At 35.1% G+C, this 71,716-nt stretch overlaps 7 protein-coding genes across 10 annotated transcripts; 2 read left to right on the forward strand and 5 right to left on the reverse strand.

The window, feature by feature from the left end:
* Positions 1 to 8,402: 8,402 nt before the first annotated feature.
* LOC108989978 lies at positions 8,403 to 20,422 on the forward strand. Of its 3 annotated transcripts, XM_018963766.2 has the most exons (4): positions 8,403 to 8,591; positions 8,758 to 10,434; positions 11,069 to 12,114; positions 19,998 to 20,422. In XM_018963766.2, exons 2-4 carry the CDS (start codon positions 8,935 to 8,937, stop codon positions 20,143 to 20,145), a joined length of 2,694 nt encoding a protein of 897 aa, XP_018819311.1. In that variant the 5' UTR covers positions 8,403 to 8,591; positions 8,758 to 8,934; the 3' UTR covers positions 20,146 to 20,422. The 3 variants fall into 3 exon arrangements, with proteins under 3 accessions (XP_018819311.1, XP_018819310.1, XP_018819312.1); XM_018963765.2 differs by having other exon boundaries at positions 8,403 to 10,434; XM_018963767.2 differs by having other exon boundaries at positions 8,403 to 10,434; positions 20,001 to 20,422.
* A 1,118-nt stretch (positions 20,423 to 21,540) lies between these two features.
* On the reverse strand, positions 21,541 to 24,236 carry LOC108989979 (CBL-interacting protein kinase 2-like). Of its 2 annotated transcripts, XM_018963770.2 has the most exons (3): positions 24,092 to 24,236; positions 23,376 to 23,630; positions 21,541 to 23,199 (listed from the first exon to the last, which is right to left on the reverse strand). In XM_018963770.2, exon 3 carries the CDS (start codon positions 23,169 to 23,171, stop codon positions 21,759 to 21,761), a length of 1,413 nt encoding a protein of 470 aa, XP_018819315.2. In that variant the 5' UTR covers positions 23,172 to 23,199; positions 23,376 to 23,630; positions 24,092 to 24,236; the 3' UTR covers positions 21,541 to 21,758. The 2 variants fall into 2 exon arrangements, with proteins under 2 accessions (XP_018819315.2, XP_018819314.2); XM_018963769.2 differs by having other exon boundaries at positions 21,541 to 23,620.
* Positions 24,237 to 27,255: 3,019 nt separating this feature from the next.
* LOC108989981 (proactivator polypeptide-like 1) lies at positions 27,256 to 35,405 on the reverse strand. The gene is made up of 6 exons (XM_018963772.2): positions 35,274 to 35,405; positions 33,878 to 34,003; positions 30,089 to 30,294; positions 29,246 to 29,443; positions 28,175 to 28,234; positions 27,256 to 27,704 (listed from the first exon to the last, which is right to left on the reverse strand). Exons 2-6 carry the CDS (start codon positions 33,996 to 33,998, stop codon positions 27,540 to 27,542), a joined length of 750 nt encoding a protein of 249 aa, XP_018819317.1. The 5' UTR covers positions 33,999 to 34,003; positions 35,274 to 35,405; the 3' UTR covers positions 27,256 to 27,539.
* A 1,425-nt stretch (positions 35,406 to 36,830) lies between these two features.
* On the reverse strand, positions 36,831 to 40,180 carry LOC108990018 (WEB family protein At2g38370). Its single transcript, XM_018963856.2, has 2 exons — positions 39,779 to 40,180; positions 36,831 to 38,637 (listed from the first exon to the last, which is right to left on the reverse strand). The coding sequence occupies exons 1-2, from the start codon at positions 40,016 to 40,018 to the stop codon at positions 37,138 to 37,140; spliced, it is 1,740 nt and encodes a 579-aa protein (XP_018819401.1). The 5' UTR covers positions 40,019 to 40,180; the 3' UTR covers positions 36,831 to 37,137.
* Positions 40,181 to 48,110: 7,930 nt separating this feature from the next.
* LOC108989983 lies at positions 48,111 to 49,036 on the forward strand. The gene has a single exon (XM_018963776.2). It carries the CDS (start codon positions 48,195 to 48,197, stop codon positions 48,774 to 48,776), a length of 582 nt encoding a protein of 193 aa, XP_018819321.1. The 5' UTR covers positions 48,111 to 48,194; the 3' UTR covers positions 48,777 to 49,036.
* A 2,222-nt stretch (positions 49,037 to 51,258) lies between these two features.
* Positions 51,259 to 54,680, reverse strand: LOC108989948 (aspartate aminotransferase, mitochondrial-like). The gene is made up of 10 exons (XM_018963732.2): positions 54,249 to 54,680; positions 54,075 to 54,160; positions 53,650 to 53,856; positions 53,439 to 53,544; positions 52,983 to 53,087; positions 52,721 to 52,893; positions 52,251 to 52,410; positions 52,051 to 52,146; positions 51,784 to 51,878; positions 51,259 to 51,658 (listed from the first exon to the last, which is right to left on the reverse strand). The coding sequence occupies exons 1-10, from the start codon at positions 54,444 to 54,446 to the stop codon at positions 51,550 to 51,552; spliced, it is 1,335 nt and encodes a 444-aa protein (XP_018819277.1). The 5' UTR covers positions 54,447 to 54,680; the 3' UTR covers positions 51,259 to 51,549.
* Positions 54,681 to 56,982: 2,302 nt separating this feature from the next.
* On the reverse strand, positions 56,983 to 58,646 carry LOC108989963 (peroxidase 2-like). The gene is made up of 3 exons (XM_018963751.1): positions 58,388 to 58,646; positions 57,687 to 57,881; positions 56,983 to 57,537 (listed from the first exon to the last, which is right to left on the reverse strand). Exons 1-3 carry the CDS (start codon positions 58,613 to 58,615, stop codon positions 56,983 to 56,985), a joined length of 978 nt encoding a protein of 325 aa, XP_018819296.1. The 5' UTR covers positions 58,616 to 58,646.
* Between the last annotated feature and the right edge of the window lie 13,070 nt (positions 58,647 to 71,716).

A 71,716-nucleotide genomic window follows, 5' to 3' on the forward strand; every position in this document is an offset into this window, starting at 1 on the left:
TGATGGAGGAGACAGGTAGAAGTGCATTATAGGGAATCGATCGTTCATGGGTGAGTCGAAATGCTATTCCCCGTTATTGAAACAATACACAGAATCAAATACTCGAATCCATTTGTCCTTATTATATAAAACTAAATTTATAAATTAATTTAATTTTATGTGATCTATTAAATTTATTTTATATTAAAAATAATTTTATAATTTAATATATTGTATTAAACTACACTAATTTATATATTTATTTTTATATAATTTTTCTGTAATTAAAAATTATAAAATATGCATCCGCTCAAGGGGACAAAAGCAATCCATCTTTGTGAGCCTGTAAAATAATTGACAATTCTATTTTGATATCTTTAATTTAGGGGTGCTACCCCATCATACGATGTGGGATAGCCCACCCCTGCCTTGCATCCTAGGGGTGAGGTAGACTCTCAATTTGTCCTGCCTCCCGCTCATTTTAATAATAGATTACAGTCTATTAAGTTCAAAAATTATTTTTGAGTCTAAAAAAATTATTTCCGAGTCTAAAAGTGATCAAAAATATATTTTTGGATTCAAATTATAAATTTAAATTTGTAAATACGACTATAATTTAAAAATTATGTAATTTACTAAAACATATTTTGTATAAGTTGAAGTGTAACACGGTGGTTTTTTTATAGATTGTCTTCGCAATACAAGTCTTACACTTAAGCAATATGAGACTCTTTTATTGCCTTGATCTATAAAATGGTCACCTTACTACACTACAACTTACATAAAATATTATACTAGTGGAGGGGCAACGTACAAAGCACGTTTGGCTAGTTGGGTTTCTTTGGTTATTTTAGGCAAAAATAATAATTTTTATAAAAACTTTATGGTAACAAAAAATTTGATGAGGATGGAAGGAAAATTAAATTTTATGAATTTTTTTGGGATTAGTATAGTTAATTGGAAGATATTAATTAGATGTCAGCACAAATAAGAAAATCAAAAGATTAGTTTTCAATACAACATAAAGTGATGGAAGCTCATTCTGTTTGTAATTTTGCCAAATTTGTTAAGAGCAAACTTAATTGAAGTTGAACAAAAATATAAGTTGTAAATCTGTTTTTTTTTTTTTTTTTCCTCATCATCATTGTAGTTTTGGGTGATTTTGGACATGACCGATTGAGACATTATTAAATTTTTTGTATTGCTATTGATTGAATATGTCTTGGTCTGCAGCAAGTTGAAAGTAACAAAACAAGAAACCTAGTTTTAAGAACAGAACAGTTTGGGAAAGAAAGTTACAAAACAGTGACATAGAACATAATTAAAAACACATTTTAATAAAAAAGTAAAAAAAAAAATTATTAAAAAATACTTTCGTAAAATAAAAAATCTTAAAAAAATATTTTTATTTTACTTCATGATTAAGAAAGTATTGTTTAATAATATTATAAATTTTTTTATATTTTAAAAATATTAAAAATTATTAAAAAAAAATTATATAAAAAAAAGAACTAAAAAATACACATAATAAAACACACGTTGGAGCTCTAGCATTTTCCATAGATGAAAAGACACCAACCAAACGATACATGAACGGTACAACCATCAAAAGAAACTAACAAGCTATCAAACCAAACTAATTGTACCAAAAATATGTAAAGACATGTAAAAAAAAGTCTGAAAACCATTAATACACTGAACGATGGAGTGAAAATACCATTAATGCACTCACCAACGGACTGACACATCCATTTGAAATACTCACACCAATTAATTACAATATATATATATATATAAAGATGGTAAAACCTGAATATAAAATTGGAATTCTCAACCAAATATCAAACATCAAAAAAGAAAACTACCTCTCTCAATCAAAACTTGTTGAACAAATCTCAAACTCAATTAAACTAATAAAGATGTATATAATAAAAATAGGTATAAATATAAAAGAAACGTGAATTAAAATTAAAAAACTTGTATTAAAATAAAAGAAACTCACATATCAGAACAAAACAAAAAAATAAAGAAAACTGTATATTTTCCTTCAAAAAGAGAGAAATCCAATTCTCAAACGTAAACTGAAAAAATAAAAACAAAAATAGATCTCTAAGGAAAAAATCTATAACTGATTGAAATACGTAAACCCAAATAGTCAACGCTCAAAAGCGTAAAAATCAAGAACAAAGGGTAGAACCTCCACGTAATGAAATGAAAGAGTCAAAAAATTAAAAATAAAAACACAAAAAATCTTCGTGGGAAAAAAATGAACACCAAAAAATACTCTGCAATGGCCAAACCAACATCAAAATTAACAACGAAACAGTCCAACGCTGTAAACAGCTCCGACAACATTAAACCTCCCCCCCGCCCAACGATACGAAAAAGGACCCCGTAGTCTCAGACGTGACATCTTCATCAGAGCTGACTTGTAAGGGACTCAGGCCTTGTCTCTAAACATTAAGGTCCACGAGTTTGTCTTGGTGTTGATGATGACCAAGTAGAACTTGCCTAGTTGCTTGGTACTCAACTTCTGTGGCAATGGAGGGACAAAGTGTATGGTAATTGCAATGCAATGGGCACTGCTAGGGCTTGTTCTTGGATGTGGCGCCAAAATGATGGGACTAGGGTTGGATGACTGAGGTGAAGTTAAGGTTTTGGGTGATGGGCAACTAGGGTTGACGTGGCTAGGTTGAGGAATTAGGGTTTCGGATGCAAGGCAATTAGGGTTGCCGAGATTGAGATGGATGGCTAGGGTTTCGGGTGATAGGCAACTAGGGTTGCCGAAATGGAGGTTGAGAGATGTTTTAGGAAAGATTCCAAAGTGGTAGGAATCTTAGAGGGATTCTATTTAAGCTAGTATGGAAGTCAAGGGTTGATTTGAGATATTTTAGGAAAGAGGAATTTGAGGAATTAATGAGGATTGACAATTCCTTAAATCAAGAGATATGATATGGATGAAGTCAAGAGTACCAAAAAGGTAAGAGTTACCTTATAGGGCACTTGAAAACTTCGGCTAGGGTTAATGGATGAAAGGAGGAAGGTATTTATGGTGTAGCCATATATGGTAAGTGGAGGATTTCGACTAGGGTTTTATGGAGGATGGAGGCAAGTCTAATTATGGAAAGTGGACTTGGGCAAACACAATGGTGGTCGAATTGTGTATGAGGGAAAGATCAAATGAATGTATGGGAGGGAATGGTGTTGGATGGGCGAGATCACTCAAGAATATTATATGAACAATGCACATAAAATAATAAGATCAATAGAGAATCAATGGAAGACAAGAGATGAACTGAATAATATTCATAAAATTGATAACTTGAATCACACTTTTTTACGAATTGCAAAGTGTGATTCTCTCCTTAGGGATTCACAAATTGCACCCCAAAGAGTCTAAGTGCTAAGTACCGAAATAGATTATCTCAATAACAAAGCTGTCCAAAAGGAATTTATCAAAAGATGTAAAAGAAATGCCTAAGGGTCCTATTTGTAAAGGTTACAAAGTGGAAATCCCCAAAAGGTCACTTGAGAAATAATCAAATTAAAATAAACAAGACAACAATAACATAAGTGGCATAGGCCAAGTTGGCCCATGGCATGCATTGGCCCATGGGTGGGTTAGGATGGTGCATGGTCTTCGGTTGGGCTAATCTGGTCCATGGCTGGTGGACACGGCATGACTTGCTGATGGTCATGGCATGGTGCCATGCAAGGGTCTGCTGGTGGACATGACATTGTGCCATGCAATGCCTGTTGATGGTCTTGGCAGTGAGTCATGCGTGTGTGTTGCATGGCCCACACAGGTGGCCTAGGTGTTGGCTCTACATGGCCCAGGTTGGTGGCCTAGGCGTTGGTACTGCAAGGCATAGGCTGGAGCCATGCACTGGATGGCGTGCCTGGTGGGCATGCCACAGGCCTTGCCTGCAAGGCACGGGCTGTAGTTGTGTGCTAGATGGCATGCATGCAAAGGCATGCCACTAATCTCGTTGGCATGCGGCTGAGTGCTATGCGGCATAGTGGCGCGCGCATGGGCCTGCGGCACATGGGCGTGTGTAGGGCCATGAGGCGTAGGTGGATGAACAGGGGCATGCGCATGGGCGTGTGCATGCCAGGCCGTGTGCTGGGCTACACACGGCCACTACCCTCATTGGGCCTGTGGCCCGGCATGCGCATGGGTGTGCGCATGCTGGGCACCCCTTGCGTGTCAAGGCATGGGCCAAAGCATGCATGTAGGCTCGCCGTGGGGCTGTTCTTGCCTGTCAAGGGCAGTGTCGAGGCGTGGCCCGGGGCCACTTTCCTATGGGTTCTGACATGACTACAGCAAGTGAGCTGTATCAAAACACTTACTCAAGATCGCCTTAAAACAAAACATATCTCCACTATCAAAACACTCACCTAAACTCAAAAAAAAAAAAAAAAAAGATATATTTCTGATTATGCATCACTACATCGTCACCCCCAAAGAAAACTCAGTTTCAAAACCTGAAACAAAACCATATGAAATCATTCTTCGTGGCATTGGAAAGGTAAAATACCCGTATATTTCTTTTACATACAAAGAAATGTTATCCGATAAGTAGCAAAAAACTCAGACTTTCAAACGAAAAAACAAAAAATCACATCTTTGATCAAAACTTTTCCCAAAAAATCAAATCCACAAACATGACATATTAGAAATAGGAATCCATATACTTCTCTTCACAAAAATAAAGCGCATCATCGACCACGGGATGAGAATGAAAAAACAAAAAAATGCAACCCTTAAAGCTACATCAAAATTGCTGCCCATAAAAAACAACCGGACCAAATCCACAAAGACGACACAGACGAAACAGGAATCCAGATATTTCTCTTCACAAAACAAAGTTCATATCTTTCATCAAAACTTCTCCAAAAAAAGAAAATCCACAAACACTACATAGACCAAATAGAAATCCATATACTTCTTTTCACAAAAACGTAGTACATCATTGACTATGGGATCAGAACGAAAAAAACAAAAAATGCAACTTTTAAACCAAGATCAAAACTGCACCACCAAAAACTAAATCTTCCATCAACCACCACCACATTACCAGGAAAAACAAAATAACAACAACAGGGAAAGGCAACCCCAATCCCATTCTTTAAACTAACAAAAAAAAAAAAAGAGACCTTACATAAGATAAAACGACATAAACAGGGTGGAAAACAACCCCACAGCCACTGTGCTAAAAACCAAAATGTGGCTCCTTCAATGAAGAGGGAATAACCCCAAACTCAATGTGTAGAAAACGAACCTGAAGAGAGATGACGCATAGATGAAGATGAAAAGAAGATGTAGAGAAGAGAGAGAGAGAGAGAGGGGTTACTTTTGGTGATAATGTGACATTGTTTTCGATCCTTGCAGATTAAGTTATTATAATGGAATACAAACGGACACAGATGGGGGCTTAACTGGGACTTAGACGAGAAACAAGGAAACTAACGGTAAAACAAGAAAAAATCACAGTTTACAATTAGATAGGTACTTATTATAATAGAGTAGATATATAGTACAAATAATAAATATTTATAAAAAACTCAATTCATCTCAACTCAGTTCAACATTCAAATGGAGTACTAGTCGTACGATTATATTTGGCTAATTGGGTCACTAGCTTAGGTCAAATCGTAAAACTATAGGTTAATCCAACACAATTAAATTATTAATCAAGTCAAATTAAAATAGATCTGAATTGACACAAATTCAACTACATCGATCTAATACCTTATTATTATGTGTTGATCAGTTAGCCACGGCTCGCCTCAAAAGTTGAGACCTTACTCCATGTGCTATGGTCAGTGCACCTATTCCCAACACACCATGAGGATGCATGCACTGCCAAATTGATAATCAAAAGTCATGTGGGGTACATTGACGTCGGAACACTTGCTACGTACGTACTAATTTCTGGATTCGAATGTAGCAAGTGTTCTCAAACTAATGGTAGAGTAAATTGGCTATGATAGTTAATTATCAATGCATCACAACTTGCATGCCAAGGTAATAGTGAGGCAATCACATTCACGTACAATACAAGCTGGTAAAAAGTTCCAAAATCCCTTTAATTACTTGTTAAGAATGCTAGCTCTCTCCATCTTTTGATCTGATCTTTCTCGAGTATATTTTGAAAATAGCATACGTATAACGTACGTTCGAGAGATCGAAACATCTCGCCAAGTCTTCCCAAGGCAAGTTAAAGCCACAATTGATCTATTCTCACAACTGTCGATCGGTACAAATCCTTGGACACCGTAGCATCGTCCAATCACATATCACAACTCAGAACATTCTGATAGAACCCGTAGCCTCCGGAAATATGCAGACTGTACGAGGAGATAGGAGTACTTATTATGTAAATTATTAGCCGTTTTTAAGGATGGACAACGTTATATATGGCTGATATGGAACATCTGGGAGCATGGGTAGTGGCATTTAGACGTACGTGGATCGACAGTGCCTTGCAAAGACAGTTAATACTAGTAGTTCAGATTAGTTATTAATAGTTATGTCTTATGTGTAGTGGACGTAGAATCATTAATTATATAAGCTACTACGTGCAGTACTAATGGTGGACTTTATTTGTGTGGCAGTTTCCTTCTAAGTAGTAGTGTATATATGTAAATGGCTGTGCGAGCGCGCAAGAGGCAGATTATAAATTATCTTTGTCTTGTGGTTTCCTTAATTAATTCACACCCGAAGTGAAGAATTGTACGTGTGGTCTACGAGTCCCACATTCTTTTCTGCCTTGTCCATTACCATTAACATATTCAATAAATAACTTAATTAATTAGCACATTTATCAAGCTAAAAAGACATGGTAAGGCTAATAATATATATATATAAATAATATTTGTCAGACAAGCTTCTCTCGGTCTTCAATCAACTATATTTTAATATCTCGTTTGTTTTCACAACTCATCTTATCTCATTTACAAAAATAAATGAGACAGTATCTTGACTGACGCATGAAGCTATTATATATAAATATCTATATATAAATATAATATATGCTAGGCAACGGCCAGCAACATTGTCTTAATCGTCCTCCCAATTTAACCTTTTGGCTATTAGCTAGATTGTTGATTTAGGACTAGTTTGATTACACAAAATTAAATTATGTTATCTCTTCTCATATACTCATTATAATTTTTCTAAATTTTTATATAAAATATAATAAACAATTCAACTTTTTTAAATCTTAAAACTAAAATAATATTAAAAAATAATATTTTATTCAACTTTTAATAAAATATCTTATATCATTTTATCTCATCTGAATTACATAAAAAAATGAAGCTTTAAAAGAAAATAAACAAGAAGACAAATTAGCGTTCCCAACATGTGGTTGGAGTAATGGACTAAAATGTACCTAATTATTCTAAGGCGAAGATCATGAGTCAGACACTCGAGACTTTAGAGACCAGAATTAAGGAGATGATCAACAAAGAGTATTCACGAGTTGTTTCCACCAAGTCCATTTCTTATATGCATGGCTTCCTTAAATTCCAAAGAACCAATGATTTTGGCAAATAGCTAGCGTCCCTTGCATTGCACGTTTGCACTAGTTAGGTCAATTTATGTATCATCAAATAGCCAATAATATTATACGAATTAGACTTAAATTAATTGGTCAATATATAGAAGTTAAAATTGAAATCTTTATTGGTACTGTTATTAAAATGAAAACACGTATTGAATTGGTCAATATGTTAACATAACTAAATTTTAATGTTAAGATCGATCTTTCTCTCTCTCACACACACATTTGGTCTTTATTAATGAGACATGTAGTAGTTATTCTTTAAAGATAATTTTATTTTGCAAGTTGTCATAGAGGACACATTTTCAACTTGAGGACTACTACATCCATAAAAGAAATACATAAAAATAATCTCATAAACTGACGTAACTTCATATGATCCGTTAGATCTATTTTATAATAAAAGTAATTTTATAATTTAATAAATCACATCAAACCACGTCAGTTTATGGTATTGTTTTTATATTATCACTTTGTGACTAAAGTATTCTCAAGTCGGTATGTGTTGAGCACACTATTCATATTATTTAAATAGTAAGACTTAATTTATAAGATTTAAATTTTAAAATTTATCTTATAAATTAAATTATGTCACGTTAGCACTTTATAATATATGAGTTTAAAAATATAATTATTCAAATTAAAATATCTATTCAATATGTAACAAGATTTCTTAGTCTGTTTATTTTTTGCCCTCCACAATTTGAACACTTCGATGAAATGATCCAATTTCGTTGAGATTACGTAACCCTTCCGACTCCCTTTTTCCAAATCAACCAATAAAGGTCCGGTCCGTGACGCCGGTTCAATAATTGCCATTATAATATTTTTGATTTTGAGAAATGCAGCCCAAGTTCATTTTATTTCATTTCTGCATTCCTCGTCCTCGCTCTTATCTATTACGCGCTCTCTTTCTCTCTCTCTGTTCACAGTTTCATCGCTGGTAAAGGAACGAAGTAACCGCGCCACCGAGTCTCTCACCGGCTCCCAATTGCTTCTTGGAAATTCGGCTCTCATGTTATATTCTCCAGGGGCTCCAAATCTGTAAGTCTCCAAGTCCCTCCTCACCCAATCGATTGAGTATACCTCCCCACAACCGGAGCTGCTACCGAGACCCTAAGCTGATTAATATTTTTTTCTAGCTTAGTTCTCCGATTAATTTTCTATTGTGGAAACACTAATGGTGGTAATGGTTTCTTAATGCTCTTAGGGTTCTTCAAGTTTCCGCGAATTAGTATCTTTTGGTATTTGATTTCTGTGAGGAATTAGGGTTAGGGTTTCCCTTTGAAGCATTTTTTGAGCAGGAGCTTGGAGGTTTTTCTTGATTTTAAGATTTTTATTTTGTGTTCGATTCGAGACGGGGAAGAAAGGCGTGGGGTAGAGGATAATGTGTATACTGTGTGTGATTCAGAAGTGGTCTCGCCGGGTCGCTATGATGCTACCTTGGTTAGTTATTCCACTCATAGGACTTTGGGCTCTCTCTCAGCTTTTACCGCCCGCATTTCGTTTTGAGATTACGTCGCCAAGGTTGGCCTGCGTGTTCGTGCTTTTGATTACTCTCTTTTGGTATGAGATTTTGATGCCTCAGCTGTCAGCCTGGCGGGTTCGCAGGAGTGCACGGCTCAGGGAGAAGAAGAGGTTTGAAGCAATAGAATTGCAGAAGCTTCGGAAAACCGCGACTAGGCGGTGCAGAAACTGCTTGAATCCCTATAGGGATCAGAATCCAGGTGGTGGCCGTTTTATGTGTTCATATTGTGGGCATAATTCGAAGCGGCCAGTTCTGGACTTGCCTCTACTGCCTGGTGTGGGAAATAACGGGATTATTAAGGATTGGGTTGGAAAAGGAGGGAGCTTATTGAATGGTAAGGTGTGGTCTGAAAATGGATGGATGTGTGGTCAGGATTGGTCGGAGAATGAAAATTGGGTCGGTGGGTCTGTTTTAGGAAACTCTAGTTATTGGAGGAAGAATGGGAGTGATGTTTTTGGAGGAGATGAACATTGTTTGGCAGAGAATTCTTACTCAGGAGTTGTTATTTGTGTGTGCAAGCGGCTGACATCTTTTTTCTTGAGCATTAGGTGGCTTTGGAGAAAGACTTTTAGGATTAGTTCATCTGGGGAAGATAGTTTGACTGATGCTGAGCATCGGGCTATGATGGCTAATAAGGGCGAGAATGGGTTGAACTATCATGAAAGTAGAGGAGAGAAAGCACGCAGAAAAGCTGAAGAGAAGAGACAGGCTAGGTTAGAGAAGGAACTTTTGGAGGAGGAAGAGCAAAAGCAGAGGGAGGAGGTTGCAAGGCTAGTGGAGGAACGTAGGAGACTGAGAGATGAGAAAATGGATGCTGACAAAGATCATGGCAAAACGTCACCGCCTGTCAAGGAAAAAGATAGAAAGAAGGAAGCAGAAAAGAAGCGTCAGGAAAGAAGGAAAGATAAGGACAAAGGGTCTAGTAAGAGCAATTCTGATGCAGAAGAGTTAGAGAAGAGAGCAGGTAAGGAAAGTGAGCAAAAACGAGAATTGGAAAAGAAGAGTGAAATTGATCGTCGGGAACATCAGAGATTTGGGACAGATGGCATTAGAGGCCAGAGCGCCGAAACCGGACATGGGATGAAAAATATATCCGCAAACAATTTTAGCCGTGGAAATTATGGAACTAGGTATCTGGATCATATGAGGGGTACGATTTTTTCCTCTTCTAGACCATTTAGTGGTGGTAATCTTTTTGGAAAGGGTATTAATACTCCTGCCACAATTTCAAAGGAAAACAAGTCTAACAGCTCAGTAGATCATGTCCATAATTTTGCTCATAAGAAAGATCTATTTTCACATGAACATGTAGCTGGAAAACTGAGTACAAATGGAGATGACAAGACCATCACTCGCCCTGTAAGTTGTTTTTCCTCTCTATTTACTATAACACGTCGTAGTTCTAGCATGTTATCTGGGTTGCCTTGTAAATATTTAATTTTTTTTTATCATATGGGATATAACCATTGGTCTTCATGTTACTTTTTGTCTTATCCTAATTGATTTTCTCTATCGCGCGGATTGGATGTGCTTTGCAGTCCATCATAATTTGTTCTGTATACCTAAGCTCTTCTTTTGGGAAAGTCTGAAATTTCTTTTTATAGTAAAATGTATAGGTAAGCATCTTACTTGTGTTTTTTTAATAACTATTAAGTTTGCTCCTTTGTCTCGATTGACATTTAAGCTTTATTTTCTGAATTTGGACCTAAATTTTTATTACAAGCTTTAGCACCAGTTATAGGTTTGATATCTCTCTATTATTCTTTAAATCTTTATGTACTCATAAATGATCCCCAACCGTCCCCCTCCCTCCACCCCAAAAAAGGTTATTTTCTCTACGTCAAAAGCTTAGGTTTGTTGGGACTATTGTGTTAAGCAGCTAGTGGCTATGGTTGAGTCCCAATGGCATGTCATGCATGATAATCTTAGGTGGATTGTATCAAAGCATTCACTAGAAGAACTGCTGTTACAAGGTTGAGCTGTTGACCTGCAGGTGCTATCAGAACCACAACCTAGGGTGACACCAAAAAAATCATGGCAACAATTATTTACTCGATCTTCATCTGTTCCTTTATCAAATCCAAATGTCATAAGCAGACCGAATACAAAGTTCCCAGGCGATGTTCAAAGCCCACAGTTTTGCAGTCAAAAATCATCGACACAATCATATAATAATCCAATAAACTTCGGGCTGCCATCACCATTTACACTGTCTACTTATCCAAATGGATCCACAAGCAGCAGTTTAGGTTTTTCACCTGCAACTGAACCAATCTTTCCTCATTTTCAAGAACCATCGTCTGAATTTATACATGAAGAGCCGGACCTTTTTGAAGACCCATGCTACGTTCCCGATCCAGTATCCTTGCTAGGGCCTGTTTCAGAGTCGCTTGATAATTTTCAGTCAGACCTTGGCACTGGCTTTGCAACAGACATGGGATTGGAAAGGCCTTATTCATTAAAAAAATTATCTGCTTCATCTGACGTCAAAAAGCCATCTCCAATTGAGTATCCAATGCCACAAGAAAAGCATAATACTTCTACATGGTTTCCAAGTACCCATAGGACCCAAGATTTGCATACTTTACCTGTTAATGATGCTACTTCAAATGAGGCAGGAACATGGCAAATGTGGAATACTTCTCCTCTTGGTCAGGATGGTCTAGGTTTAGTAGGTGGCCCTGTGAGCTGGCTTTTACCCCCAGAACAGAACAAATCAAAAAAAGAAGATTTTGTTCATCCTTCTTATAAAACTACAGCTTCACTGTTTTCAAATGAGGACCATGTCCTTTCTGGCATTCATTCTCCTCAGAACGTTTTTCTTGGTAATGGGAATGCTGCGCCATTCAACCCTGTTACTGGTTCAAGTGATAATGACCCCTGGCTACAGAAAGCTTTCTCTCCACCATTGTCAGGAAATGAAAACCATTTTGCTCTCAAACCTCCTGAAGAATCTACACAGAATGAAATTATTTATCGTAGTCCCAGCTCTGGAAGTAAACATCCATTTGAGGTGTCCCCTGCTAATTGTTGGTCCAAGTAAGTGTGCTACTCTTTTATCCTTTTTATATTAACCTGCAAGTCCGAAATCTTGGTTATCTGTGGCATATATCATTGCTGGGACATTTTGATAGATTAGGGTAAAGTATTTTTATGTTGCCTCCTTGACTAGTGTGAGCTGTGATGGTTCGGAATGTCTCTGCCAATACTTGTGATACCTGCATGTTTCTACTGACTTGACACATTTTACTGTAAATGTTTCCCAGAATAGAAGAAGATAGGAGGGAATAGTATTTACATTTTCTGTTGCATGTTATTCTTTCGGTGATGATACACTCGAGCCAAATGGCCCATCTTTTATTCCACTTGCATTTCTATATGGTCCTTGGGATGATGGATAAAACCCGCTTAGAATCCCTTATGTTTGTCAAGTGGATTCATGTATGCTTACCATGCACTGGGGTCACATCCTCTTTATTAATAAAGTCTTTATCTTACTCATCAAGAATTTTATTCTATGATGTAGTAAAAGAATTTTAAGTCAATACCTGTGTTGTAAGGACATTTGCCTGTGAACCAGGGAGGTTGTCAGGTATTGCAGTTCATCTGTCATTGTAACCTTATTCAAGGCATTGCATTATCCTTACGCGCAGGCCACACTCGCAATATATATAGATATATGTGTGTATATGTACGTATTCTTTTGTATGTATTATTTATGTGCTCATTTTACATAATAGATTTGAATATTTCTGATAGAAAATAAATTAAAGAGGTAAACCAAATTTTTCATTATAATCTTTTTGTTAGTCAGTCATTCTTATTAACATTGGGAAAGGGGTGAAACCTATGTATGCAGGAAGTATGCTAGAGACCACATTCTACTAACCAGTAGAGGAAAAGTATATATGTTAAAATTTTGAACTTGCTGATTTGCTTTACGAGTATATTGACTATGGCTTGTTGTTGTTATAATTATTATTATTGCTTAGTATGACGTTTCTTTGTAGCAAATAGTGTGAAAAAATTTCAGATGACACTAACATGATGGAATTCAGTTCTTGTATGACTTTTTGTTGTGGTGGTTATTTATGCTAGCTAGTTATTCTTTATATCTTTGTGCATTATGAAAGGTGTACATGGCTTTTGTTAGATTCTTATTGTGTAATGTGAACGTGATGCCAGAGGTTATGACCCATGAGAAGAAGAAAAGGTTGGTTGATGTAGGATAGAAATGAGAATAGAAATAGAAGTTGAATAATAGCAAATAGAGAAGAAAGAACCAGAAGGAGAAGAGAAGAAGAACCAGAAGGAGAAGAGAAGAAGCCGAAAGCAATAGAAATGGAGATTGGAAGGAGGCGGCTGCGCAAGCACACAATTCTTAATTCTTCAACCACCGCCATTCAGTATTTCGTTACAAGTATTTAAATAGGAAAATAACAAAACCCAAGTAAACCTTAAAAAGGTTATGGGCTAAAGCCCAAGCCCAAGCCCATTAAAATAAAGAAAACATAAGTAAAATAACCAAAATAACAGTAATAAAAAAATGTCCTCATCAACTCTCCCGGGGTGGGAAAAACTCGACTCCGTCGAGTGAACAAAACACAATAAGGCTGCAATCAATCACCCAACCATAAGCTAAGTGGTTGAGCAAGCTTCTTCCAACGTCCATAAACACGAATGAGAGGAGGCCTGAATCTGGTATCCCCATCAAGGCCTGAATCGGAACGGGTGGACGGTGATCCGGGCAGGAGAAGATCTGGCTGACTCTGATAGAGCTCCAATAAATTTGAATCAAGTTGCTGAAGTGTCTCTCTAGGATCTACCCAGCGAACAAGGAAACACTGAACCTCTCCATCATTGGTCAATACCATCTGTTCATCTAAAATAGCATCAATTTTATCTTTGTGTGCTGTGATAGATGGTATTGGAGTAGGAATAACGAAAGGGTCAAGGTCAAGGTCAAGGTTCACAAATGGAGGTAGAAAAAGATCATTGGAGGAATTGAAATGGCCTTTGTAAGCAACTAAGTCCTCAGCATTGAAAGTAGAGTGGCAACCAAAATGTGATGGAAGATCAATAACATAGACATTTGGATCAACATGCTTTAAAATTTTAAAAGGACCAGCACTACATGCTTGCAATTTTGGAACGGATCCAGGTGGACGCCGTTTCAATCTAATTCGGATCACAACATAATCCTCAATATGCAAATCAACTCGAAGTTTATATGATGCATTACTGGCTTCATGTTGTTTATTGATCTCAATATGCGAATCATGAAAATGTTGTACAAATACCTTAACTGATGCAGACACACTAGCATGTAGGGACATGAGAATAGGATCTAAAAGCTTCCTAGGGTTATAACCATGAACGACTTCAAAGGGACCCATGCCTAAAGACTGATTCACAGAAATGTTACATGCAAAGTGAGTGGTAGGGAGGATCAAAACCCAATCCTGAAGATTGTCCTGGACCTTCATAACAACCACAACAAACACAACATAGTTACCCACATGTGTATGCTCACACTCCGTAGGACTAATGATATTTAGTCCTTTTCGTTCCAAAATTTTTTTTGCTTGCTGTGAACCAACAGGTTTTGGAGGTAACGGATTAAGGTGAATCTTCTTCCCATTAAACACAAAGGAACATGAATTAGATCGACACATCCAAGTCAAACAACCAAGGTCGACCAAGAATGATATGACCGACATCCATAGGAATGACGTCACACCATATATGATCCTTATACTCTAGGAATTGGATGGGCACCAAACAACGCTCTTTTATAGCTATGGAAGAAGTATCGACCCAAGAGACACTATACGGCTGAGGGTGAAGAACTGGCTTCAACCCAAGACGTGACATAGTAGCCACAGAAATCGCATTAATGCAACTACCACTATACACAATGATTTTACAACCCTTATCATTGATTTTGATATAAGTATGGAAAATGGCATGACGACGCCAATCATCAGTATCTTTGGGCTGGGTAAGGGTACAACGAACAACACTTAACCGGAGTGTGTCGGGAACAAAGGGCATAGAACCTAGACCCACAGGGAGGGTCCGAATGCAACCTAAGAAGGCATCTTCATCATCACCAAACTCCTCAAGCTTAGGCTCATAGACTTGACCTTCTAACGATTCATCAACTGTACCCTCATGTTCCTCAATGACTAGGGTTCGACTAGGACAATTGGAAGAAATGTGGCCAAAACCCTTACATTTGAAGCACTGCAAGCGGGAGGAAGTCCTTGGAATTTCAGGACTTTTACCCTTATTTTTCCATGCGGGGGAAACATTAGATGGTGGAGATCCTAAGAGAGACTTAGAGGAAAGGGTGGGCGCTGGGGTGATGGAAGGGCGGTTGTCACCACACCTTCCATACGGAGTCCTCATAACCGACTCATAGTCTCGGACTAAAGAGTAAGCATGGTCAAGTGTAGCGACACCCCGAAGGACAAGCTCGCGCCTAATATCATCTTTTAAGCCTTGTCTAAACCTACTCAAAGTCATGGCCTCATCCTTAACTACATGACATCTCATTCGTAACTCATCGAATTGAGTAATGTACTCAGTCACTGGCCGATTGCCCTATGTGAGGGCATTCCATTGGTCCAATAAATTACCCCTATAAGATTGGGGTAAGTACTTCTCTTGAAGGCGGCGTTTCATTTCTTCCCAACTCCTAACAGGAAGCGCATGACGCCTCTCAAGAAGATCCTCTACACTTTCCCAAAAGAGTTGGGCAGTGCCAATTAATTTCAAGCTAGCGAATTCAACTTTCCGATCCTCAGGAACCCCATACCAAGTAAAGAAACGATCCATATCCTTAATCCATTGAGTAAAAACTCGAGGATCTAAACAACCATCAAAAGTAGGGGCATCTAACTTGATGCTTCTAAATAAGCGCTCTTCATGACGAGTAGGAGACTGAGTACCCTGACGGTAATAGTCTCGTCCTCGCTCACGATCATAATCCCTACCCCCACGATCATGTCTGACATGTTGTCGATCACCTCGTCGACGACGATAGCGTCTATTTTGGGACACTTCAGAGTTGTCAGACGAATGAGGGAGTTCCTCAAAATTGTTCAACCTAGCAGCTAGGTCCCTGTTCTCCTCACGAGTAGCAGCCATCTCAGTTTGGACAGCCGCTAATTGAGTTTGTACATGTTGCTGGTTATTGGCTAGTTGAGCTAATTGTCGAGTGAGGGCATCAAATTGGGAAGGATCCATGGTAAAGGTATTGGAACTAGAGGTGACAAGACGACCACTACGCAACTGCATGCAATGCAACACCCACTAAATGAAGTGCAATGGAGATCAATGAACAACAAATGCAAGCAATGAAAATATCAACCTGAGCAATATTTTTTTTTATTTTTTATTTTTTTGGGATTACGTAAATCCAAATACGGCAAGCAACTAATGCTGATATTTAAAATGACAAAGCAAAGACCAAATACCAATCAAGAAAATCAAATCACATAGGATTTTTTTTTTTATAATAAATAATGAAAAGACGAAGAACAAAGGTATGGTCTTATGAAGATGAGAGAATGGGAATACAAAATCTAAGAGTTGACTAAATTGGGCTGCAGCAAGTATGGGAATAAAATTAACCACGGAAACTAAATCAACAAAGGAGATCCAATCAAGTCTGGAAAATTTATTACAGGTAGCACAGCACAGAGAAAACAATTGATACAATTTTAAAAATAAACCGATTGTATAAAACCAAATAAAGAGATAGTAAAACTCCCCTTTTGCTCGTGTTGATAGCTGTGCGCAGTCGGCTAGCTTCGTTTGCTGGCACCTGGTTTCTGGTTATCTCTGCACTGGGGTTGAGAGGAGAAAACGAGGGAGAAGTAGACGTCTGCCTCAGGTCTAGTGGTTTCGGCGAAGTCTGCCTCTGGTCTGATGGTTCGGCGAGGTCTGTTTTTGCACCTGTTGTCTCTGGGTATCTCGGCACTGGGTGTTTCGGGAGAGACCGAGGGGTGGTATCTCGGCATTGGGTGAGACGGAGGTAAGGAGAGGCAGTGACAGCAGTACTCACGGAACCGAGACCGAAAGATTTACGGTGAAGAGATGCAGCGAGACCGAGATGATGAGATGGACAGAGGTACCGAGACAGAGTGTGGTTTGTTTCATCGGGATGGTCTGCTCAGGAGGTGCGGCGGTTTCACTTGGTTGTGTTTTGGCTTGGATCGAAGGGAACTCAGGTGGGTGGGTTTTCGGCGCTGGTTTTCGGAGGAAGGAGATGAAACGAATAGTGCTGGGTGTTTTGTCAGCATGGTTCGGTATTGTTTGAGAAAACAATAGAACCGGCTCTTGATACCAATATGATATAGGATAGAAATGAGAATAGAAATAGAAGTTGAATAATAGCAAATAGAGAAGAAAGAACCAGAAGGAGAAGAGAAGAAGAACCAGAAGGAGAAGAGAAGAAGCCGAAAGCAATAGAAATGGAGATTGGAAGGAGGCGGCTGCGCAAGCAGACAATTCTTAATTCTTCAACCACCGCCATTCAGTATTTCGTTACAAGTATTTAAATAGGAAAATAACAAAACCCAAGTAAACCTTAAAAAGGTTATGGGCTAAAGCCCAGGCCCAAGCCCAAGCCCATTAAAATAAAGAAAACATAAGTAAAATAACCAAAATAACAGTAATAAAAAGATGTCCTCATCATTGGTCCATGGGTCACTGTAGACTTAATAAAATCCTTTCTGAAAGTAGTGCTGTTCCCCAAACAGACAAACTAGTTCAATGTAATTAGCTGTTGAATTAATAATAGGATTGACTATACTAGCCATGTTGTGATAAGTAGCAGCAAACCAGTAGTTTATGATATTGGCCTAGGCGTTTTCCATTGCTCTAGAAGAGATTTTCACAACTAACTTTTATAAAGGAGCAGCTACACTGCTAAGGATTTTTTTTAAAGAATCTTTTATTATATATATAGCTAATCAAGAAATTTTATTCATAGGAAAAGGAGGCATAGCCCAAATACACAGGATGTATACATGAGAAGTACCGAAATAGGGTTTACAACCGAAAGTAGAAAATCATGGACATTAAGTCTATTAAAATCAATGACCCGCCCATAAGAACAAGGTTTTAAAGAAGAAAAATTTCAGCTCATCCATTACCAATGTCCGTGAGTAAGGTGGCTTGGGTGGTCCTGGAAACAAGCTTTTGATGTTTGGATGAGGCTTTTATACATACTCTATCCATTTATAATAAAACTATTACTTATAACTCAATAGGGCTGTACTACAACACCCCTTCTGGCTTCCGAAACAGATGAAGCTGGAAGTAGAACAGAAAAAATCCTTTTGATTGCGCTCAAACCCTGTCAGATTCCAAATCAAACTGGCTTCCGAACTTCAATTTGAAAGTTGGCATGGAATTCAGTTGGCAGAGCTAGATTGAATGCGACCTGGAGAGGGAGCAGAAAGAATTGTGGAAAGAATCGTGATTTGGCAAGGGAGATCCCGAGAGGGAGCTGCGGGAGTCCAGATCTGTGAGAGGGTGACCGCAAGAGGGAGTAAAATAGACAAAAATGATTCTGTCAGTCGTGGATCAAAAACTTCTCTACTACGGACTCAGATCATAATCCTCTCCTTATATACCTCCATATATATATATATATATATATATATATATAACATTTGAAGTATTTCAATCCTGACCCTTGTTGGTAGTGGAAAAATCTTCCGCCACCCAACCAACAGGTGTCAAAAACTGACATTGTGAGGCTTTGATCAAAAGTGACTGGGCAAGTTGGAACTGACAGATCAGTGAGCAATTTTAATTGTAGTTGTCCAAATATGCGAGGGACATATTGGGTGGCTGCTGATTTTATTCTTCCCAGTGTCTATGCCTTTGAAATGATAGTTTTCTTGCATTTTAGTTAATTCAGGATTTTTCTGTACAACTTTATCGTTTGTTTGTGTATCCTTCTGCGGGCTTCATCTTTTCATTTTAAGGTTTTTGAACAAGCAGCTATAATGTACCTGCTGCTCCATTGCTGACTTGTGTGCATTTTCTACATCTAGCTATTTGCTCTTTGTCATGTAGATTTGATATTTTTACAAAGGCTTGATGCTTGGGATATGATGAATTTGAGACAACTTCCAATTGCAAATTAGGATGTCCCCTGAATGACTAAGGAGTCCGTTAAGGAGCTTTCCTTGTATGTTACAAGCAAGCTAAGATATTATTCAGCCAAAGCATGGCCCGATTGCCTTACAACTTCGTGTAAATAACATTTCTATTGTTAGTAGCTCGGGCTTAGTGGTTCCTCAGTGGACTTATTGAGTCCTCCAAATGTTAAATCTTTTTTTTTTTTTTTCCAAGTATCAAAATGAAACTAATTCTTTTTATATGGGTCCATGAGTGTATGTATATATATTATGTATTTTTTTTTCCTACCGATCCAAAAAATATATATTATGTATTTTTTATAAAAAGTCTTTTAAGTTCCAATATTTTGTACTGTGTTAGTGTTTTTTTAAATTTGGAAAACACATGTAACATTAATTTTGGAATATTAATAAAAATTTGTGACATGGTTTGTGTTATGAATTAAGATGTACTCATGGGATGCAGGGAAGAACTTTTATGAGAAATGAGAGGCATCCCCTTAAGAATTAGATGATATATGCACCGGGAATTTTAGCTTGGCGTTGTAGTTTCTGTTATAGGTGGTGTGGAAGTTTGGAACGAATTCTATGGATTTTGTCTTCTTGCCAATTTCTCCAGGGTTTCCGAATTCAGTTTGTTTTGGTATTTTGATCTGATATATATATATATATGTCCTCCTAAATGATAATTTGTCCTTGCCATTTTTTGTGGTTTTGGATATTTTAGTAGTAGTCTGATTTCATTTTTCCTGTATCTTTTAGCAGGGTGGACTGGACTGTGCAAGGTTCAGGGGAAGGTGCTGGAAACACCTCTGTTGCGAGGCACCCTATTGGGGTCTATTTCCCACCCAAGATGTACAGTCACTTTGGTGATTCTATTGAAAACAGTGAGAGAGTAGGAGGGACTTAAATACACCTTTTCTCTCGAGACAATAACCTCTTTTGGAGTAAAGTTTAGAATACTGGATGCATTTGATCTTCCTGCTCTTCGTTGTAAGGGAGATTGATGTTTACTTACATTAGCTTGATAGGAATACAAGTGGCATGCATGCATTTATGCGGGCAGGTAATATATCTATCTGGAAAATGCTAGTACGCCGCTCACTTTGCCCACTCATTTTGACCGTTCATGTATTTAATTTTTTTTATTTTTTTTTATTTAATGGTTAAGGAAGTGACTTTATTTAGTGTATTTGTGTATTTGTGTATTTTTTTTTAAATATTTAAAAATGTTTAAAAAATGTGAAAAGAAAAAGAACAAAAAAATAATATAGAAAATTTGTACTAGTAGTGGGCACACTTAACTGTCAAAATGGGCAGCACACTAGCACCACTCTTCTTGTAAAATGATGTGATTTTATAAAAATATTCATTTTTTTTAAAATATTATTGTGTAAAATGTTATGAAAAATGACGTGTTTATCATTTTTAATTAATTAGTTCATAATGTCATCCCCAACCCGTGGCCGAGGGGGTAGACAAGCAAAACAAAATTATTTGTAAAAAAAAATCAGGATCATTTATTTTTTCAAAAGATGAAAAATATCCTCATTGCGGTTTTATAATGCTATGCTATAGTCCTGTAATTTAAACAAATAAATAACAAGTTCCAACACATGGATGATTTTTCTTTTTTTAACCCAATTAAGATTAATCCATTCTTTGCATGCAGAGGTTCAGTGAATACCCACTTTACGTATGAAGAGGAGACGGAATTAAATTAGATGTAATAGGGTAAATAAATAGGTTTTCTTGATGCAGATGGTCTTAAATTAGGTGTATTTGAAGAAAGCTAGTATTTTTGTTCATTTTCCTCGTCTGTCGGTGACCAATTGAGTTCATAGATGGAAATTTGTTCGTGATTATAGTCTGCGCTGCCAGTTGAACCGAACATTGTAAAGTGTTCATAAAAAAACCAAAGACGAAGTAAGAAAACGAATCAGACCTAAGGATGTCTGCTACATTTATTTAACCACTACAGTCCTCCGCTCTACCAACTGAGCTAAGTAAGGTCGGTTAAGCGACGTTTCACTTTGTTCATGATTACAAATACTACTCTCACTTAACAAATAAAGCTGTCCGTGTTCAGAATTGTCCAGAATCAGAAGGAATTTAGTTCCTAATCTGCATTGCATGTTAGGAACGAAGAGAGGTCCGGCATCCGGAATTCATGTATAAAATTTCTCCCACCGTGAGCTAGAAGAAAGCAAGTTTCCATGCTTTAAGGATACGTACACTGGAATCATTGATTTGAAATTTCAATTATACAAATAAGCTTGGATTTTCACATTGCCTCGTATTCACGAATCACAACAAACTTTGATCACCATAGCATGCATTAGGCATATGTTGATATCAAGCAATTAAGGTCAAGTTGCTACATCAAATAAAATTCAACAACGTTAAAATTAATAACTGTTTTCTGTAATTATTCTCTCCAGTCACAATGATAAACTTCGAAGATCAAGAAAATAACGTTACATACACAAACTTTATTATTAATCCACTGGATATACGAGGCTTTTATGAATCCAGAGGCGAAACGAGCTGATGCGGAAGAGCAGGAGGTGGTTCTTCTTCTTCTTCTTCTTCTTCTTCTTCTTGCTGCTGCTGCTGCTGCTCTCCTTGCCAGGTCCAAACAATGTCCTTGAGACCTGGTCTTATCTCCTGTTTCAACATCTTTTGGTACTCCAGTGTATCTCCACTCGACTTTTTCATCTCCACCAAATGGAAAAGTGGAGTGATCTCAAAGATCTCTGTATCAATTCCCAACAGCCCTTTCCTGCCTTCCTTGGACCCCTCCATTTTCAGTAACCCCCCATCTTTCTTTTTCACTTTCAGTCTTAGTCGCTTTCCAATCTCTTCCAGCTTCGAGATTATTGTTGAGGCAGGTTTGTTGGATGTAAATCGCACTTCTTTCTTCTGGTCAGCGTTCTCAAATAAACCAGACAAGTCAAAGCCAGCAGAAAAGGAGATGATATCAAAAGCATTCAAGTTAGAGGGCGTTGCCAGATCTTGTTTCGATTCTGTAATGGAGATGTTATTCTCATTTTGTCCAAAAACCGCATCAGCATCCAGAAGGGCAGGCTCTTTCACCTCTGATTGAATAATTCTGGATTTGGGAATCAACCCCCTCCGGAACCATGAATTATCCATTATCTTGGCCATGGATATCCTGGTATTTGGGTTTGGATCCAAAATCTTTGACAACAATCTGCGAACTTCAGGGCCAAACCAGTTTGGGAATTTAAATTCACCCTTACCAATCTTTCTATACATCTCCATCAGATTTGCATCATGGAATGGGAGATAGCCAGCCAACAGAACAAATAAAATCACCCCACAAGACCAAATATCTGCTTTGGATCCATCGTAGCCTTTTCGGTTAATCACCTCTGGAGCAACATATGCAGGAGTTCCACAGGTTGTATGGAGCAACCCATCATGACGCTTAGATTCAGCAAGTGCACTCAGTCCAAAATCCGAAACCTTTAGATTCCCATTCTCATCCAACAGTAGGTTTTCTGGCTTCAAATCCCGATGGAACACACCTCGACTGTGGCAGTAGTCAACAGCACTGATCAACTGTTGGAAATATCTTCTAGCAACATCCTCCTTGAGTTTTCCTTTGGCTACCTTGCTGAACAACTCACCACCTTTAGCATATTCCATAACAAAGTAAATCTTGGTTTTGCTGGCCATTACTTCATAAAGCTCCACCACGTTTTGATGTCTAACCAATCCCATCACAGAAATTTCCCTCTTAATCTGATCAATCATCCCAACCTTCAAGATCTTCTCTTTATCAATTACCTTAATGGCCACACTCATGCCAGTCTTAAGGTTCCTTGCGTGGTAAACCTTGGCAAAGGTACCTTGGCCCAATTGTCTTCCTAATTCGTACCGCTGCATCAATATACTCCCTTTGTTTTCCATGACAAAATATTCTTACTTGTACCTGCTACTGCAATATTGTTTTTTTATTTATATGTATGTATGTACGAGAAAATAACTGATCTCGTCAATATAAAAGCTCAACCATCTTCACAGACATCATATTTTGAAATTATGTGTTGTCTTAAATTTTTAGCCGCATAGAGAATTTGATCACAGAAGCGTAATGGGGTATGAGTCAAATACCCGATCTCATTAAAGATAAACAAGGGCAGACCAAAAGAAGCAACAACCACATCATCCTCATAGAAGGAACTCTCAGCTTTCAAGCACATCTTTCAGCATTCCCTGGTTTTTGAGATAACCCAGAGACCGCTGAAAAGCTGGAGAAGAGACTATGCGTTTATCTGGCAGAAGAAGTCGAGATTCGAGAAGAAGAGCAGCAATTAATTATAGTTCCAGTTTCGCCGGAAGATACGCAATATGTTCACCTGAAAAAATCTAAAAAGACTACCATAAATCACCAGTGCTCTTTGCTTATCTACGAAAACTCCATATATTTGCAAGCCACTAAAAGCTAAGAAGTCCAACATTTCACACCTTAATTACAGCAATATTGAAAACCCAATACACAATTAGCGGTAAATTTATCAGCAAGATAAAAAGAAACAACGAATGAATCAAAGAAAGAAAGAAAGAAAACAACTTGTTATCGGAAACAACGTACCCAAAAAAAAAAAGTGGACAAAGTTATAACAAAAGAAGAAGAAGAGAGAGAACAACAAAACTTGTACATGTAACTCCTACTTCAGAAAATAGCCAATCCTTCTATTATTAGGAAAAAAATTCAGCGTCCTAAAGATCTAACCTCTATGACAGATACCCATAGACAGAGAACCATAGAAGCAAATAGAGTACACAAAAACCTGATTTCTTACCTATTGAAAGGGTAAGTAGGTTACCTTGAGAATGGAAGCAATCCCGAAACGCAGAGAGAGCGAGCGGAGAGCTGGAGCCTGGAGGAACGTCTGGACACAGTACTTCGCAGATTCGAGGCAAGATTCGAGAATAATATGATGTGTTGCCTCACAGGCCCTACCGAGTGCCGAGCGGTCAGAGCCTAACAATAGTTTATTTATTTATTTATTTTTTTGCGGCTATTCATTAGCCTAATAGATAGCTATTATGACGATGAGAAAAATAAAAAAAATAAAAAATGGTCATTAAATTTTACACAGTTATTTTTTCACCTTTAGGTTTTCAGATTTATTTATTGTTTGCTCATTGGCTTTGCAATTTCTCTTGAAGGTGACATGCCACATGGAAAAGAATTTACAAAATAAACAATATTTAAAAAATAGATATAATTTAGAAACAAAAATGAAAAAACTTCAAAAGCCTAAAAAAAATAAACATAAGTGAAACTTCAAAAATAAGAAGAAAAAATGAAGCAAATAACTTGTAAAAACCAAAAAACTAACAAGCTTGTTAAAAATTAAAATACAGCATATAAAAAAAATTAATAATATTGGAAAAAGGAAGAATATAGGGTGGCGGCGAGTAGGGTCTCTTGGGTTCTTTGCCCAATGCAAGGGGGTCCCAATGTCCGTGGCCATCTTTATTATTATTTTTTCTATAAGAGTTTATTTTCTTTTTAAGTTTTGGGTTTTTTAAAATTAATAGTTTTTAGACTTTCTTTTTCCAAATTTTCAATTTTCTAACTATTTTCTGATTTTCTATAGAAAAAATCTTCTAGTTTTAGGATAGGAAAATGCTAGTATAATTATTTATGTCCACTCATATATTTTATTTTTTATTTTTTTAATGATTAAAGATATTTAAAAAATGTTTAAAAAAAAAAGAAAAAAAAATCATTTACATTGGTGTGCCTATTTAGAGTGTATAAATAGGTTTGTTTGAATACAGAAACACTCTCAATCTATTCCATCTTATCTTATTTCATCATTATAATTTTATCAAATTTTTATACAAAATATAATAAATAATTTAATTTTTTAAATTTAAAATAATAATAATATTTTATTCAACTTATACTATTTCATCTCATTTCATTATTCAAATGACCCACACTAACGTTATCCAAAATATAAATAGACAATATAGAAATTTTATACCAACAAAATTCTATTTTAATTAAAAATAAAAAATAAAATTATTGTGGTTTTGAATAGATGGTCGCGTGCGTACCAACCAAATAAAAACGAAAACAAAGTATTTTTGTTTTTCATTTTTGAGGTGTTTTTTGTTTTTGGTGTTAATAATAATAAATACTAGTGCTTGAGCTTGAGCTTCCTTCATCCTTCACAACTTCAAAATTTGGCTCCATGTGTGAGATCGCTATTGGCGGGGTCCATGAAGGTTCCTCCTCCACCAGATATGCACCGATAACCTAACAGTCTTGTCGTGACCAACCAAGAAGGAGACGACGCGTGGATATGGTGCGATGTTCTGCATGCAGTTTGCAGCCATACACGTATGCACATTGCTTTATCATGACATTGACGCCACGCATTTTTACCCAATGGATTTTTTTTTTGGTGCTAGGATTCAATTTTTAATATTTTTATTTATTATTTAAAAATAAATAAATATTTTTCTCAAAATACAATTAATAAAGTGATTAACTATTTATTAATAATGGCTCCTTGGAGCTAATTAGCTATTTGAACTTGAAGTCTCCTTGCATATCTTGCGCGAGACTTTATGATTAAAGCATACAAATCTTATTTATATATATATATATATATAAATATATATATAAATATATATATATATATATATTCTTAAAATGAGATTTTATAGGAAAACTAGTGGCTGCCTTATAATTGGACAATGATTGAGAAACCACCTTCTCTCTATGATTCAATATGAAAATGATGAACAAGCATTTAAAAATTTTTTACAAAATAAATACGTTTGGTTATCAAATCCATCTCAATTTATTTTAATTTATTATTATAATTTTTTTATATTTTTAAATAATAATAATATTAAAAAATAATATTTTAACAATATTTTATCATCTCAACTCAACTCAGTTCAATATCTAAACGCGGCCGACCTTATTGGAGAAGGTGTAGCGTTTTAAGTTGATAACCAGCAAATCCAACATGGGCAAAGCCAAATAACAAAGCTTTAAACCATTGAAATAAAAACAACCATAATGCATAGACAATGTTCATGTGAGACAGCCCATAAGCCGCATTTGTGGAATACGATAATATTTTTTTTTTTTTTTTTTTTGTTAAGGAATGCATAGAGGGGAGCTTTCCCACATGAACAGGGCATAAATCTTATCCTTTTTCCTTTCTGGTACGTACGGGTAAAAGGTTGCTTCCCTGCATTGCCGAGGGCCAGGGGTGGCTACCAAAGAATGGTCCTTCTGGATATACCGCTGAAGCATTTGTTTGTCATGTTTATATTTGCTTGTGCGGATTCGACACTCCAAATAAAAGTCGGAAGAGTACCCACCATTTACATTTACATTTGGATTTGGATTTGGATTTGGATTGAACAAGGTGGTGCTACTGTTCCTTTCCCATTTGGAATGTCCCTTCTCTTTTGGATGAGCCCAGAGGGATAGTGCTACTGTTACCATTCGTTTTGTTTTCAAGTAGACAACGATGTTCATTCAGTACATTTGCTATATTCTTCTCTCTTTCCTTCTTGACATTCGCATGTAGATTTACTGTTCATTGTTACTATCCATTACCACCATAGCATCCTCAATCGGCCAGCAAACAAGCTAGTACGATTGGACAATATTAAAAAACCAAAAAAAAGTATGGATTCTTCTATCAAATGTAAATTACTGAATGTGGGTGTGGAGAGAGAGAGAGAGGTCATTGATCAAGTCCATGGAAATACATTGTTCAGATGTTGTAAGCGTTGTCAGCATGTTTCCTCCTATTTGCTTCTTAATTTTGTCACATGGTTTCATCTTAAAGATTATATCCACATCTAATAGGTAAGGATGATATCCACATCAAAGTGTGGAAAAAAGTTTTTTCCACAGTTTCCCTTGCTATCCACTTTTGTAATTTATATTTGCCAAGGAAAAAAAAAGGGAGCTGAGAAAATAAATATCGATGTTAATGTGTTCCCATTCAAATGCAGTCGCTGCAAATTGCATCTGCGCATCTGCAATAACTCAAAACTTTTATGAGACTCGAGAGCTATTTAAAACTGTTTCTAAGTGAGTGTCGGCATGCTTGTTTTTCCAGAACTAAGAAGAGTCACTTTCGGGCAAGCATTAGATTTGGAGCACATATCACATATTGTACAACATAGCACCAGTATGACACTACATTATTATGCACACACACCTTGAATGAGTATAATATAGCGTCTGCTAACACATTTTCATGCCACTGGGTTTTTCTGGCACAATTAAGAATCAGATAGCAAGGATATATTTGCCACATGTGATGCTTCATTGCTACTAGCTGCAGGTGAATTGCAGGCGTGAAGAACGGTGCATATGTCTGTTGTTTCCAGAAATTTCTCTGCATTGGCTAGGATCAGAGGTCCATACTCGAAAACCATTCTCTTGCACTGCCAAAGAATTTAGGACATCAGAAAATCAAGTAAAGTGGATAAACCTAAGTACCACTTGTCTCCAATCATGAATATCGTATTCTAAAACACATCTTAATAAAAAACAAAACAAAACAAAACAAAACCAAACCAGGCAGAAGGCCTGGTTATCCTCTTCTGGTACTTCTTTTCCCGCTGACGTTTAACCAGCCAACTTATAGCATCCTCGTGTCATTAATCGTAAAGTTGCCTATTCAGTTCTCAAGCATGTTGAAAGAATGCAAATCATTCAAGTGTTAAGAACCTCCACATAGACAAGGACCAGGAGAAATCACAAAAATCATACATCAATTAATTCAGATCAACAAACAGGAATAAATATATTTTGACTTTTTTATTAGAACCTTCAAAAAGGTTAACTTGTTACTTATATATTAAAAAAAAAAAAAAAAAAAGGAAAAAGGTTAACTTGTTAAAATTGTTCTCACCTTTTTCACATAGTTCTCCACGGAATTGCATGCCTTCAAAAGCAATTCAATGATTTCTAGCTGACATAAAAGCAAGATAAGATGTGAGTTGCATACTTAGCACTACGCATCAATGGTATATCAGACCATATAATTCTGTGTTTTTTGTTGGATATATCCTTACATATTGTGCAACATATCCCCCTTTTGTTCCATAATAGAATAGCTGTCAAATTTAAACAATGATCTAACAGTCGCCATGGATCTTCTTTCAAACATAAAATCATGACTTCACATAAGCTGGAAGCCATTCCACAACTATGTAACTTATTAAATTTCTATAATAAACTTTAATTTTCGAATACGTGTATGTATATTCAGCTCCAGAAGTTTTCGGTACTTTTTCTTTACCTTCTATTTTCCAAATACATTTTTGCATTAATATTTCAATCTTTCAGTAGCCAGCAGGCTTTCCAAAACATGCATCCTAAACTCCCAAAAACTTATCTACACAAGCGATCAAAAGCTGAAATTGTGATCTTTAAATTCAATCATATAGATGTCGATCTGAATAAAGTAGTTGCTCCTGTTCTAAAACTACATTAATTTACTATATTTGTGCACTCAATTTCTTCTTCTACTTTTGAACAGGGGCCATGGTTGTGAATTTCGCATATAGTTCATAGAGGACATGAGGTTGACTCACTCAACTCATATTTAAAGTAATTTTTGGTAGCCTTCCACAAGGAAAAAAATCAACATGCAAGCAGAAAATGTCCAGTAGAATCATGCATTTCCACAGTGGGAACAGATTCAATTTTTTTTTCGTTCGCAAATATAAGAATATGAAATATAAATATGTGCCGGAGTTCAAAATCTGGTAAATCTTTAGTGCTATGTGGTACTTATACTAACAGGAAGACCATGTGTGGATAAAGGTCAGATGGTTGTAACAGGAAGACCATGTGTGTATAAAGGTGAGATGGTTGCTTACCATAATTGGAAAAAAGTACTTGAAATTATATTAAACTATGTTTAGCTTAACTTATCAAAAAATCTATGTTTAGCTTAGGAAATGATGTAAGTACATACCTGTGTGTCAGGATCTTTCAACTTAACTATTATTTCTGAAACAGTACGGTGGCAAAGCCCACAGCTGTCTTCACGAAGTTGCAAAGAAACCTTGGCAATTTGTTGACAGAGATTGACTTTTCGGCAGAATTCTTGAGGTTGTACAGACGAAACCTCTAAGAAGAACAGAGGAGCATAATAGTCCACCAAAGTCATGCACTGTCCAGGGCAAAAAGAAGATAAATTAGGAGATAGAAAGGGAGGGAGGGGGAGCAGCTATAGAGATCAGACACCACTCAATTTTAAGATTAGGTAATGCTTTATAAGCTTCCGCACATTTATTTAACACACTACCATTACATTTTCCTTGTTTCTACAAACAAGTATAAGGGATTTTATAATATGTTATCAGTGCTCTCATCTACACTGCATCATACTTTTTTTATACACTGCATTTTACTTATAATTTCTAGAACCCATCAAACATTCAAACATCCTTGAATACAATTAACTAAAAATTGCTGCCATGTGGCAAATTATTCCTTTATGCCTTATGTGGTGCATTTGGCTTTAAAGGAATGGTCGGAGTTTTGAAGACCATCCATTTCTAGCTCCTAATCTGTAATTAGGTGCTATCCTTTGTATTCTTCTTGTGTACTTGGGTTTTGCCTATTTACTTGATTCAATAATTTTTGTTACTTATAAAAGAAATAATAATTTGTACCGGGCAAGACCTGATGCTGAGATCAACAATACCCTTTTCCCCCTCTTGTATTTGGGTAATCAGGGATGATGCAGAACTGTTTTACAACAGAAATACAAGGTTTTATCCAGTATATCAAATTGGCTAAAGGGAGACATTACCTCATGTTTGAAAGAGCCTATCTGAGAGCAGGCCTGATGGAGGGCATCAAAGATCTCGGTATGGGTCTTGTTTTCAGCAAGGTAATCAAGTGCTTGTGAAGCAAACTCCTCACACAATGTACAAACTCTGTCATTACCTGAAACTTCTTTCAAACTTTGAACTTCACTTAGTTCACTATCTTGATCCTGATAGTTGGTTTGTATAACTGAACCAAAACATAACAACATCAATTTTGTAACATCCCGATGCCAAGATAAGTACATATAAAATACAATTAGGGGTGGCACTTCACATTTGTGGGTTGTGTTGGTGTCTTGTCAAGTTGACTATATGGGTCAACTTGAACACGACCTGCTAAATTCATTTCAACCCGTTTAACCCATTTCATATAAATAGATTGAGCTGACTCGTATATTTATTTTTTAACCCAATTAATATAATTTCATATATAATACAAGGATAACTATATAAATTACTCACCATTACAACTGAATTCATGTTAAAATATTTAATGATCAATATCCAAACTAATAATAAAGAAGAAAATTAATATTTTCAAAAAATAAAATTCCATATTAACCAAAAGAATTTAAATGTTTGATATATTAAGTAATCAAATACTAATATTAATATTACATCCCAACAACAATAAAGACATATAAAACTAAACATTTTTTTTAAGATTTATTCATGTTTACACAGGTTGATTACGGGTTTCGCAGGTTGACCCGTTTATTAATTGTATCTTATTGGGTCAACCTGTTTTGACATAAACCCATTTATATCAAACCCAACCCAGTGACGTGTTTGTGCTGATTCAAAGGTCATGTCATATATCGTCACCCCTAAATACAATAAGAAAACACATGGACCTTAAAATTCTTAGCATATTAAATGAGAAACTATCTGTAGATTTCATTATTACAGAAATAACTTTTTGCAAGTATGATTTAGTTAGATGATTCCTACAAGTAATTACAGTTACATCTCAAAGCAGAAAGTTTTCCAAAATATCAAAGAACATATCCAAGTGAAAAGATACAGCCCTATGCACATGAAGTCACTGACTTTGTCATGTTCAGGAGACTTTTCCTTAATAGGCATAACACTTCAGGCAACCTATACAGTTGTTTAAGAAAATCCAAACCAATTTCAATATTCGGCTGCAAACCATTTAAGTGAAGCGATTTTTCTAATTCAAAGGCATTAATAAGGAAGATCACATTGGCAATGGATTCATGCAGAAGCTTAAGAGCAAGAAGAAGAGCTTACAAGGGAAGAAAAGCACAAACAATGACAAAATAGGCGATAAAGCGCTTTGGGACACGGTTGTGGGACGTACATGGAAGAGCGAGATTTGTGATTTAAGACTTAGTCGATGCACTTGGGGCACTTGGGGCACTTAATCGAGCAAAATTCAGATTTTAGCTCACTGGTAGTGTGGAAGACAAATTGATCAGCCAATGTAGTTAATTTTGCAATTTGCAGAATTTGATTTTCATCAAATCTCAATTTGTTTTGGTTTCCTTTTATCATTTAAGCAAACTGGTTTTGAAATGCAAGAACAACTTGTTATCTTACTGGATCCTAATAAATAGAATTCTTTCATGAATGTTTTCTTTTGAGTTTGCTCAAGAGTTGTGTGATCTTAATGTTTGCAAATTCAGCTTCCATTACGCCATCCTGCATCAGTGGATGAGTACAACAAGCTAGCAACAAGAAAGATTGGGAAGATCAACTTGAAGCTCATAGAGAAGACTAATCCAAATGCCTATCGCTTGAAGCTTCTAGCAATATCAAGACATCTGATGCGTTTAATCTCAAACACTTGGTTCCTTTTATTGGTGATTCAATAGATTAAGGGTGGTGGGCGGGTAGGGGCATCCGCCTGCACACGCCCAACCTAGTGGGAAGATCAACTTGTGGTAAGGGTTAAGAACACATTCAATAGGTTATATGATGAGTTCGCCATATTTAGGGATGTTAATATAAAGACTTCACCATCCACCGCATCGCCTCCTCCAGAAGCCGATATGCCGAAAAAGCGTAAGTGGGGTATGACGTAAGTGGGTATGAGGTTTGGCGATACCCTCAAGCTTCGGAAGAATTTAGACTGCCAATCAGACTTGGACATATACTTGTTGATGGACACACAACTCTATGCGGAGTAGTTTGATATCTTAGCTTGGTGGAAGGTAAATGCCGTCAAGTATCTCGTCCTTGGAGAGAGAGCCCACAATATTTTAGCCAACCTTATTTCTACCATAGCCTCAAAGTCCATATGTAGCACAAGGGACGCATATTGGATCCATTTCGAAGTTCATTGTCTCCTAGCCTCCACTCTCCTAGCACTATGGATGCTTTAATTTGCACTCTGAATTGGATCGAAGGGAAGCCAATTCAGGTTCCGGAGGTGGTAGACTTTGCAGAGAGCTACAATGAGGATGATGTTGATTAGCCTGGAAGCGGTCATCGCTCTTAATTTATTATTATGCTTTTGCTTATAATAGATTGTGTTATACTTATTTGACAAACTTAATTTCAAATTCAATTGTTGTAGGGAAAACTTTGGGAAAAGAGGCTTCATCTCAATCTACATCAGCCGCAATTGACTTTGATACACCACCATTAGTTTGTAAACTTTGTTAGTTAATTATTTGTAGTGTATGTGTTAATAATGTTACTAATTCATATTCTCATATTCTTTTGCCTTTTTTTTCAGGTTTTATGCTGTCACCTGGAGTAACCATCTCATCTTGCTACATCTTCATGTTGTTACCTTTATTTCCTTTTTTTAAATCTATTTCAATTCAAGAAACATTGTTATTCATTCAAGTTATTTGACAATTTGTAACTTATAAAAAAAAAGTTATTTGACAATTTGTAATATTTTTAGATTAATTTGTAATAGTTTTACATTAATGTGTAATAGTTTATACTATTTGTTATAAGTTAGAATTATTAGTTAGAACTTAGAAACTTTATTAGAGAGAACATTTAATTTTATGTTTTATACATTCAATTTTAATTTTATGTTTTATGCATTTAATTTCAATATTGAAAATAAGTCAAATCAGGTTTTGAGCAAAAATTGGCTCAAAAAAGGGATTCTAGGCCCATTAAGGCCCACGAGGGCCAGGGGGGTCAATCCGGCCACTAGCATTTGGGCCCAACTTGACCCTTGCCCATGCATGGGTGAGGCTAGGGGCTACCTGCTCGGTTGGTACGGGTAGCACCCCTACAATAAATGATGTAGATCACATTGCTAATAGATACATAGAGAAGCTTGAGAGTAAGAACTTAGAAACCCACCCGTGGGTTGCCCAAGTGGTAAGAGTGAACTTATGTGCATGAGCCCCATGTCACAGGTTCGATTCCTTTGAGGATCAAACTGTGATTTAAGTGGGAGGTCATGGCAGTGAGCTGCTATGTTAGTCTCCCTGGGCATTTAGGTTCCATGCATGAGTTCTAAGGGCTCTGCCGTGGGGTGGTCCCCCGTCATATAAAAAAAAGTAAGAAGAAGAGCTTAGAAGGGAAGAAAAGCACAAAATCACAAAAATAAGCAAGAAAACACATTGGACTTAATCTATCCCCATAGACTTCTACGATTTGAACCAAATTTAAAACTAATGGTTCAAGCAAGTACATTAGGCATGAAATTAGCATCTTCATCTGTTGCATGATGATAATTAGCCAACTAGGTGTTGAGAAGTGAGAAACAAAAATAATGAAAATAATTAAATGACAAAGAACAAAAACAAGATTAAAAAGACGGCTAAAAATCTCACCTGTTATCTCATAAATCCTTCCATTCCCACTATCCAACTCAGTGTTCCCAAGTTTTCTAGCATCACAAGCCCAGGTAGCACCCAACGATATTACAAGTAAGAGCCCAACTCTCACATCCATTGTACCTGAAGTCACAAACATTAATATGTGTATACATATATATATATATATATATATATATACAACCTCAATATGGCAATATAATTCTTAGTGAGAAATATCAAAAGCATAATTCACTATGATAGGGGAAAGTATTTTAACACTATAAATAAAGTTGAAGACAGTGGTAGTGTACTCCTTGATAGTAGATATGCATAAATGACTCAGCCATTTAGACGGCTTTCTTTGTTTGACTTCAGCACATGATATCTAGAGTATCATCTTAATTAGTTAAGGCTCAAACCAACTGGGATCGGATCTGAACACTCTCTCACTAGTGTTAGCTTACTGGCTAAATATCCCTATCATTTGCTATGGTTTCCAAGGCATCATGAATTTGTGCTAATAAGCGCCTAGCTCAAGCTTTTCTTGTCCAAGTGTGATATTGTCTTATTTTGCCCCATTGATGATAACTTATAAAGACTTATTTTAGCCCTAACAATGATTTTGAATCGTAACTCTCTCAAACTAGATACTGTTCCTCTTCAGCTTGTTTATCATCAGTGCCAGAATGCAGTTTTAAATCTGATACCACAAACCCAATCAACCCGGTAAGTAAGGATTGACAAAGTCTAAATATAGAGCCTGAAATAGTTGCTTTATATTGTGTTTTTAGTTCGTGAATAAGCCCAAACAGGCTTCTAACTGAGCCATCACAAGTTGCTTGCCCTGCTGCTAACCTTCAACCACTATGAAATGGACTATCCCCCATTCTAGTCCTATTATAAGAGCACAAAACCATGCGCACAGACAGAGCTTAGAAGAAAAAATAACCTTTTTTTATTAAGAACACAGATAGAAACAATAAAATAATATTATTCACACAGAGGCGGGTATTACAATTCAAACTATGTGTTCAATCAGGGTACATAGATACATCCGGCACGGAGTTCAAGAGGGGGAGAAGACGAATTTTGTGTTCAAACTGTGTCTCTCAGGTTCAAAAGAGGTATATCATATAACAAAACATTCATCGGCAATCCCAGAAAACCGATATGCAACCCAAAACCAAGAGTTTTAAGGAAGGAATAAAACTTCAAAACAAGAAATAAATCAGCGATACGAAAAGCATATTCAGAACACAAAGAAAGCAATTAAAAATAACTTAAGAATCAAGAACATAAACCTAAGAGGCCTGTTTGTCAGCTAAGAAACGTGGGCAAATAAATCAAATTTCGTAATCTCAGGATAAAGTTATGGGGATCAAGTTCTCGCAGGTAAGATTAAAGTTTCTACCTTTCGAGGGTAGGCCGGCGCTTCAGTCGGACAGAGAGAGAGAGAGAATATGCTCGTTGGAGTGCTGGGTGGGGCAAGTCGTGGAATGGAATGGTGGTTGGGACTCTGGGAAGCATATATACGAGGTTTGTTTGGCTGTGATAAGCAACATAAATATGTTATTAAATACGCAACTTCATTAACACACACTTTCTTAATTATTAAATAAAATAATAATAAAAAATAAAATATCCGAACACTAATTTTTAACTTGTCAAGAATATCTTCCTTTATTTATTTATTTATAAACCCATCACAATAAATAAGCCCATCACAGTCATCTAGTTTGGTTATATAGAGGAAATAAAATGAGATAAAAAATTTATAAAAAAATAATAAAATAATTTGAGTTGAATTTTTTTGAAATTTTGGGAAAGGAGATAAAAAAAAAAATTAGATAAAAAGTTTATAGAGGTAAAAGAGGGTTAGAATATAATTTTTTAATATAATTTTTATTTTGATATTTGAAAAAATTAAATAGCTTTTTTATATTTTGTTTAAAAGTTTAGAAAAATTGTAATGAGTAGGTAATTATTAGATGAAATGTTAAAAATTTAAAATTGAAAAATATTTGTGTTTGAATGGTATTTGAATATTGAGATGAAATGAGATGATTTCAAAGATTTGTGAAACCAAACCAAGCTAGTAGCATCGTTTGGTTACACAAATGAGATAAGATAAAAAATTGAAAGTTAAATAAAATATTATTATAATATTATTTTTGTTTTGAGATTTGAAAATTTTGAATTTTTTATTATATTTTATATGAGAGTTTGAAAAAATTGTAATGATGAGATGAGATGATTTGGTCTTTGTAATCAAACCAAGCTATATATTATTGTTTTTTTTAAATATTTAAAGATGTTTAAAAAATGTTTGAAAGAAAAAAAAATACAATTTGTACTAAAGACACACCAACAGTCAAAAACTAAGCGGCATAGTAGCATCGTCCTTTTGTAATATATATTTCAACCAAAAAAACTTTCTAAAATACTCAAATTATATAGCTCATGGCTCATTTTATAATTTACTTCCCCTCTTTGAGATTCAATGATTAAAATGACATGTCACCTCATTTCCATCATTTTAATAAGTATATCTTAACGAGAAAACAAATTACCACTCACATTCGAATTGGGGGCTAAGTGGAAATCTTGTTAATTTTATTAAAAATAATAATAAATAAAATATTTTTTTTTTATTTTTTATAATTTGATTAAAAAAAGTTAATGTTTGAGGAGTTAAATGGTAATTTTCTCGGATAATTGGACCAAAGAAGAGTAATATATTATACTGGAAAATGGTTATAGTAGCCAGCAGAAAACTATTTAATATGATTTCTGATTCTGAAAAGGCAATATGATGTGTTAAAATCTTTGAGGTTTTGGAGAATCGCCAAGTTTAATCTAATCGTTGCTTCTAAGTTTGTTTAAGAGAATATGACATTTTTTTCATAATAGACGCAGTGGAATTAAAACTGTGGTTCCAACATTTTTACTGCAATCACACGGACGACGATTTGATTAACAGTCCAACTTCGAACACATATTTAACTAGGCATAGTATAGAACACATCCACATTAATAAGATCAATGTGGTTTCATCAGCCACAAAGATGGCCAAGAATAATTGATAGATAACAAACAGCTTTACAACCAGAGCATATAACGAGGATGATATGGCAAAGTACAGACCGGGATACCCAACACTGAACCAAGCAATTAGCATAATTCTAAACCACGAACTACAAGGAAATAAGGAGGACAGCTAAAACATAAATTAGAGGTCGTCAGTTCTTGATTGGGATCTTGATTAACTAGCTGCCTTACCTCAAGTTTGGGGTTGGCTTCTTTTTCTTCCTTTGCTTTGCCAAAAGAATTGAGAACTTAGCAAATCCAAACTTCTTTCTCTTTGCAGAGAACTGCTTCTGACCATTCTCCCTCTCAGCCTTCCAAGTAGAAGGTGGTAGAACAGCATGCTGTTTACTAAGCATCTGTCCCAGTGATACCTTTCGCTTCATGGAGCTTCTCTCTGCCACCATCCCTGGTCCAAACTCTTCTGGCACAAGCAGCTTCCTGCTAAGTATTTGTCCAATCGAAAGTGTTGGCTTCAACACAGGTGTCGATCCATCACTGGCCAGATTCAGCCCGTTCACATCAAGGAGATGCGACTCTCTTCGATGCTGGGATGGGCAAGGGTTCTTAAACTTGGTAGGATTGTGAACAGAGCGTCTTTTCTGGCCATGATCGGATCTCCATTTGCGAAGAGCCTCTTCAACTGCTAGCTTCCCCCTGTTTGCAGCTTCGACTCTGTTCAGAGCTTCTTCCAATGCCACCTTACTAGTTTTGACTTCCTCTGTAGCTTCCTCCACCCTTTTTAAGATTTCCGTTTTTGATACGTTCGCTTCATCAACTTGAAGCATAGCATCTTTTACTCTCCTCTTAGAAAGTTCTTCAGCGTGTTGAGCTTTGCAGGTCAGAGAAGAGTACTCCTCAAATGAAAGTGTTACCCTGTCAGGATTTTGCAAGTAGTTTCCAGACGAGGTTGCAGGGTTCTCCAGAGCCTTGATATCTGCTAGTGCAACAGCTTCTGCTGCTCTAGCTGCTTCCTTCATTTTTCTGGCAGCAATCAACCTGATTTCGGCTGTTTTTATCTTAGTTTTTGTCTGTTCAATCTCAGAAACTGCTCTCAGAACTTCTGATTTTGCAGTTTCTCCCACTTTTTTAAATTGCTCTGCCTCAGAACTCAATCTTTGGAGCTCCTTCGAAATATCGATAGCCTCATCAGAACCAACTTTCATTTCAGAATCTTTTGCCAACTGTAGCTTTAGTCTTGTTTGGTTTAACTCCTCCTCGAGAGAGGATATTTTTGAGGAATTGAGAGTTAACCTCTCACGAGTTTTTTCAAGAGATATCCTTTCCTTCTCTAATTTATTGTTAAATGATCCAACAGAAGCTCGAATGTCAGCAAGATCATTAGTAGTCCTGGTGAGATTCAACTTAGCTTGTTTGAGTTCCATTAAGATAAAACCTGGTGCTGAAGATGGGCATGAGCTCAAACCTTCCGAATTTGGATTCACACGGTTCCCCTTATCTCCCTCTTTTGCTGGATTACTCATGTTGTCATCATCCATATTTGTGTCAAGTGGCACATTAATTTCGGATGCTTCCTTTTGTAACTTTGATTTCAATTCTTCGACAATTGTTTTGGTAGCTTCCAGTTCTTTCAACACATCCAGTGTTTCCCTCTCTTTTACAGTCAGGTCCTTCTCCAACTGTGCTGCCTGTTCCTCTAGTTTCACAATGTCAACCTCTTTCACGTCATGCTGCCAATAGAGAAAACTTGTCACAACATAATCAAGTATCATAAAGCGTGCAGGCACAGAAATAAGGTATCATGCCTAGTATTGAGTTAGCTGGTGCTAAATGTGTAATGGATGGTATACGCCCATTCCAACAGAATCTGACAAACCAAACTGCTTCCCAGCCCGACTTTCAATGCTATGTGGCAGCCAGATAAACTAGATTTCCAGGCCAAAAGAGGAAAAAAAACACAAGTTGGGCAACCACCCAGCTAATTCTGGCAACAAGTGCTCGGAGTGCTGCAGATTCAGAACATCAGCTCAAATGAACGTCCCTTCGCAAGAACGAACTCATGTGGCATGACACTAATGATGACCATGGATATTTGAGCCTATTATGCAACAACGCATTTAACAAGCGACATTCACCAAACATGACAACATCTTAAGAACATGGTTTGGACAATTCATATAGTTCCAGGCAACGCATTTTGGGCAGAGTAACCGATCAAAAACAAGCTTGAAAGATGCGGGTAAGGGGAACTCGAAAACAGTCTCATTGATGTTTCAAAAAAGAGGTTAGACCCATTATAGCAGGTTCAGAACGATGTTCACACAATGTTGGATCAAATTCCTCAGAAGTTTCCATGTGTGCTCTTTAACACAAAAATGAATTCTCTCTAACGGTTAGCTGACGACACTCATTTTTCTCTCTGTCCCATTCAGAACAGCCACCTTTTTTTTTTTTTTTTAGGTAACTAGCCTTCACACATACGAAGGTGAATATCGTCGTAAAATTTGATAGCTAACGGGGTAGCATATGGAACTCTATTCCTTAAACTAACCCCATCTCACGCAGCATAGGGTTTGAAGGTAACACTAATTGCAGCAAGGAACTAAAACCAAAAAGTAGCAAGAAGGAAACTTAAATTTGTATCATATAGGACCACTACACTTTTAGACAAACTATAGACACAGGTTGCTCTACTCTTACCATGAGATTAAGAATATACCTAATCTGTTGCATAATCAAGAGCTCTGAAGAAGCAATAGCATCCAATTACCCTCAAGTTCCAGGCTTTTCTTTTCAAGTCATAAAAAACTGCTCTTTATTACATGCAAAAATCAAGAGATTTCTAAGAAAAGAATGAGAGAGATAGAGAACCTCGGCATCAGAGAACTTGATGTTGTGGGGTTTCCAGTAACCGAGTCCACCGAATCGACTCACTGCCTGCTTCACTGACTCAAACGGCGCCGAAGTATCGATCTCCGACCTGAAACTGCCCTTCTTCACATCACCAGTCCTACACATCGTTCCACCTACTTTCGCACCCGAAGCGGACAGTCCGGTGGTAGATCCCGGACCCGCTTTGAAACCGCCAGTAGTTCCTAGGGTTTCTGCCATCGGAGTTGGGGGAAAAAGGACAAAGAATTTGAGCAAAAACTGAACCCTCTGGCTAATTTATCAGGTTGTAGGTGGGACACTGGGATCACAATCGAATAAAGATGATGTTGATGTTCGGCACCATGAGAGAGAGAGAGAGACAGAGACAGAGAAGACAAAAGCAAAAGAATCCCTAGTGTACGTTGGATTTTGTAATTCGTAGCTGATTTACGGAAAAGACTATGGTGGTGGTGGGATTTTACGGCAGTTTTGTGCGGTTAAGTGGGGAAAATAGTGAAAGCCTTTTTGCCCTTGGTGGGAAAGAGGAAAGATTGAGGCTATTCATTGATATTTTGAATGCGAGACCCACAAGTGGAAGTGATTTTTCAACGGCAATGTGTGCAGGGGCACAGTCTAACGGGCTTCTCTCCTCTCCTTTCAAAAACATCATGCGCTTGATAATAAAAAATATTGTGTACAAATCATTCACCACTTTTCTATGAAAAAGTACTTTCTATTATTGACCATTAATTCTGTTTTGCCTAAAGAATATTTAAGAATTTCTTCTTTTTTAAGAAAAAATCTTAATTCCAAAAAAATTATTTCTAGATAAATAAAATGAGTTTTACTACTCAATATCTCTATACATTATATTTATTTTTAATTTTTTTATTCTTCTTAAATTAATTGAATTCTTCCATTTATTATATATACACTACACATTTAATAAGAGAAAAAAAATAAAAAAATTATGTGTGGTATGTAGTATGAAGATAATGAGTAGAATTTTTCAAACAAAATAGTCTCAAATGATTTCATTATTATTAATAAACAGATGATTATTATTTATAAATTATTCATTATTTTGTCATTATTATTTATTACTATTTATAAATTCTATTACTTTGGTATCCAAACGTAAGCTTAATGTTTATTTAGAAGAATATTGATGTTGCGCTCATTTTTCATGTAGAACAAAGTATAGGATGATACTTTTAAAAACTTTTTAAAAAACAAAACTACTAAAAATTAACAAACAGATAATTACTTTAAAATAAATAAGTAAAATTAAACAAATAGGCTCATCACCCAAACCCCCACTGAGTATGGTTGGGCCTAAAGGAGAAAGAATGATAAACTAAACTCACGACCACTCAATGCAAAAAGGGTCGTCCAATCGCTCCTCAAGGTTGAAGCCCAGTGACCCTAATGGGCCATAAATGAAAATGAGAGATCAATTTAAGGCTTCGTTTGTTTTTCGAAAACATCTCATCTCATTTTATCTAATTATTATAATTTTTTTAACTTCTAATACAAAATAAAATAAATAATTTAATTTTTTTAAATCTCAAAATAAAAATAATATTAAAAAATATATTCTAACAATACTTTATTTAACTTTTTAACTTTAATTTTAACTCATCTCATCTTATCTCATATGTAAAAACAAACTAGCCAAGGAAGAAGAAGATGGTGAACAAGCTGGTCTGGTGATTCCAAGATGTGTGAGCGAGAGCGTGTAGGTTCCAATATTTCTTTTGAAACTTTGAAAGGAAGTTGTTTGAGCACAATTATATATATATAAATAAATTCAGAACCAATTTGAACAAGTCCTGATCAACCAATGAATTAAGTAGATATATAATTAATTAATTAAATCATGGGATGATGCGCATGGCCAATTATAATATGCAGCATGCATGCATGCATATATATATATATATATATAGTTGAATGATATTATTAATTAAGAAGTGAGGGGAAGCGGCATGGATGCATATATAATGCATGCATAAGTACTACTTGAACAATAACTTCACCAAATTCTTACATTAATATTAATATCTATGCGGCCTGTACGTACGTACCAAGCTAATTCACTAGCTATTCTCTCCCAAATTAAACTAGTACGTAACAAGCATTATCATATCTTTGCCCGCTAGCAGACCTACTACTACGTTAATCATTATATATATGTAATATAGATATATAGTCTGTATTTGTTGGCTATCTTAAATGATCTAGACTTAGTCTAATAATGATATATAGTCTGTATATATATATATATATATATATATACACACCATTATGTATATATTAAACTAGTGTTGGATCGATCGATGATTCCTTTTATATATACTATATATATGGTTACCCTTCAAAGTTATAAACTTATGTCGAGTACCTATATATAATTAATGACACTTAAATCAAACTCATGTTTATATAATATCCTGCATGCATGCATGCATAAACTCAGGAACTCATGACACATGCATGATATATATATATATATATATATATATATATATATATTAAGACTGTACCATTAATAAGCTAGCTAGCTTATTAATTTGTCAGGTTATTTTTTTTTTCTAAAAAGTTTTTTTTTTGTTTACAACATGATCATTATTATCATTTTTTTTATTTATTTATAAAATTGAACTTCATACATTCACCAACTCACATAAATACAATACAGAGTGCATCCCAAATCAGAGTAAACATCAAAACATTTATAACAAAACATAATCTAGCATCACCTGAAAGATATAAAATCTGGACAAGAGTGCCACCATTGATTGATATCCACAATCCATTTGGCATGTTGAGGAAGAAGGTGTGCAGCTTCATTTCCTTGTCTTCCTACATGAAGGACTTCAACCATCTGAAAACAGTGAAAAATGCATTGAATCTCCATGATCAAAGGCCCCTGAGTTGTAAGTTTCTATACTTGGATTTTATGGCATCAACAACAGTCATAGAATTCCCTTCCAATTGTAACCTCGAATACCCCAGGTGAAGCATCAATTGTAAACCTCTTAACGCTGCTAGTGCTTCAATATCATCCATGGAAAAATCCCCAACCTCCTTCCTACTTAAGGCAAATAACACAGCCCCTTTATCATCTCGAAAAATTGCCGCCACACTAGCAGCTCCACTCTCTACAAATTAAGAGCCCCATCAAAATTCATTTTAACGTAACATATGGGAGGAGGCTTCCATACCAAGATCTTTTCTTGTGTCATCACTTCTCTAGATTGCTTAATACTATTATAACTTGCTACATAATCAATACAATTATCAACACATACTTCAAGTGAATCAGATGTTTGCTCAAACAAACTTTGATTTCTAAATTTTCACACACCCCAAGTAAAGTAATGAATAATGAGACCAACTACATATTAGCTTCCATCAAGACCCAAACTAGCCCATCAAAGCAATTTGCATTATCAAAAAAAGGTAACACTTGTCTACCTCGAGTTTCCTAAATTTAGTTTACCTTTGAACGTAGGCATAAGGCATGAAACTAGTCTTCAAGTTGTATATGGCAAATACCACACCACCCATATGACAAAACACCTATCTACAATAAGTTCACCTTCGTTGGGAGGCTTTTTTACTAGCCCTCCCTGCAAAGTTTTGTACTTTTGGAGGTAACGCTAAATGCCATAATTTTTTCTAGTAGAGTGGACCCCTGTTTGAATCTGTATTTTCCCTTTGTTCAACACTGTGTTTTAATCTCAACACAAGATGATACCCAGATTTTACAATATATTGTCCACTCTTATATTCACCCCAAATCAACTTATCCACTGTCCATAAATTCAAAGGAGTCGTTAAAATTGATGCTGCTACAATAGAGGGAAAAACTTTTTGAAATTTTTTTGTTTTTGAACGCCCCACAAAGGAGGGCAAACACAAGTAGTGATCATGTGCTTGTATAGAGGTCACACTCCATATATCTTTAATAGCTGCAACTTCTTTTGGGTCCACATTTCTACTTAACAACAATTCAGCTTTATTTAAATTTGATTGTTGTCGCAAAGCTTGTTCATAAACTTGTAACATCCTCATTTAAACTCAGTTTTAGACACAATGACTTTGCAAAACAATAAACTATCGTCTGCAAACGACAAATGACTAATTATTGGTGCATCATTGCAGATTTTTATTCTCGAAACAACTCTTCTATTTACTGCATCTTGGAGAAGGACAGAGAAGCTTTCAGCACACAACAACAAACAAATAGAATGATAAAGGGTCAACTTGTCATATCCCCGTGATGGTACAAATGAAGATGAAGGTATACCATTTATTAAAATTTGATAAGAAACAGAGGATATACATGACAAAACCAGTGCCACCCAATGTGGATCAAATCCCAACTTTAAAAAAATCTTTTCAAGAAATCTCCACTCCACCCTATCATAAGTTTTACTCATGTTCAATTTTATTGACATAACATCACATTTTCCAGTCCCTCCGTCTCCGTTTGATGATCATTATCTACTTATTGTCGAATTATTGACTCTTGATATCGAATGTCTTTTCCAAATTTATAATTGCGTGTTGTTATCGATCGGGTATGTCTTTTGATCCAATTTTATATTGATATATGATGTTTATTGTCTATCGGGATGTGGTGGTTGTCCTAATTTATGATCATTAGGATCTTAATTTTTTAAATTATTTAGAACAACTTGAAGATATATAGAATTCTTATAATTTAGCCACATGATCTATTTTTGGGGTCAAATTAATAGCTCTGATTTGGTCACGTCTACATTTAATACCACGAGAAGAATATTTATAATTATAGAAATGCAATTCGGGACCTAAAAAGTGTCTCAAATGAGACTTTTTGTTTTACCGAATGATTAAGGAAATATTTTTTAATGATGTTGTGAATTTTTTATTTTTTTAAATATTTATAAGCTGAAAAATATATATAAAAAAAAAAAATTTACACTATTCGAAACACTTTTTAAATCCTAAATTCAGATCCGTAACAGTACTCTTATAATTAATAGTATATATATCTTGTAAAGTTGTACACTAATACGACAAGTCATACTTAATAATAATAAAAAAAAAAACTAATCATGACTAAATTTTAAAAATTCGACCATAGACATCATATATATATTCTAGAAACTCGGTAGGTTTGGGGTGAGATGAGAATTTTGTGTTTTGTTTTGAAGTTTAAAATATTAAGTTTTAATATTATTATTGTTTTAGAATTTGAAAAAGGTGTATTGGGATTTGAAAAAGTTAAATTGTTTATTATATTTTGTATGAAGATTTGAAAAATGTGTAATGATGAGATGAAATGAGATGAAAATTTTATGTTTTGATTTTGACCCCAAACCTGCCCTAACTAAATTCCCATATATAGTTGTTACTCTATTTTCAACGCATACATCCAAACACACATGCATGTATATACATATATATATCTTTATATAATAAAGTACCTATGAGATGAAAATTCTTGTTTTAACGTTTTTTTTTTTTCTCATTAAAGTTAACAGCAAGCATTTGAGCCCTGTTTTTCCGGTTAAGCAGAATCGCCCTCGCCTGATCGCAGAGCATCTTCACCTCCGCCTCTGGCAATGGCTTGCACTCCATCAAATGCTCAATCTGACGGCCCAAATCTGCATTCGAGGGCATCGTTTAAGCCTCTTTCTACCTGTTCCCTTTCAGATCCACACCGCCGAGATCACCAATTTCAAGGATCAAAAGCCGCGAAGAGAAAACCGACCAAGTTGATCTCCTAGTTTTCTGAATTCGGTAGAAATTTGATCCTCTGGAATTAGTACTGTTGAAGGAAGGAAGCAAGCAAAAGAGTAAAAAATAATAATAATAATAAAAGAAAAATGTTGCGAAATGAAATGGAAATATACCTCTCTTGATTAAACTCTCTGGGCTCATCATGGGTAGCCTGCATGTGTAGTTGGACGATGGAATAGAGGACATGCGAAAGTTTTCTTCCTCTCGGTTTGCTCGAGGCTGGCAGCCAGTGGTGATTCGCAAGAGGTGGCGCTACTGTTGCACGGTGGATGTTCAGAGGTAGTAGGCTGCATCGTAGTGGCTGGGCAGTGGCTTGGAGTATGGAAAAACTTTCGGTGCTCTGTTTTGTAATAGAAAAACAGAGGAAGAGTTGGCTGTGGTGGTGCAGGTTGCGTACATGGTTTACGGCGATGCTGCTGTGTGTGGATTTATGAATTTTATTTGGTCCAACACAATAAAATACAAATTAAAATGTCATGTTTCTGGGCTACCTAGCACCATTTCATTGGATTAATAATGAATCACTTGCATCAGTGATGGTACAGGAAGAATTTGTTAGTAAGAATTCTCATGTCACTGAGTTGATAAAAAGTTTGTAATTAATTAATGGAGGTAAAATCTTATTGTTACTAACAAATTAAAATATTTATACAATCACTTCATCTAAAAATGTGTTTATAATATAACGTAGAAAACAAAATTTTGGATTAAGACAAAGATAATGGTGATTGACTTACGCCAGTTATATTTTTACATGTCATGTATTCACTGTAAAAAAAGAATTGGCCATGATTACAATGACAGCTTCATTTGTTATTATTGCAAAAATCAAAACATTTCCCATCCACGGTATGTATTTTTGACACAAAATGATGAATCATAATACAAATATCAAACGAAATATATTTTGAACTATTATTTTTGTTAGACTTTTATTAAACTTATCGTAAGAAACTTTGTTAAAATTATGGATGTTATAAACATGTATTGGATTGTATGATATTTTGAACTAATAGTTTTATTTTCTTCACTATGCCTTAAATTATTAAGTGAAGTCAATTATTTTTATAAAATATATATTATTTTTCACAAATAATCATTTCATAAAACTAGATAAACGTACTTTTACACATTGCTCCCGCTTAGTATGTATATATATATATATATATATATATATATCAATTCATGCCAAGGCCCCTTGCATACTTATAATTAATGTGGCACATCCCATGCAGTTGAGAACATACATACATTCATTGAGTCGAGGACCACGGCAATTATGTATGGGTAGGTCACTTCCTCGATCCCCATCAATTTAATGCTGCTCAAATCTATCCATAACAGCCATCCAGTTAGTCTATTTCTTTTAAGCCATTTACGAGATTTTTTTCGAATCTGCATCAGATGGCCCTTAATTTGAGACCCTGCAATGCATGATATCTCTTTATGATCAATACCGTGTAAATTAAGTCGTGAAAGATGTATATATATTATCCTCGGATAACATGTCACAAGTATATATTAATTTGAACATTAGGTACCTAGAATTCATTTTTTAATCATGTTAAGTCACTTATTTTTTATCTATATATCTTAATGGGGATCATATCTTAGCAAGAGCATAAATCCTACTTATATTTCAAATTGGGGTTAGATGATATTACTTTTGGTGATCATAATTTTAGCTGATCATACATAGTTTGAGAGTTAAATTTTCTGTTGTTCTTTTTCTATAGCTTTCAGCTTATTCTATTTAATTCGGAGACTCGTTGATCTTTCATTAATTTCGGGACTCTGGCAGAAATTGTGGTCTCCATTGTTTTGAACTTTAATTTACTTTACGATCGAGCACAAGAGAATAGTGAACAAGCTTAAAGGTAGGAAGGTGTACATGATGCACAGCTAGCTAGGGACTAAAATTTCTCTCAACAATAAAATATGAAAAATTCTATACACCATACCATCGTCTCACTTTCATCTCATTATACATAATGTGACATATTTATTATTATTAAATGATTCTTTATTAGATGATTCTTTATCATTTAATAATGATAAATATAACACATCTTATATAGTGAGATGAAAGTAAGTTAATGACATTACTCATAAAATATACATGCAGGGAAATGATAGCGTGGTTTAGATAGTAAAATAAGATGAGATGAGTTGAGATAATTTTAGATGAGTTGAATAAAATATTGTTAGAATATTATTTTTTAATATTATTATTGTTTTGAGATTTGAAAAAATTAAATTATTTATTATCTTTTATATGAAAATTTAAAAAAATTATAATGATAAAATGAAATGAGATAAAATGAGATGGAGTGGTTCTTGAATCCAAACCGGGCAATGATTGCGGACAGAGTACTACATCAAATTGTTGTGCGACTTCATAATGTAGTCCATAATCAACTTGCATGTATTATATATAACCACATGACAAGGAAGTCACGGTACCGAGTAGTGAATATACATTACATACATACAAATATATATATATATATACATATATGTATAATATAATCGAAAATGTATTAAGCTAAAGCTCAAGGCCGGTCTTCGTCTCCCATCTTCATTTCCTTTCCGAACTCAGAAATCCCATCAATCTGACCAAATGTTCAGTGGTAGCTCTGAGCTTTCCCAAAAGTCCCTTCAAATGAAGCAAGATGACAAGTTGATCTTCTCTAAGGCTTTATCCAAAGAAAGCTCCGTGGCTAACCCTTCTCTCAGGGTGTATTATGGAGGAGCTTCTGGTGCTGTACCCTTCATGTGGGAGTCTCGCCCTGGTACCCCTAAACATCATACACTTTCCGACACTGCGCTTGTACCCCCTCTCACTCCCCCTCCTTCCTATTATTGCAGTTCCAATAAAAAATCCGTCAAGAAGAACAACTCAAGATCCAATCTCTTTTACGCTTTATTCCCAAAAATAAGTCTTAGAAAAACCAATGCGTCTCCGTCACTCACTTCAGCATCATTCTCATCATCATCGGATTCATCATTGTTTTCTCCAATTACTACTATAAAGCTCAAGGGAATTAGGAAGCGGTTTTTAAGCCAAAGCTCATCCGATTCCGATTCCAGGGATGATCATGATGAAGGGACCATTCGTTCACCAACTTCAACTTTGTGTTTTGGCATCGGTAAGGTACTGGCCAGTGCCGGCGGTGGGCTTCGACGCTGCTACCGGTTGTAAGAAATGGATGTAGGCGCTGCCGACATACTTATCTTGGTTAGGTTGCCTCATTTGTTCCATTGTGGTAACTAGCTAGTTATCTAAACTACGTAAACATTCTGAAATGTATGTTGGTAAACCTTGTTTATTATCATATCTATCTGAAATAAAATAAAATAAAAAATGGGTCCCAATTAAAATGTATCTAAACCATGTAATGTATCTACAAAGCTCGTCCTTGTTCATGTTGTTCTTATTCTTCTTGAAATCAATGATCAGAATATGGCTAATTTGTATTTTCCTGATTTTAAGTTGTTGGTGTTTAGAAAGTAGAGGGTATGCATGATCCATGATTTTCTCGTTCATATGATCATCATGTGGGCCGTGTCCCTTGCAATATTAATTTGATAAGTCCATCAAATCAACAATTGCATGCAAATGAAGTACTGCTCACTGTTCATTACCGTGAACAAAAGTGCATCTGATATTTCAACATCATCCATCCGAGCAAGTAAAATTTGCTCTTGTCAAGCTGGCCGGCCGGCCGCCGACAGTAATAGCATGATCTTGTGGTGTAAGTAGTACTTTTGTCTTTTTGAAGAAGTGGGAGGGGGTAGGAGTAGACTTCAATAAACAACCTCAATAAACACCCCCCAGTCTAGTTGTGTGTACTTGCTTTACCTGAAGAACAGCTTTAGGATGTTTAATTGATTGGAGTTGTTTATTCGAAAACATGGCCTTTGGACGTATGCCTATTCATCTTTTTTCTGTCCCTCGTTATTAATTGCAAAGAGGAAAGACGGGTAGAGGTTTCCATCAACACATTTAATTCTGCCTCTTTATATTGTTGGGTATCTTTCGCTTCTGTTTTGTCTTCGTCACGTATTGAAAGTTTGTCTCTTTTTCTGAAGGGAAAAGGCTGTATGTGTGTGTATTTTCTTTCTTTCTCTTTCTCTTTTTCTTTTTCTTTTTTATTACGCGAATACATGAATTGGTTCAATTCAATCACCCTGCAGATTTTCATGGACGTAACATAATAGAACAACATGGATATGTAACCCAAATTCATCTACCCATTTATTCCATTTTTTAATTTTGAAAAACAAAAAACAAAGCTGATCAACTTCAAAATCTGTTCAAGGCACATGATGCTGCTTTGTTTTTAAGTTTCGAATTCACATTTGTCGTCGATTTTGTTTCTATATGCAGTTTTTAAGGAACTATAATTTCCTTGGTATTTTGATGGAAGAAAACCTAATGACGACACATATATAGAAGATAAATTTTATTTACTGTCCTGAGTGAGAAATTGCATATGCAGTCCTATTATTGAATAAAGATAAAAAAGAAAAAAAACATCATTTTAAAAAAAAATATTATTGTAATTTTAAATTTTCTTTTAAAATATAACTGTATGAGCTTGCATGAACCGTATCCAAATGACTGTATGTAGACTTAACTCTAGATAGAGTATGGTCCATAATTGGCCGTTTCGTGTCCCCCCTGAGACGTGCCAAGAAGGAAGGAAATGGTAGCAAGAAACAAGTTGTTCCATGTGCGCGTAGGGCCATCATTTGTATGGTAGCATTTTAGACACAAATAGCAATATCTAAAGCTATATATTTAGAAAAAAACTACTTGCACCCAGGGTTGGAGAACCCGGCATACACGGTCATCCACGTGTACAAAATGAAACGAGACGTTTTGTTCAAATTCAGTACCTCTCATCTTCTTCTTCTCATCTTCTCCTTTGTCTTCGTGTTCGTGAAAACGACTGAAGCTTGTTGTGAAATAGACACAACATTCCGTCTATGGTTGCCGTCGTGGGTAGAGCTTGTTGATTTTTATATGTCTTCACCCAAGACATTCAACGGATTCAACAAAGGACCGTGCTACTATAATTTAACCGAGCAGTTCGACCAATAAGTGTAAATACATTTTTTTTTTAATTTTTTCTCTTTTTTTTAACCATTTTTTTATATATATTTTTAAACATTCTTTTTTAAAAAATATATATTAATTCACTAATAGTCACTTACTTAATCATTAAATAAAAAATAAAAAATTCAATCGAGCACTTTTATCTGTTCAACTAGCATTTTCCTTCAACAAAATTCTGGAGAGAAACAGCAAATTAGTAATCCTGAACCGGAGTTTCTGGCTAAATATATTTTCTGGCCACATGATAGCTAGGAGTTCTACCAAGATTTGGAGTTCAACCTCTGCCACGACTTACATATCAAGGCTACCACAACTGCTTTAGGAGCAAGAACGTTTCTTAAGTACATATACTTAATATCATATCATACGTGGGAAATCAAACAATCCATGATAGTTGCACTGATCTATACAATCCGTGGATCTATGATCCACACAATGAATGTTCTAGCTAGAATCTGAATGCAAACGTGATAAGATCTTGGGTCATTGAGAGTTAAGATGCTATACCTTGGGGACAACACCTTAACCTAAAAACTTAAGTCACTGGATTTGAGGCTCATACTTTTGTACCAACTACTCAATCAGGTCATTACTATCCAAAGAATGGCTTAACCACCTCATAATAGAGTACCAGTACTTCTCTTATCCGTAAATATTCCATGTTTCCACCTGTCTCTAGAACAAGAAGCAAGCAATTTCATCTATTTCTCTGTAACCCTAGACAATATATGTGTATTAGTTTTGCTATAGCCGCTATGATGCAATTTCATGGGGCTTTCCTCTTTTATAACTGAACATTTGTAGTAAGCAACATCGCATAGACTGTATGGGCACATGTGGTATAAATGAGATACTAGAGACTGATGCCACTGATCATAGTTCCTGCTTCTCGTTCATATGTCATAACTTCATGTATCGCATTTGCCAAGTAATTCACATTACTTGTGTTTACACCCGCCATGCTGCCAATGGAAATGTAAAATTACAAGTGACTAAATACAACAGTACCATAACCAAAAAGGAATATGTACACATGTAAAAATCTTAATTAAAAATAAATTTCCTCACTAAAGTAAAAGAAATATACCTCATTCGTCCATCTGGAGTAATGTATACGTGGAATTCCCTTACTAGCCGATCAATCTCATCAGGTGTTAAGCCAAAGAAGCAAAACATCCCAACCTGCAGCAAAATACATTAGAGGGTTTACAAGTGCTGCTCAACTGCTAAAATATTTTGCTCATGACATCATACTAGTCAAACTGCAGTGATTAAAAAAAAACCCAAATAATGGGCCCTAATATGCGCGTGCGCGTTCCTGCACACTCACACCCCCTCCCCCACACCCACACACCTGGTTAGTTATGTGCTCCCAACTGAGAGGACCACCCAACTTCTCGAGAGTTTCACGCAGAGTAATCCGCATTTGTTTAATACGATTTGCCATGACCTTATGGTGTCAGGATAACATTGAAGGTATATCAAATTCTCCAAACTCAAAAAGGAAGAGATTAGAAAATAGACTAGAGAAAAGACATGAATAGTATACACTACCTTCACCTCTTTGAACCAGAGGACCTTGGTCTGTGGATCACTCAAGATTGTCGAGACCAACAATATACCGTGAACAGGAGGATTGCTGTAGATTGCCCTGGCAATCTGCTGCAGTTGACTTTTAACTGCAACCGCTCGCTTCACGTCATCACATAGGACACTAAAATTTAAAGAGGGGAAAGAAAAAGGGAAAGATCAGTAGTAAACTCCACAAAGGACAGATTGGGCTGGTTGAGCTATTGACCTTGTTAGCATTGTATTACATTGGCATAGCACTGCCTGCCCACCTAAGGATACAATAGATATGGGTATGGCAAAGGGGTGCATTGATCAGTCTTCTCCTAATGTTGTAAGTTCTCAAAAGCATGTTATAAATACCACCCATAACTAAAGTCATTCTGGCATCTTTTTAGTCTAGCTATTGACAAATTCATGCATACTTTCCAGAATCCATGCATATCTTTGCTTACCTGAGACAACCAACTCGGTGCCCATGTAATACCATGTTTTTGGCAAAGGATTGAGCACAGCCTATTAGATGTCCATCTTCAAGAAAAATCCGGATTGGTAGGGCATCCGTATCAACATCTCCACTTGCAAAGCCTTGGTAAGCCATGTCAAAGAAGGGAAAGTGATTCTTTACCTGAAAAATGATTTTAGGCCAAGACTAGAGATAATTGAGAAGGATTGGAGACACAGAACAATGAGGTAAACAGTACATTTAACAATTACCTTAAACTTGTTTGAGATTTCCCTCCATTGTTCTTCAGTTGGGTCAACCCCAGTTGGGTTGTGAGCACAAGGATGAAGCAAGAAAAAAGAACCATCTGGGGCATTCTATAAAAATCACCAAACTTAATATACCAAAGACAGCCTATTATTTATGTCATTCAATCACCGTATGAGGTATATAAAGCAGACAATTGAAGGCCTCATGCATGCCTCTCGATCAAGAGAAGTGCATTGTTTTGTTGAATAAATTATGAGAATTCTACGTCCAAGGAGCGTTATCATTTTAGAAAGAAAATTTCTCTTAGAGCATTTTAATGCAAAAGAAAAACAAATCCGTATTAACTGTCTATCTGATTGATGGAAATAAATTATCCATGAAAATTGTCTTTCTAAATGGAAGCCCACTAGAAAGATCATCCTCAACCCCGGGACTAACAATTCAAGGTAGACTCTAACCTTGACATCATCCATTAGAGCTGCAAAGTTTAAGCCCTTTGAAATGGGATGGTAGTAGCGGAAGCTTCTTTCTGGAACTTGGGCATCTCTCCATATATTGTGATGGCTATGCAACGCACGGGATTGAAATTCAACAATTAAAAAAAAAAAAAATCCTTAAATTACTACCGTATGCATTAGAAGAATTAGAAGTGTTACAGAACAAACTTACTTGGACCAAGTAAAATCAGGCAAATAAATTGGTGATTCAGGATAGAAACGCCTCTGCAACTCAGCAAACAGTCGACAGGCACTAGTACCAGAGAGCGCTTGAATTCCAGCAACCCTCCCGTCCTTTATGAGATGGGCATGTTTTCCATAAGCCAGTTTCACACTCTCCTCGACCAACTTTGAACCCACTTCAGTAGCATTTGACTCCCTAACCAAATAAATCTCACAAAAAATTTGGCCGTTAGAACATCGATCAAGTGAACCACCAGTATCTATAATTTACGCACTTAATTAGATCGGTGTAATTTTTATCGTGTTGTTCGAACAAGTGTCCTCGGAACGAACCCTCCAATTATATATTCTTGGAAAGAAAAGGAAACAAGAAAATTAAGCTCAAACAAAGAACACCGAACAATCATAACTCACAGGAACTCACAACCAGCAATCTTTGACTCCGCATATCGAACGCATTGTAGAACAACTGGTTTCCCCTCATCATCCCTGTAAGCTCCCTGAAATTATAAACAAGAACAGATGAATCAACTCGGAAAAAGGGAATTTCCATCAGCAAAAGCCCCGATGAAGGAAGAAACTTTGTACCACTCCAAGATTGATCTTGTTGGGGTTGGTGTCAGCAAGAAAAGCCTCCGTGACACCAATGATGGGGTCCTTAGGAGCTGGTTTCACATGGTCCCACCAACCAAGGGCCCTGCTTGAGGTTGACATGAGCCTCGTTGATCCAGCAAATCTTCCTCCGATGAACCTCCGCATGATGTTGATCTTTATCCGTTGTTGCATCCGTTTCTGCTACCGCCCTGAATGCCGTATGAAATGTACAATCTCGAAGAAACCCAAGTTTCGGCTCATGTAAAAGAAGGGGGTAGCGGAACATTAGAAAGTTCAGGTTTTCCATGGTTTTTCCTCTCGTCTTTCACTCGTTCCAGTGGGCTCGTTGGTTTTGCTGTATTCTTTTTTTTTATTCGACAGCAATCCTGGTGCGGGGATGTTTGGTAGCCCGCAATTTCTCAAAATTTCCTTGCACGAGTCCAAAGACTCCAAACATCTGAAGACGTTTTTATTTTCAAAAGAGTGACGATAGTGTGGTGCACAGCTGCCGTGTTTGTTAGTATAAATTTTTTATTTTATTTTTATTTTTTTTAAATACTTTTAAAAAAGAAAAAAATATATCAATACATTATAAATATAAAAAAGAGATAAAGTTGAAAAGCATACTAACATTTTCCTTTTCAATATAGGTAAAATGTACTTGAAAAAAATTTATAAAAATTTTATTTTTTTACGTGTAAATTATTGATATGCTGAAAATTATAAAATTTAAATTTTAAATTTTAAAAATAAATTAACAGAATAAATCTTATAAATAAAATTATAAATAAAAATATAAGTACATCTAGTACTATATTTGAAAAAATAAATAAAATGGACATAAAATTATAAATAAAATGCTACAGTAAGTTAGTGTTGTGGATCAAATTTGATAGTTACTGTAGTATGGCTAAAATGAATAAAAAATATTTTATTCCTTACTTCTTACCATGATTTGGTTGCAACGGTTGTTTTAGAGCTATAATATTATTACTAATTAACATATAATCAGTAGAATGGTAAAATATAATAAAATTAAATAATTAAAAATTTAAAAAATTAAATTAATATTATTTTATTATTATATAAAGAATATATTGATAATCAATGTGGGGATTGTATGTAAATGGAATAAGTAAAGACAAATTCATGTTTTAAAACTCCACAAGATTTTTCAAAACCCTAAACTTTAATTAAAACTATCTTCAAAACAATTTTTTTAAGGTTTTAAAAAATAAAAAGAATTTACAATGGAGTGGGTAAGTTTGAGTTTTTCTTAATTTAAACAAGATTTATTTTTATTTATTAAACCATCTCTCAAAACTTCTCTTAAAAACCTTCACATCTAAACAACTTTTATAATGATTCCACTACTTTCTTTTAACTCTATAAAATCATCATTTTAAAAAGTTATCACAAGTTTTTATACTATTATAGAAACCGTGTTACATTCAAACATTTCGTGACGCCTTGTTGATAAGACCTCATTTAAGGAATGAGATGAGATGAAAAATATATAAATATTAATAAAATTATTTGAGTTAAGATATTTTATAAAATTTTGAGAAGTGAGAGAAAAGTTGAATAAAAATACTATAAAATTAAAAATATTATTAGAATATAATTTTTATTTTAAAATTTTAAATATTTAAAATTAAAAAATATTTATATTTAAATGATATTTAAGAAAAAGATAATATGAGATAGATTTCCAAACCAAACTCACAAAATACATGTTTCTATTTACTAGATTTGGTCATGGCCCAGATTTCTCTTAATTAAAAAGAAAAAACAATTCTTTATTATAAATTTTATAGTTTTCGGTCTTATTATTAATTGACATGACACATTTTAAATGAAATTTTATTTAATAATTCACAATTATTAAAAATATATCATGTTAATATATTTGTAAGTATAAAATAATAAATCAAACTTCTTAAAACAGTGGAGCGGCCCGCATTCGAGACCCATCAGATATTGGGCTTGATGAGAAGATCTGCTTGAAGCTGAATGCAGGACAATCACGACCCGTGCACGCTTTGTTTCTTTTTTTAAATATTATTATTAGGAAAATATTTTAACCACAAAGTAATTATATAAAAATAATCTTACAAATTAATATGATTTGATATAATTCGTCAGATTGTAAAGTTACTTTTATTATAAAGTAGATCTAATAGATAAGATGAAGTCACGCCAATTTGTAAGATTTTTTTAGTGTAATTCTTTTATAGATGTAACAATTCTCTTATTATTATCATCAGTTGAGACAAAGACCCACGTGATCGATGACACCTTTACAGTTGCTCGAAGTAATACTAGAAACCCAAGGCCCTTGGCATAATCTCTTATTATTAGTGATCGATAAAATGACTTGCAAAAAAATAAGTATTTGTAATAGATTATTTATGATGATAATGATTATTTGTAATAAAAATAGACTTATTTTGATAAAAATTAATTATTTTTATTAAAAATAAATGATCAAGCAATTTTCTTATAATAACAGTTATAATCAAAGAAGAGAGCAAACACAATATTAGCAGAGAAAAAAAGAAGATTGGTTTAGTTTTCAGAATACAATTGACTTGATATATCACATAATATTGCACATAAAAACCTTATAAAATACACTTAACATATATATATATATATATGTATAACATACGTGCAATTCAACCACTAATTTATTGTTGTTTCCATTAATAATGACTAGTAGTATTAATTAACTATAGTTCACTTTACTGCATTGCAAGCGAATTTCACCCTGATTTCCAGTCAATGGTTTTATATTTCCCATCTTAACCATTGACTTAGCAAAAGCCTTTGAAAAGGCTTTGGCATTTAAACCGTACTTCTTCACCAGCACATCCGTGGAGCCTCCACTGAACAGAGCTTGATCAGAACTGAGAAGCCCCTTCTGCTTAACCAAGTTGGTGAAGTATGCTGTGTCAAAACGAGCTTCTGTCGGGTCCAAAGGTGCGAGATTGAAGTCCCCTCCACTTTCTGGACATGTGGTTTGAAGTTTTTTCGCAAATGCGGGGTTGATGTCTGTGCCATTGTATATTCGGTTCCTGAAGGCAACACAACGTGCAAAGCCTAGAGTGTGGCCGCCGGAGAGTGCGACCAGGTCTTTTTCATTAAGTCCTTGCTTCTTGAAGTTTTCAATCAGTGCAGGGAGGTCCAAAAATGGAGCCGGAATGTCGATGTCGGCTAAAGTCCTATTGGCTGTGGTCGAGTCTCTCCTCCCTAGCTGCACCTTCCATGTTGGCCCTCCTAGCTGCATGCACCATATTCACACATGCATTACTTCACGTACATACATACATACACAATAATTAGTGTTCATACATGTTAAACGATGTTTGGAAATGGTACCATGTCAAGATTTTGGGTATACATATTAATACAAAATGACATTATACGTACAGCTACGACAGAGTCTCGAGCTGCGACAGCCAAGATGTCTGCGCATGAGACGACCGGACTTCCACAAGCTTTGTCTACCTCCAGCTTGATGTTGTCCACTACGTCGAATCCTCCGAGAGAATTTTGGTTAGTGAAAGCATTTTTCTCGCTGTCAATGGTGGGAGTAGGATCCAGAAGAACTGAAGCATCACAACCCTGTTATTTTGACCAGAACAAGAAGTAGCTGTTGTCCATCATGATCTATCCATGTGTTGAAAAAATATTACGGAAATAAGGGCATGCGTGCAACTAGTATCCATTTGATACAAACTCTTGATACCAAGACGAGATTTTCAGACGAGTCGTGTTATATAAAAATCTCATACTAGATATGTATATTATTTAAAAATATATGATTTTATTTTTTTTTATCTATGAGAGTAAAAAGATAAAATTACATATTTTTAAATAATATGCAGGAATGTAGGACTTGTGTTTAAATTTTTTTTTTTTCAGACAATACTAGGTGTACAAGCTAGTCTAATTAAGAAGTGATTTTCGTAAAATTGCGAACTAGAAAAGAACTTCTTGCATTTTTTTTCCTCTCCAATAAGTGCATTTAATTTCCAAACTTGAAAACTTGTATCAAACGGCGGACCCTAATTCGATGAAGATCAAACGGGCAAGTTAAGGGATATAGTACTGTCGGAGTGAGTACGTACATTGACAAAACAATCATGGAAATGCATACGTAGCAGAAAAGCACCGACGCGTCGCTGTTTGTATATTGCAGCCTCGACGACCCTTTTGATTGTGGGCAAAGCTTGGGGACAACATTCGCTGTAGAAATCCGGAGAGAGTTGTGATCGAGAGATCAAACCTGTGGTTGCATTAAGAGACAGCAAGAAAAAGGCAAGCTGGAGACAAAGAAGCTGGCTACGTGAAGCCATATCTCAAATCTAGCTCTAATGATCAATCTGTTGCGACTATGTATCGATCTAGCTATTAATAGATTTGCGCACACACACATACATACATATATACATATATATATATATATATATATATATGTATATATATTTCACAATCAACTTGCCTTGGAAGACGTACGTTGATCAAACTTTAGGTTAAATACTAGGCTTGGACTTGGTCAGGAAGAAGCAACATATGTCAGCCCAAAAGCCAATATATATATATATATATCTATATATATATATATATATATAGGAAACTGTTCGAGTTTCATCTGGAACTCATCTACGTATACCGAAGTTTCTTTCTAATTACTACATGGTTGAGGGCCGGGACCTCTTTTTTCTTGACTAATTCCGAGATAAAAGCAGGGTTAATTTAGGCAGATGCAAGAGCGGAACCATGCACGAAAATTTAGCCAATATTTAGATAATGATATGCTTACTCACTACAACAGAATGTGTATTTTGTGACAGAGGAAACTGTCACAAAAAAATGGCAAACCGTCACTAAACATATTTGGTGACGGTTTGAAACCGTCACCATGACCGTCACGTAAAGTGCGTCACAGAAAACATTTGGTGACGGTTTACTGTTCAACCGTCACAAAAAATATTTTTAGTGACGGTTGGAAGTGTTCCGTTCGGTACAACGTTCGAACGTTCCTTTTTTGTGACGGTTATGAACTGTCACAGAAAATCACGTTCGGACGTACAATTAAACGTTCGGACGTTATACCCGACCCGATTGGCGTTCGAATGAGAGAAGTTGACGTTTGTTGTATATCGTTCGAACGTATCATATTTACGTTCGCATGTTAATGCGTCCGAACGTTAATTACAATAAACGTTCGAATATTTGTTCGAACGTAAACGTAAATGTTCAAACGTAGCGCGTTTAATGTTCGGACGTTATTTCGAATGTAAACGAAGGAGCGTCCGAATGCAAGTTCTTTGTTCGAACGTTAGTCGGTTTAACGTTCGAACGATTCAATTGTATTTACGTTCGAACGTTTGGTACAGTGTGAACCAACGTTCGAACGATTTTTATTTACATTCGAACGTACAGATCAGAAATACTAATTTCATAAAATTTAAAAACAAAATACCAATAGTATCATATTACATACCCAATTAAGAAGTAACAATGTCTTATAAAAGTACAAAATTAGATATTAAAACTAGTCAGAAATATTGATAAAATTTATTTCTTCTTTTTCCCTCGCCCACGGGGATTCTGTTGCAACGACATAACACGCTCCATTTGCACCATCATCTCTCGTTGCACTTGCTCTTGCACTTCACTGCGTATTCTTTCCTCCTGGTCTCTCTGTTGGTCCTGCAAACGCGTCTCTAAATGAGACTGTCGTTCTAAGAGAGACTCTAACTCTTGCTGTCTCGACCTCATATACTCATTCTCACGCCGTGCAGCTTCTAAATCTGCTGTAAGATTATTAATTTGTGAAGCCGATGAGGTTGAGGAGGATGAACATTTATGCTTGATAGATCGTCCCAAACCTCTTGCCATACTAGACTGCGGCCCGAGCACTTGGGTGAATATGTCTATGTCACTAGGAGAGGATTCCGCAGAAGTCGACTGCATCTCCAACATTTTGTTCTGCAATTTAAAAGGTAATGATCGTAAATAATTAGTAACGTATTAAAAGAAATAGAAATAAGAAATAAACTATTAAAATGTTCTATAAAAAATTTATTTAACAAAATTAACACTGCTTACATAATTATCTGCAGCGACAGGATCCATCCACTCACTATGCTCATTAGTGTGAGCAGCAGCATAGACATGAACGAGGGAAAAGTTTTCAGGATCATCACGTTTCTAACAAAGCGACAATATTAGCAATTTTAAAAAGATAATGTTAGTACTTATCAGAAAGAATATCAGGAAAATAAATGAATTCTATAATTTTTTAATTACCATTTTTTCAGCAAGACGGTGGAATGACCTTGAACCGGCACGATGGTGGACAGTCAGAACGGATCTATTCTGTGCATTTGTAGAACTCAAGTGCTACAAAATATATTAAAAATGTTAATTGTAATATGTATACATATAATGTATAAAACGAATATGAATGTAAATAATTTAAAGATATAAATGTAAAATACCTGATAATCTGGAGATGCGAAAAGATCACAACACTTTCTCCAATCATCTAACTTCATCTGCTGAAAAGGAGACTGCGCAGCCTCTTCCAACGTCTCAAACTTCTTGAAGTGGTCATGACATCGTCCTTTGTGACGTCGGAATAGTGTAGCCATCAACTCATTCACGGTTCTCAAATCCTCGCTACGGCTAAAGTCGAGGTCGAATTCATCCTAACAAGGGAATCAGGTAAAAAATATAATAGATTAATCTAAGTGAAAAAAATGTACTGAAAAGTAAACTCACCAGCACACGACTTCGAATGTGCTCCTTAATCTCATTCGGAACATCTCGCCATGAGCGCACATAAAATGGAGCATAAGCTCGAACTACTGTGCCAATATAGGAGGAAAGCGCTGCTGCACTATCATCCACTCCTCCAGTGGAATTATCAGGAATTGTGACCTTCAGTTTACCGTGCCTTCTATTTTTTTCAAGAGAGATTCCACGTGTATAGCCACGACCGCGACGTGCAGATGCATCAACTACATGATAATAATAGATATACTATAATTATAATTATATAGTTATTGAGAAAAAATTATTAACTATATATATAATTATTCCTTACTGGTAGGTGTCGACTGGCTGTTGTTCTCTTCTGTGTTAGCTTGATCTTCAGGAACGGATTCCTCGAGTGGGGAGTCCTCAATGGATTCAGGACTTGGACTTGGCGGAGGCACATTTCTTCGTTGTCGTTTTGGCGGCATTCTTTAAAATAATTAATTATATCAAAGAAAATTAATTAGAAGAAATTATGAAAATTTAAGATATTTTATAGTCACCTATATAAATAAAATATTTAGTACTTTTACTCTTCAGATGAATTTTCCATAGTTGTTTCAGAATCTCCATCAATAACATCTTCATCATCATTATCCACCTCATGCCCGGATTCTGATTCGTATTCATCTTCTGACTCGTCTTCTTCATCTTCCTCCAAACTGACTTGAATTGAATGATCATTTAATACAGACGGGTCGAGATGTACGGGTGGGACATCATCTCTACACAAGGGGAGCAACTCGAGTGCACCGAGGTCAACAAACAAGTTAATACCCTCTCCATCTTCCTGGTATGCCTCAACAATCGGATTGTCATCTTCATCTCCACTATTCTCGTAATCTGCACTCGTTCCTGCTTCATATATATTTCGAGGAACAAATTTTTGTACAACTCGCCAAGTTATCTCCCCACTATCTTCATCAGCACTTTTCATTGGATCAATCAAGTAATAGACTTGGGTAGCTTGACAAGCCAATACGAATGGATCATCTTCGTACCATTTAGATGCAGTATTGACACTCGTAAAGTGATTATCCCTATGTATCGAAACCCGACCACCGCCTAGATCCCACCAATCACATTTGAAGACATATGTTACAGACCCACCCAGATATTTCAATCCGATAATATCACGTATGACACCATAATAGTCAATATCATCTGTTCCATGACTCCCCTCGACCAACACACCACAGTTTTGAGTCTTTCTATTACGTTCACGGTCCAAAGTATGGACATGCTTGTATCTCCTCGTTCTCCTTCCAAAATAATACACAATCATTCTTGCATGCATGTATGGACTTGTACTCAAATCCTAATCCCTTTCTCAACTGTTTCGCTTCATAAAAGTTCTTAGGCAATGCAGACCCTTCGGGAAGCACCTCGTTAAATAAGTCCAATACCATGTTTATTGCTTTCGTCGACATTCCACACAATGATTTTATGTGAAGCAACCGCACAATAAACGACATTTTGGAATGTTTTGTACAACCTGGGTAAAGCTCGCGCTTTGCATCTTCCCACAGTGAAGGAAAATTTTCACAATCAGTCCCTGATCCACCACTTGAGGCATTGTCGTTAACCTCATCCATAAACATCCCAGCTCCAATGTCACCCAACATCTCCTCCATCTCATCATGCTCATAATCATCATCCATGTGCCGTAAATAATTGTGATGATCGACCAATACATCTGCTGACCCTTCATACGGCTCACCATGCAGTACCCATCGCGTATACCCCAGATCCATACCGTTCACAAATATATAACGCTCTACTTCATCCAATCCTATCGCACACAAATTTTTACACCCTCGACATGGACACTTAATGTAACCACGACTATCAGCAGAGGCCCGTGCAAAATCAATGAAAATTCTTACTCCACATGCATAGGGTACGTAATCCTTTCCAAGTCTATCGTCCAGACGCATCCAATTTTTGTCCATTTCTAAAAACATCCAGATATTAATAACACGTACATTGAAAATTCACATGCATGTCTTGCCTCCAATTCTCATTACTTTTTTGATAAGGTAGTTGGTCCTATCCCATTCGAGATTATATTCTCCATATTACACAAATCTCGTCACTCTACTAATTTCCACGTTAGTAGAAATTCCGGCAGCACCTCCCCATAATTCTCCAAGTATACATGTTCAAATATCGGGATTGTGACCCTACGAACAGTATACCCGAAGAACAATAGAAGAAGATACCGAAACTTCATATTAAACGTGGAAAGTAGTGAGTAACAAAAATGTGTAATACAGATAATATAATCTCAAACTGTCCACACTGGACAATTCAGGAATCAGTGGACACATAAATGTACACTGATTCCCAAACGGGTCTAAGGGTATTTATGCAATGTCACACGCATCTAGCAAAAAATCATACAACAATATCTCCATGTTGTTTAAATTAACAATGTCACCTTCAAGTAGTGTTATATTGTTAAACTAAAGAGGGATGGAAGATTATGTGACCCTACGTTTCGTGTCTTGTACACAACGAGGGAGAATAATCTTGAAGAAATATTTAAATTTTAGTCTAATTACTTAACCGTCACAAACTGTCCGACCTTGACAACTCTCAAGGCCGAAGAGACTATGACAGTCAAGCAATTAAATTGAAATTTCAACATTTCTTCAAGATTATATTCCCTCGTTGTGTACAAAATCATTATTCTTAAAGTATAATTTTAATTGTTATACTTAATTTCAAAGGTTATACTATAATTTTAATTATTATAATTCTTAAAGAGTTACTTTTATGCTTGTTATTACTTATATATTAATTATTATTATAAATATTTAATTATCATACTTAAATTTCAATGGTTATACAATAATTTTAATTATTATAATTCTTAAAGAGTTACTTTTTTCCATTCAATTACTTATATATTAATTATTATTATAAATATTTAATTATCATACTTAAATTTCAATGGTTATACAATAATTTTAATTATTATAATTCTTAAAGAGTTACTTTTATGCTTGTTATTACTTATATATTAATTATTATTATAAATATTTAATTATCATACTTAAATATTATTATCACAATATATCAAATCCATATCACAACATATAAAAGTGATAACTCACAATATATTCACAAAATAACATGCCACATGTATTAACATATTTCTAAACTTGAGTAAGCAATAAACATGTATTAACAAAGCCTAATGACAATATATTTTTAATAATAAACACAATATTTCAAATTTATATCACAACATATTTAGAATAACTCACAAACTATTTACAAACTATACAAACAATAATCACAATATGATAAAGAGTAAGCATCAAATCACAACAACATATTGATAAAGTTTAGAAATATACCTAGCACTCACAATATCCTCTTACAAATCAAAATCTTCAAACTTCCCAAAACAAGCAATCCTTCAAAAAAATACAACACAAACTTATTAGAAATATTCTATAACAAAAACACATTCTATAAATATCATAAAATTTAAATAAAGACAAGAAATAAAAATATTATCTTACCAAAACTCAACTCTCTCTCACTCTCTAACTCAACTCTCTCTCACTCTAACTCTCTCTCTCTCTCTCTAACTCTCTCTCTCTCTCTCTCTCTCTCTCTCTCTCTCTCTCTCTCTCTCTCTCTCTCTCTCTCTTTCTCTTTCTGTTGCGCGCACGGGAGAAAAGAAATAATGGGCATCCTCCCGTGCGCGTACTGATTAAGTTCTAAAATTATTAGTTTAAACGTTCGAACGTTAACTTTAAACGTCCGAACGTTAATTCTAAAATTATTCCCGCCCAGAACGTTCGGACGTTTAAAATACACGTTCGAACGTACCCTTCTTATGATATAACATGAAATCTAGCGGGAAAGTTCCCGCACTTTCCTCATATATGTTCGAATGTATCACAATTTCTCGTTCGAACGTTTGTAGATTTATAGATAAACGTTCGAACATACTACTTAAACGTCCGAACGTACATTTCATGAAAGTGTTACCATATTTGAGCGGGAAATCTCCCGCACTAATTTGACTAACGTTCGAACGTTGACGGATTTGATGTTCGAACGTATAGTATAAACGTCCTTACGTCTAAATAATCACACAGATATTAAACATCGAGCGGGAAAATTCCCGCCTCTTAGTTTAACGTTCGAACGTTAACTTCAAACGTTCGAACGTAATATTCCTACTATACTTAACTTATAATATAATATATATACTACATTGTATAGTATTTTGTGCATAATATAATTTATATATTATGCACAAAATATGTGTTTTTCTAAATTACTTATATTTATACTAGTTAAATAATATATTTATACTATAATATTAAGACTAAATTTACTAATAATAGTTTAGTATATGACTATATGTAAATATCATACTACTAAAAATTTACAATATTACTACCATGTTGTTCTAAATTACTAATGTATAAATATAATAGCATGTAATACTAATGTATATATAATATACTATAAACACTAAGATGCATAATAACATCAACATGTAATATTGTAATACATATACTAATGGATAAACACTAATCTATAAATTTATAATAACATATAATACTAATGTATAATAACTAAAGTATTATTCATATCAATTTTATATAACAATATCTTATATTAATTATATTTTTTGACCTAATAAATTCTCAACATATTCATTTTGATAAATATATTAGTAATTCTAATATACATTAGTATAATAATTAGATTTATGGCCTAATACTAATACTATTAGTAAACCACTTTAAGCCTATATATAAATTACTATATAAAGCACTATAGTATTAATTACTAATACTATATTACTATGTGATACTATTAACTATAGTGATATATTAGTATTAGACATTAGTATACTAATACTATCAGTGATATAGCTAGTGTAATATAATAATATTTATACTAATACTATTATATAGTTATACTAAATTAAAATCACTATAGCAAATATTAATATATAGTTATGCTAATCGCTATAACTAATACTAATACTAATATAGACTACAGTTATAACTTATAGTATTATAACTTATACTAATATATTATATAGTTATACTAAATCACTATAACTAATACTAATATAGTTATACTAATCACTATAATAGTGATATAGTATTAATATCACTATTAGTATAATACTATAATATATAGTATTAATAATAACTAATACTAATATATAGTATTAATATCACTATTAGTATAATACTATAATATATAGTATTAATAATAACTAATACTAATATAATTATTAGTATAACTAATATTTATATAATATATATATCAAGTATAAGAGATTAGAGATTTAATATATATATATATATATCAAGTATATTAGTTTATTATTAATATTTCGGTGCTTTTTTTTTAATATTCATATATAATAATATATATCATATATTTTTTTTTATAAATTTTCATATATATATAATATATAAAATAGATTTATATTAGTTAGTATACTACTATACAATACGGCGTCGTTTCTATTGCAATAGGACTTTCTTTTTAATTTTTGAATGCATGTTATTATGTTACTTGTTTTATTTAGTTGTATTTCTTGTTATAATCAAAAGTTTAATTAATTTAGATTGTAATGTTGAGAAAATTGAAATTTAAAAGCTCACAAATTTTTTTTTAAAAAAAAAGTGGGTCAAATATGAAGTTAAAAAAGATAAAAAAAAATAATAAAAAAATCCGACTCCGCTCCGACTCCGCTCCGACAAGTCGGAGTCGGAGTCGGAGCGGATTTTATATATTGCTAAACTTTATAAATATAAGAAGCACTCACAAAAAAACCAATAATCTAATTGTCAATAATATTATATAACATCCTAATATATAACTTAAACATTTATAATATAATATATTATATTGACAAACGTTCGAACGTAATAATAAGTACGTTCGAACGTTCTATGTATATAAGGCCAAAACCGAACGTCGAAACGCATTTCCCTGCCCGTATCCATCGTCTTCTCCGTTATTTGCCGCCACGCCGCCGTCACCGCCGCCGTCAACTCCGCCACAACCGTCACTAAAAGGTAGGCATTCATCTTTTATGCAAATAACATGTATTTTATTGAGATTTAGATTGACATTTGGATTGAGTTTGGTTTAAAACCGGATAAATATTACCGGATTTTCAACTTCATTTTCCGGCCACCACGACCAGTCATTGGCCGAATAGTCACCGTAGAAATGTTTCTTGAAGTGTATACTTCATTTACATGGTGACATTTCGGCATTTAGACCCTTGTAGAGAAATTTTCGAGATTTCAATAATGGCTGAGTCGACTCAGCCATTCTGCGTCGAAACGTTCGAACGTTTCACCAAGACATTCGAACGTACGACGTTTAAATTACCGAGCCGTTACGGCTTCCACGTTCGAACGTTAATCGTCTTACATTCGGACGTGAATATTATTAAACGACATACGTTCGAACGTTAATATTTACTTTCGCACGTAAATCACATACGGTCGGACGTTTAATTATAACATCCGAACGTAGTGATTTTCTACATTATTCATGCTTCGACGTTCGGACGTTCATATTTACGTTCACACGTAAAACAAATACGTTCGAACTTAAATTCGAACGTATTTGTTTACTGCTTATGTTCGAACGTACATCTGTACATTCGAACGTATTTGTTTTACGTTTGAACGTAAATTTATTTACATTATTTTACGTGCGAACGTATAAGTTAACGTCCGAACGTTTTTATCTTTAACGTTCGAACGTTAAAGATAAAACGTTCGAACGTTAATCCAGAGCATCTTAAAATTAATACAAAAAAATGCATTATTCTAAATAATTTTTTTTTCCTTTTCTATTTTCAGGATATGGCTCTTCCACTGCATACACGAAAACGAGGGAGGGAAGGAGCCACGTCGGACACTGCCCGTATCGGAGCTCGTACTGTTATGGTAGAGAGAGAGGTCTTAATTAATGAGTTCGACGAACTCTGTTGGCAGCAGACGAACCTAAGAGATGTTTTCCTCAGTAGAGGCTGGGGAAATATCTGCACATTGAGGGGGAAGGTATACCCCTCAATGGTTCAAGAATTCTATATGGGGATGTGTGACATGCCTCCGGATGCATCCTCTCACACCGTGACTGTACGCGGTGTTTCCATTGAGGTATCGGCAGATGTCATCGGCGAGCACCTCGGGATTCATCGAGGTGCTCAGACATTTACACACTCAACACCCCGTGAGGATGTAGGCACTTCTGCATCATCTACTGGCCGGGGATGTGAGCCAGCATCAGCCGATGATGCAGGCCAGTCAGAGGCTGAGGATACTGGCGTCGAGGCTCGGGATGATGACCGAGACGAGGATTTCTACATCCTCACCGGGAGGGATCGCATGCAGATCGAGCGGAAGAACGCCTTCAACCAGAACCATCTGCTGCATTTCTTCCGCATGTTGCACCTTATTGTTGCAACAAATGTCGATCCTGTGGCTCATAAAACCACATTTAGTCGGCTTCGGGCACAATTTTTGATACGAGTGGCACGTGGAGATCCTATAGATTTGCCACTGCACATTTTTGAGAGGATCCGTTACGAGGCGAGCATCGTCTCCACGGATAATCTCCCATATGGTGTCCTCATCAGCCGACTATTACTTGCACGGGGAGTGCCGACCCAGCCAGAGGAGCGGGTCAAAGATCAGATGAGCCCCCTCGACATGACCACGCATCGGCGTAGCATTGGACAGGCGAGGGGACGTCAGCCACCCCCTGTAGAGGATCTAGTTCCTCCGACGCAGCCTGAGCCAGGTCATGTCGGGAGTAGTAGTCAGCATACGCCGAGTACATCTGCAGGAGATGTGCGGCCTGCTTGGGTTGATGCGGTCATCTCACAGCTGACTGCGCATATTGATCATAAGATCGATCGATCGCTCGAGGCTATATCGGCGTCTGTTGCCGAACTCACCCATCGTGTAACTATCCTCAACGACAAGGTTGATACCTTGACTGAGGAAGTACGGAGTTCGACTTTTGCGGATAACGTTATCATCTGACTGTTGTTTACTACGTTCTATCAATTTTTGTATTTTATTTTTAATATTTGTAACGAAAAATATTATGGAATATTTTTATCGTTTTTTCATTTCAATTTTTAATCTTCTTTGATGTTATAGTTTTCAACTTTAATACTAAATCACTGCATTTCAAATATATATAAATCAATAATATATATTTATATATTACAAAGTGTGTATATATAAATATATACAATTCAATTTTTTAGACTTGTTCACAAATTATGCACAATAAAAATACATAATTTTTAAATTAAAGTCATTTAATTTAAATTTACAATGAACGTTCGAATGTTATTACTTAACGTTCGAACATTAGTGCAAACATTTTACGTTCGAACGTAAAATTAATAACATTCGAACGGTTGCGCCAAAACATTTTACGTTCCAACGTAAACAGACATAACGTTCGAACGTATATGTGACGTTCGAACGCATATTTCCCATACGTTCGAATGTAAAAAAATCTCATTCTATCTTTAGTGACGGTTTCCAAAAACTGTCACAGAAAATGCCTTTTAGTGACGGTCTAGGGACTGTCACAATTTCCCAACCGTCACTAAAAAGCAATTGTGTTGTAGTGACTACTATCACTTATTTATTATTTTTTTATTTTTTACTTAAAGATTAAAGAAGTGACTATTAGTAAAATTAGATATTTTTTTTTAATTTTTTCTTAATGATTAAGGATGTCAAAAAAATATTTAAAATAAAATAATAAAAAAATAAACAATTTCAAATACACTTATATAAAGTAATAAAAGAATGGTAGGAGGGTAGTAAGCCTATCCTTATCTCATATAATATAATATATATATATATATATATATATATATATATATGTTGAAAACTTCAGGCCAGGAAGCCCACGCATGCATGCACGATGACTTTAAATCACCTAGCTAATTGCTAACTCCACCCTATTTTTAATGAACCGTTGATCTGTTCATCATGAACATATAATTATTAAGTTTGATTTATTCATTAATACACTTACAAAGCATGATTAGTAAGATTTTAGGCTATCTTGTTTGTTTAATTAATATTAAACAAGTCAAATTCGTATAAATCCAATCAATTCGATAGCCTAATCTTGTATAAACTTGATCGTATTTATTATTTTGTAGTATTATTTTTAATTCTACACATCTTAATTAGTATCTCAAAAAATATATAAGAAGCTGGGACAATATTGTTCCTAATTATGAGATTTTTCACCTTTATTTTTATGAAGTTCACATCTTAGAAAGGTTGTAGAATGATTATTAAATAATTTTTTTGTAATATTATATTTAATTTCAGAAATCTTTATAGCCCATGTTGTGCCTAGCTAAGATTTCCATACACATGCATGACATTGTTTACTCAGTCGTTTATGGGAAACAAAGATCTTTATTTTATATCTTACCTGCATACAAACAAGAAGTTAATTTCTAAATCATTTAATTCCTTCATTAATTTCTAAATAAATGGTCAATGTTTATTTCGTGCTTTGCCCAACAATAAATAATCATAATTAATTAATGTTATCTTATAAAGTCAACTAAAATCATATGTATATAACAGATCAGATGATGTAATTTGATGGTAATTAATTTGTAAGACCCACGCAGGCATGCATGCATGCATTGATTTATTCAAAAAAGCCTCGGTTATTAAAACATTATTAGACTATTAATTAATTGTCTGCATTTTGGCCCTATGTTTTTGTAGGTTGAACGTACACGTCCTCGATATGATAATATTTTATATAAGAGTAATGCTACATATACTTATAATTTTACTTACATTTTTATTTACAAGACTTATTTAATTAGTTTTATTTTGATATTCAAATTTTATGATTTTCAACATATCAATAACTGATATGTGGAGAAGTAAATTTTTCTTAAATATATTTAACATTTTTATTCAGATAATAAGGAACTCTTGATCTCCGAATGTGGTAAACATTGTTGTTGCACGTACTTTATATGTATGGTATGTGGAGAAGTCGACGATCGATCACTACAAGAAAAATGGGTTTTTGTGGCCATTTAATTGCGGCGAAAATATTATTTGTGACCAAAACAGACTAATTTTGGCTGTAAATAGTCATTTCGCTGGAATTAAATGGCCACAAATAAGCAGTTTTCTTGTAGTGGATGTTATTCCAGACAAAGATGTTTAATTAATCAAATTAAGAAAATTTCAAACTGAGCAGGTAATTTGGTGGGTGGCAGCTTGAATTAAGTATTAACGTATTGAATTTAATTCCCTGTTGAGTTTCCTAAAAGTTTTCATCTTATTTGCATGTAATTCGAGTAGTCTTGATCATGATCTCTTGTAAGAAATAATATGTTGTTATTTAAGAAGATGTCCTTCTCCTTCTTATAATAATATTTTGTAATTAGTTATAGTCACATTTGTTATCTAACATATTTTGATTAAATGATTTATTTAAGCTAAGGTCACATTAATTAATACGTGTACGTAACCGAAGATGGTAAGATTTGAAATGAAAAATAGTATTATTCATGCATTATATTTTCAACTGAGTACTAGTTATAG

Source organism: Juglans regia, chromosome 4 (genome assembly GCF_001411555.2).
Source record: "Juglans regia cultivar Chandler chromosome 4, Walnut 2.0, whole genome shotgun sequence".
Taxonomy (NCBI): domain Eukaryota; kingdom Viridiplantae; phylum Streptophyta; class Magnoliopsida; order Fagales; family Juglandaceae; genus Juglans; species Juglans regia.

What these genes read in the sequence shown, in the direction of transcription:
- LOC108989978 (XM_018963765.2), top strand. Translation starts at nt 8,935, where the DNA reads ATGTGTATACTGTGTGTGATTCAGAAGTGGTCTCGCCGGGTCGCTATG. An exon ending in ACAAGACCATCACTCGCCCT is followed by an intron (nt 10,435 to 11,068) that starts GTAAGTTGTTTT and finishes GTTGACCTGCAG; the next exon opens with GTGCTATCAGAACCACAACC. An exon ending in CCTGCTAATTGTTGGTCCAA is followed by an intron (nt 12,115 to 19,997) that starts GTAAGTGTGCTA and finishes TGTATCTTTTAG; the next exon opens with CAGGGTGGACTGGACTGTGC.
- LOC108989979 (XM_018963769.2), bottom strand. Translation starts at nt 23,171, where the DNA reads ATGGAAAACAAAGGGAGTATATTGATGCAGCGGTACGAATTAGGAAGA.
- LOC108989981 (XM_018963772.2), bottom strand. Translation starts at nt 33,998, where the DNA reads ATGGATGTGAGAGTTGGGCTCTTACTTGTAATATCGTTGGGTGCTACC. An exon ending in TAGGCTCTTTCAAACATGAG is followed by an intron (nt 29,444 to 30,088) that starts GTAATGTCTCCC and finishes TGCCCTGGACAG; the next exon opens with TGCATGACTTTGGTGGACTA. An exon ending in TGAAAGATCCTGACACACAG is followed by an intron (nt 28,235 to 29,245) that starts GTATGTACTTAC and finishes CTTTTATGTCAG; the next exon opens with CTAGAAATCATTGAATTGCT.
- LOC108990018 (XM_018963856.2), bottom strand. Translation starts at nt 40,018, where the DNA reads ATGGCAGAAACCCTAGGAACTACTGGCGGTTTCAAAGCGGGTCCGGGA. An exon ending in TCAAGTTCTCTGATGCCGAG is followed by an intron (nt 38,638 to 39,778) that starts GTTCTCTATCTC and finishes CTCTATTGGCAG; the next exon opens with CATGACGTGAAAGAGGTTGA.
- LOC108989983 (XM_018963776.2), top strand. Translation starts at nt 48,195, where the DNA reads ATGTTCAGTGGTAGCTCTGAGCTTTCCCAAAAGTCCCTTCAAATGAAG.
- LOC108989948 (XM_018963732.2), bottom strand. Translation starts at nt 54,446, where the DNA reads ATGCAACAACGGATAAAGATCAACATCATGCGGAGGTTCATCGGAGGA. An exon ending in CCTGATTTTACTTGGTCCAA is followed by an intron (nt 53,545 to 53,649) that starts GTAAGTTTGTTC and finishes TGCGTTGCATAG; the next exon opens with CCATCACAATATATGGAGAG. An exon ending in TCTGGTTCAAAGAGGTGAAG is followed by an intron (nt 52,147 to 52,250) that starts GTAGTGTATACT and finishes TGACACCATAAG; the next exon opens with GTCATGGCAAATCGTATTAA.
- LOC108989963 (XM_018963751.1), bottom strand. Translation starts at nt 58,615, where the DNA reads ATGGCTTCACGTAGCCAGCTTCTTTGTCTCCAGCTTGCCTTTTTCTTG. An exon ending in TCCATGATTGTTTTGTCAAT is followed by an intron (nt 57,882 to 58,387) that starts GTACGTACTCAC and finishes TCAAAATAACAG; the next exon opens with GGTTGTGATGCTTCAGTTCT. An exon ending in CTCGAGACTCTGTCGTAGCT is followed by an intron (nt 57,538 to 57,686) that starts GTACGTATAATG and finishes TGGTGCATGCAG; the next exon opens with CTAGGAGGGCCAACATGGAA.